This window comes from Benincasa hispida, chromosome 8 (assembly GCF_009727055.1).
Source record: "Benincasa hispida cultivar B227 chromosome 8, ASM972705v1, whole genome shotgun sequence".
In the NCBI taxonomy this organism is placed as follows: Eukaryota; Viridiplantae; Streptophyta; class Magnoliopsida; order Cucurbitales; family Cucurbitaceae; genus Benincasa; species Benincasa hispida.
This window is the reverse complement of record NC_052356.1, coordinates 41,771,559-41,843,647: the sequence shown is the minus strand read 5'-3', so window position 1 is coordinate 41,843,647 and position 72,089 is coordinate 41,771,559. Positions and strand designations below refer to the sequence as shown.

The window sequence follows — 72,089 nt, the reverse complement described above, 5'->3', positions numbered from 1 at the left end:
TATATATAATAAAATAGTTATTATATATTCTATTTTATTAATTTATTTGAAATTAATAAAAGGTAAGAAGTTATAACTCCCTCCTATTATTCTCTCAATATCTCTTGTGATAAAGGAAGTCAAGAGATCTTTTCTTAAAAGAATTCTTACAGAGAAGTTTTAATATGAAAGAGAAAGGTTCTCAGAAGAAAACTTCCCTCTCATCCTCTCCATCTTCTTCCCTCTTCCTAGGACTCAAGCAAAACCCACAACTCCTGCTTGAGTCTTTGAATCCGAAAAGAGAATACAGAGGGTTCTCGCTTGGTAGTGTCCATGCATGAAGAAGGAGATCTGCGAGGAAGGAGTTTTGTTTGTGGCTCGTACGAGGGATTACTAGAAGAAAGGTTCTTCAAAGGTGAGGTTTCTTGAAACCTGTTTTCTTTGTAAAAGCATGTTGTAATTTAACCTTGAATGCATATCTATTTGTATGTTTACTGTAAATTTTGTATTCAATAATTAATGGAATTTGGATGATTCGTTTCCGCTCAAGGATCTCCTCATGATAAGATTCCTTCAATTGGTACCAGAGCCAGGTTGTAGGTTTCTAATTCCAAATTCTATTCTTGTATTGAATTCGTTTACAGTACTGGTGGGTTTTAAAATTTGTATTGTGTTTATATGATAAATGTTTGTGGATGTATTGTTAATGGATGTTTCGGGATAAAATTCTTGTTTTATGGCTTTCTTTATTTTTACAAAGTTGGTTTGTAAAGGGCCCCTGCACTTTTAGACAATAATTTGCAATTGAGTCTGTATTTGTTTAAGTTTTGAGTTGCTCATGAAGCTTCAAAGAAGAAGGGTTGCAATGCGTTTTGATGGAGAAGACAAAACGGAGGTTGTCACATCGTGTAGCTAGAACTAAACGATAAGATAGCTTTTGTTATGTAACTACACGATCGTGTAACATTTGCTAAACGATCACATAGCTAATGCTACACGATCGTGAAGAGGTTGCTTCACGATCGTGTTGCGTTGACTGCATGATCGCGTAGGCGCTCGCTCGGTATTGGATGCTCGATGCATTGTTGCGTGCTACACGATCGTGTAGACTATTATGCTCATCACATAGTCATCAGCTACACAATCACATAGTATATGATACTCGACGCATGATGTTTACTATACGATCACGTAGACTTTCAAACATATATACTCGATGCCTCGCTGCTCGACGATTAGGCATTTGCTACATGATTAGCTGCAAGGGTTCTTTGTGGAGCGATTCGAGGTGAGCGGTTCAAGACCCGGTTCACTTGTTCAAAACTGGTGGACTCATTTTTGTAATAGATTAGCCTTTTATTTCCTTGTTTAGAGATTTTCTATCCCAGTCCATCAACTCTTAATATAAATATAAATGTGATGTATATTTTATTATATGTCATAATGTATGCCATATAGTTTTAAAACCCACTATAGGTTATGCATTTATTTTCGTGCATCATTTTATATTAGAAGTGTTATAATATATTAATATGCATGATTTAAATTACATAAAGCATGCTCATGCATCATATAATATAAGAGTTATAGTATATGTATGCATGCATTATAGCATATCCATGCATCATTTATATTATAAATATTATAGTTGAATAGTTGTATGGCATTGATCATTACTTAGTTATATAAATATTATATATTAGTAATGAATGAACATTGCATGATGCATGACATTACTTTAGGTAATCTTATAAACGTTATAATTTTATAAAGTATGTCAATGCTTGTAATGCCGGTTTTAATTTGTTTCATTTACTTTATAAGAGTTATAAATAAATGAAATTAGAAATTAAATCAATAACCAAGAGTTGCATGCAAACTTAGGTAAAATCATTTTTTAAAATATGATTGAGATAGACCTAAGTTCACAAATTTCTAATGAGATTAGAAATTAGATTAATCTTTTAAATCAGTTTAATAGGATCAAATTGATTTCAATAAAAGATTAAATTTGCAGCAAATATATCTATAAGGGACCTTTTGTATAAGACAGATTCTGGCTAGGCTGGGGTATCTAAGTTGACGAAAACGGAACAACCCTACCTGGGAACCTACCTGGAAAGGTGAATTAGATACATTTGCTACCAGCATGCAATTGTTGATTAATATTTGTTAAAGTGTTTAATGAATGTTAATCAAAATTGTTTAACTTTCCAAGGTAAGTTTTACTTTTGGGCAAACTTAATAAAAATAATTAGCTGTATTTTTCCTAAGTAAATTAAACCCTAGGTTGTTAAAATATTCAGTGGGAGGAAAAGATGTATATGATATGTCATTTTTCCACTCATATTTCTACCTTAATATTCATACCGTGAGACTCATGCTTGGCCTTGAAGCACCCTAGGAGCATTCCCCTTTGAATGGCATTTGCATGGGCCAATATCAAGGTGAATGGAGAGAGTATTTATAGTAAGTGGGAGAGGGATGTGTGTCAATATGTCCTACGATCTCTTTCATTGGTTTGCACCGTGAGACCTTCTTGCACTGCCTCGAGGCGCCCTGGGAGCGTCGCCCTTCAGATGCTTTGTGTAGTTGGTCAATATCAAGGCGAACTCTAGAAATGGATAGGATCGCTTTAGTTTTTACCCCAATCGATTTTCCCTTCGGTTAGCTCATTGGGGCGGAAGTTTAGAATCTAAAATGAAGGGTCACACTTACGGAAAATTATTAAGCAAGTCAATGATTTCTTGACCAAATAAATTATGACTGATCATTATAGGAATAAGAGTTATTCTGATGTAATGATTAGTTGAGAGTGTCTCGATTCAGTGAAGGGAGAAATTGACTACCCTTCGTTGGCTTTTGTCCTAAATCACTGAAGCATCATTGCAAAATTAGATGTTAAATAGGGATCATTTAGATTTTTGCTAAAATTGATTGTATATTTTTAAAGAGTTGTGCTAAAATTTAATATAGATCAATATGTTTGTTTTTTCAGCAAAATGTAAAATAGTGATTTTCCGTTAGTTGCCTTTTCAAGTTTGATCAGTTTTAATTACATGATGTGGAAAGAATCCATTAAAACATTTTTCGTGGTAAACAACCTCGAAGTTGTCATGAATGAAAATTGTCCTCAGTCCCAACCTCTGATGCACCACGAAATGTTCATAATGCATATGAGGTGTGAATGAAGGCTGATTCGAGGGCCCGAGTTCACATTTTGGCAAGCAAAGCTGATGTGTTGACCAAAAGGTTTGAGAAGATGGTCATTGCACATAAGATCATGGAATCAATGCGAGAATTTTTTGAACGAAAGTTCTCACTATTCAAGAAAAACAGAATTGATGACAATGAAACCGGTAGTGTCAGTTCCCAAGATAATCTCTAGTCTACATTGAATGTCAAGGGACTAACAGAGAAAGCAGTTATTGCTAACTCTGATGAAGATCATCGACGTGGATTGTCCTTTGAGATGAAACATGGAATTTATAATATGGGTTCTGATACTGATTCACTTACTCTTCAGAAAAGGAAGAACTCTAAAAACGATAAATATGATTTATTTGTCTTGGAGACGTGCTTAGTAGAGAATGATGATTTTGCCTGGATAATTGATTTAGGGGCTACTAACCACGTATAATCTTCCCATCAAGGATTTAGTTCCTAGAAACAGTTGGAAGCTGGAAATATGACTCTTAGAGTCGGTACTGGTGAGGTCATTTCAGTTGTTGCTGTAGACAAACTTAAGTTATTTTTGGACAAGAAACGATATATGTAGTTCCTCATATCAAGAGGAACCTAATTTCATTTTCATGTCTGATTGAACAAAATTATTCTATATCATTCTCTGAGAATAAAGTGTTTATTTTTAAGAATGGAACGGAGTTAGGTTTTGGTTCAATGGAAAATAACTTGTATGTACTAAGGCCGTTAGTCATAAAAGCTTTGCTCAATACTGAAATGTTCAAAACAATAACAAATATAAAAAGACCAAGATTTTCTCCTAAATAAAATGCCTATCTTTGGCATCTAAGGTTAGGTCACATCAATCTCAATAGGATCGAGAAGTTGGTAAAAAGTGGACTTCTAAATGGTTTAGAAGAAAAATCTTTACCAGTATGTGAATCATGCCTTACCTTGAAGGCAAAGTGACCAAACGATCTTTTACTGGAAAAGGTTATAGAGCCAAAGAAACTTGGAGCTTATACATTCTGACCTCTGTAGTCCGATGAATGTAAGAGTACGAGGTGGGTATGAATATTTCATCTCTTTCATAGATGATTAATCCAGATTTGGACATCTATATCTAATGCAACATAAGTCTAAATTTCTTGAAAAGTTCAAGGAGCATAAGATTGAAGTTGAAAACTTGTTATGTAAAAAGATAAAAACACTACGATTTGATCGTGGTGGAGAGTATATGAACTTGAGATTCTAGAACTATATGATAGAACATGGAATCACGTCCCAAATCTCAGCCCTAGGTACACCTCAGCAGAATGGTGTATCAGAAAGAAGAAACAGAATCCTATTGGACATGGTTCGGTCTATGATGAGTTATGCTCATCTTCCAAACTCGTTTTGGGGATATGCAGTAGAGAGTGTAGTTTATATTTTGAACAACGTTCCCTCAAAGAGTGTTTCTGAAAAACCTTTTGAGTTATGGAGAGGTCGTAAAGGTAGTTTCTGCCACTTCAAGATTTGGGGATATCTAGTCCATGTGCTTATGGCAAACCTAAAAAAGTTAGAACCTTGTTCAAAAGTGTGCCTATTTGTAGGTTACCCTAAGGAAATGAAAGGTGGATATTTCTGTGATCCAAGTGAGAATAAAATTTTTGTATCGACAAACGCTACCTTCTTGGAAGAAGACCACATGAGGGATCATAAACCACGAAGTAAACTTTTTTTAAATGAGATTTCTAATGAGATTGCTGAGACTTCAACAAGAATTGTTGAATAGGTTGATAGATCAACAAAAGTTGTTGATGTCAGTTCATCTAGTCGCCCATCTCAAGAGTTGAGATTGCCTCAACGTAGTGGGAGGGTTATGAACCCACCTGTACGCTACATGGGTTTAACAGAAGCCCAAAATATCATATCTGATGATGGTGTTGAGGATCCATTGTCTTATAAGCAAGCAATGGAAGATGTTGACAAAGATGAATGGATTAAAGCCATGAATTAAGAAATGGACTCCATGTACTTCAATTCTATCTGGGAGCATGTAGAACAACCTGATGGGGTAAATCCTATAAGTTGTAAATGGATCTACAAGAGGAAAAGAGATGTAGATGGAAAGGTACAAATCTTTAAAGCTAGACTTGTGGTAAAGGGTTATACCAAGGTTGAGAGAGTGGACCATGAAAAAACTTTATCATCTATTGTCATGTTAAAGTCTATTAGGAGTCTCTTGTCTATAGCCACATATTATGAACATGAGATATGGAAAATGGACGTCAAGACTGCCTTTTTGAATGGTAATCTTGAAGAGACCATCTACATGATTCAACCAGAAGAATTCATTGAACAAGATCAAAAGCAAAATAGTTTGCAAGCTTAATCGATCCATTTATGGACTGAAACAAGCATCTCGATCTTGGAATATAAAATTTGATATTGCGATAAAATCTTATGGCTTTGATCAAAATATTAATAAGCCTGGTGTTTATAAGAAAATCATCAACAACTTAGTAGCTTTCTTCGTGCTGTATGTGGATGATATCCTGCTCATTGGGAATGATGTATGTTTTTTTACTGATGCAAAGAAATGACTAGCCACCCAATTCCAAATGAAAGATTTGGGAAAGGTGCAGTTTGTTCTAGGGATCCAGATTATAAGGGATCATAAGAACAAAATGTTGGTCTTGTCTCAGGCATCGTATATTGCCAAGATGCTTGTCAGATATTCGATGCATAATTCCAAGAAGTGTTTATTACCTTTCAGGCATGGAATTGTATTGTCTAAGGAACAGTGTCCTAAGACTCCCCCAAGAGGTTGAGGAAATGAGACGGATTCCATATGCATTGGATATTGGTAGCCTTATGTATGCAATATTATGTACTAGACCTGACATTTGCTATGCAGTAGAGAACGAGGGACTATATGCTCGTGTATGGAGATAAGGATTTGATCCTTATAAGATACACAAACTATGACTTTCAGATTGATCGGGATTCTTAGAAATTCACATCAGGGTCAGTGTTCCCTTTGAATGGAAGAGTATAGTATGGTGAAACATCAAGCAAGGATGTATCGTAGACTCCACTATGGAAGCCGAATACATAGCTGCTCGTGAAGCTGCTAAAGAGGCTGTTTGGCTTAAGAAGTTCCTTATTGATTTGGAAGTTGTTCCAAATATCTCTTTGCCCATCACACTTTATTGTGATAACAGTGGTGCTATGGCAAATTCTTAGGAACCTAGGAGTTACGAAGAGGTAAGCACATAGAACGAAAATATCATCTGATTCGGGAAATTGTGCATCGAGGTTATGTGATTGTCACTAAGATCGTGTTGGAGCACAATGTTGCTGATCCATTTACAAAAGCTTTCACAGCTAAAGTGTTCGAGGGTCATCTAGAAAGTCTAGGTATACAGGATATGCGACACATTGTCTAGGGCAAGTGGGAGATGTTACTAGGATATAGTGTATGCCCTAGTTTATTGTATTTTTGTACTTTATTTGTATTGTACATTAGTCTCTCTAAGCTTTAGGACAAGTGAGATATTTTTGGGAATCATATCCTAAATCTCTTTGTAATCTCATAGTTTGTAAACTCCGTATAAACATATGGTTGTTAATAAAATAATTGTTATTTTATAAGCATATACTCAATCCAATAAACTAAGATCCGAGGTTATTTCATGTAATTTAAATAAGTATATAGAGACATACAAGTGGATCTTGTTTAAATAATAACCTAAACGATCTGTACTAGATGGATAAGGCTGGGTACCTTATCCTTATGACACTATGGATACGACCCACTTTGTAAGTGTTACAAGTGTTGTAAAGTGCTACAAATGATTTGATCCTGATCATTCATGTGGAGATATGCGAGCGTGAGTATCATTACAAAGAGTTTGTATAAGATCGAACTATGAAATGATTAGTCTCTTTATATAACGCCACTAATAATAGAGACTTACATTTCACTAGGATGACCATAGGTGACATAATCTGAATCTTGAGTCAATTGTGAACTCCTGCTCATGAAGGTGGCCCTTTGATTTGTATGGGCTAGAGTGGCCAGATTGCCAACTCAACAAGCCTACCATTTTGAGGATTCATCTTACTGGGGAGCTGGGAACTCAATTACACAAGACGAAATTCACTACTTCCCCAATATAGGAGCAAGTAGATAAATTACTCCCTTAAGGGCTGATTTTGGGTCTCGAACATAGTGGCCACACCCTCTCCTGGCCTGAGAGGACTTGTTCATAGTGGAATTATGACTTATTGTTCATTAAAGAGATCAGTGGTACTTAAGGAGTTAGATGTAACTACAGGGGCAAAACAGTATTTTGGCCCAGCTGTACTTACGAGCAATTTGTGAAGTGTCATTGCGCTGTTGATTGTTTATATCCAATGGACATAAAGATATATCTGTATTGCGAAGAGTGCAACTGTTGGTCTTTAATGGAGTGCCCGACAATTAACGGATGTTGGGTAATTTTAATTAAAGAGTCAATTAATTATCCGAGTACTGTTGGAGCTTCAATCTACAGGTCCATAAGGTCCCCACTGTAGCTTAACAGGGATTTAATCTTTGGATTAATTTGAAGTGTTCAAATTAATTGAGTGAATTAATTATATATGATATGATTAATTATAATGTTTTTGATGAATTATATATGAAAGGAATTTGAATATGATTCAAATACCAATTATATGAATGAGATTCATGTAATTAAATAAAAATATGATTTATATTGAGATGAATTAAAATATTTGGATATGATCCAAATATCATTTATATGGATGAGATTTATATAAATGGATTTAATATAAATGTGTCATGTATAGTTAAGAGAGAATAAAACCTATAATTTATGTTATATTTGATGTAATATAAAATTATAAGTTATATGTTATATTTGATATAACATATACTGTATATATAATAAAGTAGTTATTATATATTTTATTAATTTATTTGAAATTAATAAAAGGGAAGGAGTTATAACTCTCTCCCATTATAATCTTAATAACTAACTTGTGATAAAAGAAGTTGAGAGATCATCTTCTTAAAAGAATTATGACAGAGAAGTTTTAATCTGAAAGAGAAAGGTTGTCTGAAGAAAACTTCCCTCTCATCCTCTCCATCTTCTTCCTTCTTCCTAGGACTCAAGCAAAGCCCACAACTCCTGCTTGAGTCTTTGAATCCCAAAAGTGAATATAGAGGGTTTTCGCTTGGTAGTGTCCATTTATGAAGAAGGAGATCTGCAAGGAAGGAGTTCTATTCGTGGCTCGTACGAGGGATTACTAGAAGAAAGGTTCTTCAAAGGTGAGGTTTCTTGAAACCTGTTTTCTTTTTAAAAGCTTGCTGTAATTTAACCTTGAATGCTTATCTATTTGTATGTTTACTGTAAATTTTGTATTTAATAATAATGGAATTTGGATAATCTGCTTCCGCTCAAAGATCTCCTCATGACGAGATTCTTTCACTTATGACAATTTGAAACAATCACGACATCAACACGATCCCTAATTATTCTCTTCAAGTTGACAAAAAAACCATTGTCATGAAGCATCATTCTCACCCTCGACGACGAAAAAGGTTAGTGAAAAAAATCTGATCATTTGCATCTGGTGTAGTAGCAGTTAACAAAGACTATGTACTTACTCTTTAAAGATGTGCGATCTACAGAAATGACTGGATGACAATACTTCCAACCAGAAATTAATGTAGCAAATGACATGAAAAAAACATACAAATCTGTCATCCTCGTCAATATGGTAATCAATATTTGAACCTACGAAAACATAATGTACTATACTTTATATAATATATACACAAAATAATTAATCATATATACACAATGTAAGAAAATAATATTTAGAATATACCAGAGTTTTTTACTTCCAACATATATATTCCAAAAGAAGGAATCCTTTTGTAAGAATCTTCAGGAGATCCTCTTAGGGAATCCAATGCAGTTTCTTGAGCATGCCAAACTTTCTGATAACTAATGTTCAAACCATGCTCCAATCGTATATAATGTTGAATTTTCGTTGGAGTGGTTAATTCATTACCATAAATGCTAATCTTCTTCAAAATAAATCATTGATGAACGAAAAATTGGTTTTCTTATGATCTATCAAAACAATATTTAACAAACATGTATGCTTGTTGTCAAAATTAGATATAATCCATAAATCACTACCATCATTCCCCAAACGAGTAGCTTGAATCTTCCAATGACATACATCAACAACACATTTTACTACCAAAACATCATGATTTGATTTTGTCGTATTATACTAAAAGTTGTCACTAATTGCAATAGAACGCAAAAAAGTTTGCAATATTCTTCGAAGCATGTCATCCACCTTAACTTGAAAACTTAGGGAAAACTTAGCAACATCAATATTATGAAAGAATCGTCCTGCAAGAGCATAATAATTACTGCTTGATCCAATCATTTATGTGTTATCCATAATTCATGCGAGAGAATTTTTTGCCTCAGAATTATTGAACAAGATTGTTCAACACTAAGGGACACAGAATTGTATGACCATTTAACATTATTATCGTTACTAATGTCTATGTCATTTTTTATGAAATCCTTAGATCCTATAGAAACAAATAATTGCGAGGATGCAAAATTGTGAGAAGACCTAACATCCTAATAATCGATTGCTCGAACTCAATAAAGGTCAGTCTATTTGTTGGGGTTGATGCCCTAAATCTCGTAGGGTTCTATGGTTTGTAAATGTTTTGTATAAACTCATTGTTTGTTTAATAAAATATATGATATTTTATTCTATTTTCAGTTGCATCAACCACAAACCAATAAACTAACATCCAAGGCTATCTTGTAGCTTAAACATGTATGTAGAGACATATCGATGGATCATGTTTAAGTGATAACCTAAATGGTCTGTAATAGATGGATAAAGTTGGGTACCTTATCCTACTAACACTATGAGTATGACCCGTTTTGTAGGTGTTACAATTGTTGTAAAGTGCTACAAATGATCTGATCCTGATCATTCATGTATAGACATGTGAGCAGGGATATTCTATACAAAAGAGTTTGTATAAGATTGGAATACGAAATGTCTAGTCTCATTTTATATAACACCATTCATAATAGAGGCTTACATTTCACCAGGATGACCATAGGTAACATGACCTGAATCTTGAGTGAGTTGTGAACTCTTGCCTATGAGAGCGGTCCTTTGATCTATATGGGTGAGAGTGGTCAGATCGTCGACTCGATAAGCTTACCATTTTGGGGATTCGTCTGATTAGGGAGCTAGGAATGCGGCTACACAAGAAGGAATTCACTCCTTCCCTAAGATCGGGGTAAGTAGATAAATTACTCCCTTAAGGGCTGATTCTGAGGCTTGAACAATGTGGCGTTACACCCTCTTCTGGCTCGAGAGGGATTTAGTCATAGTTGGATTATGATCTATTATTCATTAGAGGAATTAGTGGTACTTAAGGAGTTAGATGTAACTATAGGGACAAAACGGTAATTTTGGCCTAGCTGTACTTACGAGCAATTTGTGAAGGGTCATCGTACTGTTGATTGGTTATATCCAATGGACACAGAAATATATCTGTAGTGCGAAGAGTGCAACTGTCAATCTTCAGTGGAGTGCCCGGCAGTTAACGGATGGTGAATAATTTAATTAAAGAGTTTGATTATTTATTCACGTACTGTTGGAGCTTCAAGATATAAGTTCATGAGGTCCCCTTGGTAGCTCAATAGGACTAAATGATAATCAGTTTTTGGATTAGTTTGAATTGTTCAAATTAATTGAGGAAATTAATTATATATGATATAATTGTTATAATGTATTTGATACATTGTATTATTTATGAGTGGAAATAAATATTTGACTATGATTCAAATATTAATTATGTTAATTGGATTCATATAATTGAATTTAATGTAAATGTGATTTATATTAAATACCATTTATGAGAGGAAATAAATATTTGAATATGATTCAAATATTAATTATGTGAATTAGATTCATATAATTGAATTTAATGTAAATGTGATTTATATTAAATACCATTTATAAGAGAAAAGAAACTATAGGTTATATTGTATATGATATAGTATGAAACTATAGGTTATATGTTATATATGATATAACATATAATTATATGTATAACAAATTAATTATTATATATATAATTATATTTTATTAATTTAAATTATTATTAATTATTTATTAATTTGAATTAATGGGAGGGAACTAACTTCCTTCCACATTTTTCTCTCCACCCACGTATAATGTGGGTGGTTGGCAAATGTTGATCTGCTTCTTCTTTATCATCATGGTAAAGCACAAAACTGTTATGTGACTTCTCTGAGGAAAAAGAAAAATTTTAATTGCTCTCATCTCTTCCTTCCTCCAATCACCTCCATTCCCTCACCAAAATCACTAGAGCCCACACCTCCTGAGTTCTCAGTCTAAGAATACCAAGGACTCCTTCGTGGTAGTGCCCAATTCCAGTTCGAGGATTTTTAATTGAAGACCAGTCTTCAAAGGTAAGGGTATTCTGAAACCTTAAATTTTATATTAATGAGCTTGCTGTAATTTTGTAAACGCATAAACTGTTTTTCTTTTCTGTAAAATTTAGCTTTGTGTAAAAATGGGATTTGGGACGATCCCACTTCTGCTCAAGGTTTCCCTTCAATGGGATCCTTCACCATCATGCATTGCAATATCTGCTGATTTGTAATCCACATAATTGTCCCTTTCATTGTAAAGACCATCATATAAAATTAACATGCAAACGATACCTGATTAGAACGACGTATATATTAGAAACATGCACACTTTTTTACATAATGGCATTTGTTTGACAACAATTGGTCATATTTATGCACCAAAAAATAAACAATGGAATATATGTGATAACATACATATCATATCATAGAGGTATATATTAGAAACATGCACACATTTTTACATACAAGATATACTATGGTATGTGATTGATAAAAATTGGTGATATTTATACACCAAAAAATAAACAATGGACTATAGGTTAAGAAGCACAGACACAAATACGGATACGATACGATACGATGATACATTAATTTCTAAAAAACTAAGATATGGATACATTGAAGATACGTTATATATATATATAATGTCTAATTAATTACTATAGTACTTATTTTAAGTTATATTAAAATAGATTCAAGAAGAGAGTGAAAACTTGAAAAAAAAATCCAGTAACGTCGAGTCATTATTGGGCGACTAGAGTAGACTGTAGGAAAGAAGTAGAAGATGAAGATTCAAGAATGAAGTTGAAGATGAAGGGGGTGTGAATCATGATTTAAATAGTGAGAGAAAAGTGAAGAATGGAGATTTAATTACGTTTTGAGTTTTTTAATTTTTTTTTTTTATCATTTTTAATTTATTTTGTTTTAGATTGCTCAATTTAAGTAGACTTTTATATTTGGCAGTGATTTTAAAATGGTCGAAATCACTTTTTTCATTTTCAAAATCACCGTAAAACATGTTTAATCCTTCAAAACTAATCTTGATGATATGAAAATTACATTTAAAAGTTTAATTTTTAAAATTAAATTAATTTTGAGTAATTAAAAGTATGTTTTTGAGTGATTTTAAAAATGAAAAAAGTGATTTTTGATGATTTAAAAATCACTCTTAAACATGCACTAAAATAAAATGAGTTGTGGGCTTAAATTTGAAAAAAAAAAAAATTGACCCACATATCTCATTCACGTATCTGGAAGCAGATATGGTATCTGAAAATTAAAATTAAAAATAAAAAATCAGATACTTCAAATCACGTATCAGACATGTATCTACCACGTATCTGGATATATCCGTATCGTATTCATATCTGATACCGATTCTTTGCATAATTAGAAGTATCCGTGCTTCCTAGACTATATGTGATAACATACATATTATAACATAGAGTTATATATCACAATTACTATAAAATAAAGTATATATGTGATATAAATGGAAAATAAACATGCACAATCTCAATATATTTCAAATAATAATATAAAACAACACAATGTAATATATCACGTAAATATCAAACATATTCAACCAAACTAAAAAACACACAAACATAAATATTACACTTCAACAATAAAATAGAGTACATATGTGATATAAATGCACAACATAAACATGCACAACCTCAGTATATTTCAAATAATAATATAAAATAAACAATGTAATATGTCACATAAAAATCAAACATACTAAAAAAAATAAAAAAATAAAAACACACACACACAAAAAATAGTTATCAACACGCTCGAAACATACTCATCAATATCCAATTCAATTAGCAACAAAAATATGAAACGAAATTTTGAAAGAAAGGAAAAAAGCAACCTGCCGAAAAATAAAAATATATCAAATGCCAGAAATGAAATTGAAAATGAACGGTGAAGAATCAATAGACGAAGATGCCAGAACAAACCTGCTGGAAATCTTCATGGCATCAAATACTTTCATATTTTTTGCGGTCCGTATTATATATTAGTTGATCAAGATCCAAAGAAAAATATGGGATTCCAAAAGTGATGAAGGAATTTTCTTGGGGTATTATGCAAACAGCGGAGCTTATGTTAGAATTGGTGTCCTAATTCTCCCGATGTCTGGTAGTTTGTAAACTGTACACATTGTTATGAATAAAATAATAGTTATTTTATCTAGCATTTACCCATATCCAATAAACAAATCTCCATGGTTATTGTATGTAAACTTAAGCATGTATATGAGATATACAAACTGTACACATTGTTATGAATAAAATAAGAGTTATTTTTTCTAGCATTTACTTATATCCAATAAACAAATCTCCATAGTTATTGTATGTAAAATTAAGCATGTATATGAGATATACAAATGGATCATGCCTTAAGTGATAACCTAAATAGGTCTATAGTATACGGATTAAAGAGGGATACTTGATCATGGTAATACTATGGATACGGCCCGCTTTGTAGAGGTTTGCAAGTGTTGTGAACTGCTACAGATGATAGATCCTGACCATTCATGTAGAGACATGCGAGCGGGGGTGTCCTATACAAAGAGTTTGTATAAGACCGGACCACGAGATGACTAGTCTCTGTATATAACACCGTTGATACTTGAAACTTACATCTCACCTAAACGACCATAGGTGATATGACCTTAATCCTGAGTGTTTTGGAACTCCTGCCTTTGAGGGCGGTCCTTTAATTAGTATGGGTGAGAGTGGCCAAATTGCCAGCTTAACATGCCTACCTTTTTGGGGATTTGTCTGATTTGGGAGTTAGAAACTCAGTTACACAAGATGGAATTAGCTCATTCCCTGAAGCAGGTGTAAGTAGATAGATGACTCCCTTAAGGGCTGATTCCAGGTCTTGAACATAGTGGCCACAATTTCTCTTTGGAAGAGAGGACTCAATTAGTAGAACTATGACTTATGTTCATTAGAGGGATCAATAGTACTTAAGGAGTTAGATGTAAATATGGGAGCATAACGATTATTGGCCCAGTTGTACTTAGGAGCGATTTGTGAAGGGTTATCGCACTGTTGATTGGTTGATATGGACACATAATATATCTGTAATAAGGAGAGTTCAGCTGTCGGTCTTTAGTGGAGTGCCTGACAATTAACGGATGGTGAATCCCGTGACTAAAGAGTTTAGTCAGTTATTCATGTACGGTTGAAGCTTCGAGCTACAAGTCCATGAGGTCCCTTGGTAGCTCAATGTATTCAAGTTGAGAATCAGTTCTTGGTGTTGATTTGAAATGTTCAAATTGACAAGAGGTAATTCGATTATATATGATATGATCGGTGTGATGTATGAGATACATCAAGTGGAGGATTAATGTAAATGAGATTTACATTAAATACCATGAAATAGAAAAAGAACTATAGTTTATATATTTCATGAGATGAAATATTAAAACTATAGGTTATAAATATAATATGGTAAGTTGGATATCATATATATTTATAATAATATTAAATTTAGATAATTATATCTTTTTCTCTAATAACCAATTGAGTGGGATGTTATTAGTGGTTTTCATGGTAACCGTGAGATAAAAAGAAAATTGTTTTCCTAAATTTAGTAGTTGTTGAAAAGAGATTTTCCATTCTCGAAAAGACTCACGGTTTGCTGTCAAGTGAATAGGATTCACTAAACGATAGCTGAAGAGACATTAAACAATCGTGGAGTGACACTACACGATATTTCACTCAGCTGGCCATTAGCTAAACGATCATAGAGCTTTTTCTAAACGATTGGGCATCGTCTATACGATAGACCTTTGTCATCTCCCACTTGCTCAATCGTTTACACGATTGTTATTCCTCCGGTCTCTTCTTTTAACCATGTCCACACAGAGCCCACACTTGTGGATTCTCACACCGAGAATACCAAGGTTACCATTGTGGTGGTGTCGTACTTAACTCGACTAAGTCGAGGTTTTTGGAGGTCGTTTGCTGTGTTCGTGATCTAGGAGATCGTTGTGTTCGTGGTCACTGTGATGTGTTGTGTTATGGTCGTGGTGTACGAGCCTTCGTGTATTGCAGTCTTGGAGATTGATCGAGCGGCCATGATCGATGGAGTTTGAAGATGAGTCTTCAAAGATATGATGTCACACCCCGTCTCGAGCCTGCCTTATGAGACCGAGGAGAGGCATGAGGGACCACAGATACCACCCTTTTGTGATATCTACTGCCCATCTGAATCTCTTTGCTCTCAGTAAACTTCAAGTCAAGAAGATAAATAACAACTAATTTAGTAGACCCATTTTATTACAACAATTAACATTTATACAACTCCAAGAATTAACTACAAAGTTTACAACAACAACTCTAAAACCCCGGAAGTGTGACTATGGCCTGTGGCAGACCTTGACCTTAGCAGCACCCTGGAACTTCTCACCCTTCGCTACCTGGGAAGAAAACATGAAAGAAAAGAATGAGCTTCACAAAGCTCAGTGAGTGGTAAACAACTTCTAGAGTCTATTTCAACTCATAAAAATACAAGCATTTCACAAATACGAGGTTAATACTCAAACCTTAGCTTTGAATGAGTCTGGTCTCAACTCTATCTACACACACGGTAGATAGTTAAACTGATAACTACTTAGAATGAGTCTATTCTCTACCTATACACACGGTAGATAGTTAACTATTACTAATCATAAACGCTTACTTTGATGCGTTCCCTTTTTTCCCTATGTGCATATAGCTCCCCACATATGGGCTCAGAAGCTAGACCCATCGACCCTTTGACCATCCCATACGAGGTTCCTCCCACAGGCTCAGGAACTAGCCCTCCCGGTCCCCTGACCATCCCGTGAGGTTCCACTTTTGGGCTTAGGAACTAGGTTTATTGACTCCCTGACCATCCCGATCAGATAATCTCATTCTCATGCTCATTACTTATTCACAACATAAGAATATATACTTTACTCTGAAAGATATGCTTTAAGACTTAAAGGAAAGTACCACTCACCTTGGTAATGTAGGAATCTTCCTTTCTAAAAGTTCCTTAGTCTTCTCGGGCTCCCTTTTGAACCCTAAATTCCAAATTCAAATCAAATTATTCATAGTTCTAAGCCTTATCTCGAGATACTTCCTTCTACTAAAATGCTCTAAAATGTCTCAGAAATATTACCTTAAAATATTAGCTCAGAAATCTCGTGGTTTGGTTGGAATCATCAAAACATCAAGAATAGCCCAAGCTTACCCAACAGCTTGACCCTTCTCTCTTTTCTTCACTCTCCAGCCAGATTCCTTGGAGCTTCTTCTCTAGAAGCCCTACTATGAATACTAGACTCTCAGAGCTTTTAGATGGCTTTGGAATCACTCTAAACGCACGAGTATTCTGGGAGAAATCCTCGTCCCAAATTGATGCTACTTCGAGACTTCACTGTTCGACAGCATCTCCTTCTTGGAACTTCATGACCGACGCATGCCCTTCATGATCAACGCATGGTCTCCTTCAAATCTACCTTCTAACACTCTTCCTTACATTCTTTGAAGAATATTTGACTTATGAACTGAAGAGGCATCTTGTGGTGGTATTTATAGGCCAAAGCAAATGATCCTTTTCATCTTTACCAAGCCTCCAATGCAAGACACCTCCTACTCTTGAAGTGTTTGCACCATGTTTTGCCACTACCTACTTCCTTTCCATTCATCTACTCTCATGCCATACACCTACTTGAGTTGTCTTCCTCATGAGACCTTTTTTGCATAACACTTAATCTGTCCAGCTCCTACTAACTCAAGTCTAACCATCTCTTGGTACAACCATTTGTCCAGATGAGTTCACTAGCCTTGCGTAACGCAAGCCTCAGCACCGCTTCATCGTTTAATCCATCGTGTAGCTCTTGTACATCATCGCTTAGCTCCATCATTTACTAAACATCTCGCTGTCGCTTAACAACCAGCCTTCTCGCTATCTCTCGCTGTAATCGTCTAGTGCCTGCGTCCATTGCATAGCACCAACGCCCCATCGTGTAGCTCAATTGTTTAGTAAACATCTCGCTCTCAACGATCTTTGCACATAGCCTATCACTTAGCTGCCACGTCCATCGTTTAGCTCCATCGTAGCGTTGACGCCTTATTGTCTAACGCATCTGCTCATCGTATAGCATCATCGCCCAACGCCTGCGTCTATCGCGCACACCCATCGTTTAATGTTTGGCCTATCGTGTAGCACTCACGCTCATCGTGTAGTCTATCGCTTAGTGTCCGCGCATCGTCTAGCATCTACGCTCATCATCTAACGCCCACTCAATGCTTAACGCTATCGTATAGTGCTATCATATAACGCTATCGTTTAGCTTTCACGCTCTGATCGTTTAGTGTCATCGCTTATCGTGTAGTGCTATCATGTAGTGCATCCCTTCACATCGTTTAACGTCGCCTACAGCTACACGACCGTCTAGTGTATCACTCAGTGCCCACACATAGCTATACGATCGTCTGCCTAGCGCCTTGCGCTCAAGCTTCTCTCGCTTTCTCCACTCTCGCTCACGCAGCCTCAACGCATGAGCAACTCTAAGCAACGCCTTTTGCCAACGCTTTGGCCAACATGCGTCCAACCTCACAAATGCATGGTTGCCTTTGCTTCAATGCTTAATCCCTTTTAAACCTCTACTTACTCAACCTCATCTCATGCGTTTAATGTTTCCTAACACCCAACACATGGTTTCTTTTGACTTTACACTTAGCTAAATTTCACTAGTAAAAGCTTATCTCCAAACCACTCAAGGAAAATCTATCAACACTTAGAAACTTCCTTCCCTTTATCATAGGATTTAACTTACACTTAGTTAATTCCCTTAATCACCTGCTTAAGTAGGAAAAATGGAAATCTGGGTTTCACATATGATACTTTATCCCTTGATCTTCTTGAAAGATGATGCATTGTAAATGGTAATGCAAATATGATGTGAGTTGCAGTGATGTGTTATGCATTGCACATGTAAGTTTTCCTAATAAGATCCAAGTATAAATCTCACTAGGTTTCCTGATAAGTCCAGGGTCGAACGTAGGGACTACTAAGTTACTATGCAATAGTAAATTTGATTCCTTTGCAGTGGCAAAAACAAATAAGTTGGCTAGTGTTTTGTTTAAGTATATTTCCTATGCAACGGATTCGAGTAAGGAGTTGATGAAATCGAGAATTACAATGAGTATGCGATGAATGGGTTGAGAAGGGATTTAGCTAATACTTCCTAAGATTGTGTTCACGTTATGCGATCATGCTATACACAGACAACAACATGTCATCTCTTAATGTAAATGCCATAGTTTCTATTTTTAGGACACATGCGATGTATACGATAATGTCGATAGGACTTATGTCTAAGCCTCTATTCTTGTCTATGCGATGATGAATGATGCACACATACACAAGGTGACCGCATACTATTATATCCTATTTCTAGGGTGCATGCGATGCATAGTAGTAAACAAAACTTATGTCTAAATTTCTATCTCTTACTTATGCGGTTCTAATCTGAATCTCTCAAGCCTAGATTCTAATTCGACTCTCTCAAGTCTAGATTCTTTCTTTAGATTACTCTCTCAAGTATCTTTAAAGGGTGAATGACGCATACACAAGATAAGATGATCGCATAAAGTGAAAATCTTAGGTCATGCTAGCTAAGTACTTCTCAACCCATTCGAAAAATTAGCTACTCATGCGAAGTATGGAAAGATTGAACGTAAGTTGAAATGAGATTTCCATTGTTTATAAATTAAATGCAAAATATAAAATGATAATAGAAAGTAGAGATAAGAAGCTCAGTAGCAATGTCTTGCTTCCCGTGGCCTTTTACACCGTCTTTCATTACAACTCTGCCCAGATGAATATCCTTGCTTTCGCAAGTGTTGGTCCTCTCTCCTTTTGTAGTGCTTCCCCGCAGTCTTTCGAGCTATCCAGGAATGATCTCTCGGCGTCTTCTTCTCTTCACTCGTTTCCATCTTCTCAGTATAAGAATAACTATGAACAGACTAACGACTATCTATTGTTTATATGATCTCTATTCTATATATGGTGAACTTCTTTAACGATGGTGGCCTTCAGTATTTATAGAGCTCAAGGTGAAGAAGCTTTTCTCTCTAATGATGGGCGGTCATAAATCTCCTGCTCTGATGCGCTTATTAATGGTCACCGAAAGTTGAGTGTACTTGCTACAGTTGTCGTTAACAGCTTGTCAACTAAATTCAGATTCGACTGTCATCAGATTTCCGTTCCATCATGATTTATTATGCTTTCACCTTGATGCACCGTCTTTATGCGGCCACCTTCTTGAGCAACTTCTCGCAATCGCATACGATCGCATGACTTTGCGATCGCAATCTTTCAATGCGCGCGGACACCTAATTCTTTGGATCACAATTTTACTTGCGCCAACGCATTTTTCCTGCACAAAAATAAGTAAATTAGCTGCTTTTATGCGTTGGGCACATGCGATCGCAATATTCTCAGTTTAACGCTTTTGGACATGATTTTGTATATTTTTACCGTCGCTTTCCCTCATTGTTTTACTTATTTGCGCTGTAATAACGTGCATTTCTACCCGTTATCAAAAGCATGCTGTAATTTCGTTTTGTGCATGACCTATAAGTTTCTGTTTCTTGACTGTAATTATGTGTGTTCAAATAAATGAAATTTGGAACGATCATTTCGCTGCTCATGGATATCCTCATGTCAGATTTTTTTTAGCTTATAGGGTCTATAATAAGCATACAGAGTAATGAAATCTCTCATTGTTATCATAGATGAGGCAAATGAAGATGATGCTGAATCTATTTTGTCAAATGGGCATAAATCAAAATTAGTTGTTTCACCAATTGATGATGAAAATTATGAAGGAACCATTGAAGGTCCTTGAGTAGAAACAAGATCGGATCTAAATCTCAAATTTTACAAAAACCATTTTACAGTAGAAACAAAAAATTATGCATAAAATTTAAAAAACACCGCATGCTTATAGAAATTGAGAAAAGGGTATTAGGAACTCGGTCTTGAAGATTCAATTTTCTTCGTGTATCCTCTTCTCCGAAATGTCACGAACTCGAAACCCCACAATGGACACCACCACTTGATTTCTTCCGTATTCTCTGAGATGAGAATCTAAAAGTGTGTGGGCTCTGGATTTTTGTTGAGGGAAATAATTAAGAGAGAAGAAGAGAGTTAAGAGATTGTGAAAGATCAAAATGTTACAGAACTCTTTCTGTAAAAACCTAAAGGAGGAAGAAGATGAAGAAAAAGAATTCAACCCCTCTAGCTTCCTACTAACACGTAGTAGAAAGAAAATTAATTTTAATAAAAACATTAATATATATTTATATTATAATCACTTTATTATATAATATATATTAAACTATATGTTATATCAAATATAACATATAACTTATAGTTTAATATTGTATCCAATATAATATAACCTATAGTTTAATTCTCTCAACAACGATATTTAATATAAATCTCATTTATAAGATTTATATTAAAATTATTTATATGAATCCAATTCACATAATTAATATTTGAATAATATTCAAATATTTATTTCCTCTCAAATAACCTTTTCATTATAATGTATCAATACATTATAGTAATTATATCATATATAATTAAACTAAATGAATTATATCGCATATAATTAATTCTCACAATTAATTTGAAGAAATTAAATTAATCCAAAATTGATTTTCATAAATCCCCGTTGAACTACATATGAGACTTCATGGACTTGTAGTTTGAAGCTTCAACAATACTTGAATAATTAATTAAATTCTTTAATTAATCTACTCAACTTCCATTAACTGTCAGACACTCTACTAAAGACTAACAGTTGTACTATTCGCACTACAGATATATTTCTGTGTCCATTGGATATAACCAATTAACAATGCAATGAGCCTTCACAAATTGCTCATAAGTACGTAGTTACATTTAACTCCTTAAGTACCACTGATCCCTTTAATGAACAATAAAAATCATAGTTTAACTATGACTGAACCCCTCTCGGGTCAGAAAAGAGTGTGGTGTCACATTGTTCAAGCCCTGAAATCAGTCCTTATGAGAACAATTTATCTACTTACTCCCACATCGGGGAATGAGTGAATTTCGTCTTGTATAACTATGTTCCCAACTCCTCAATCAGACGAATCCTCAAAATGGTAAGTTTGGTGAGTTAGCAATTTGGCCACTCTCATCCATACAAATCAAAGGATCGCCTTCATAGGCAGGAGTTCACAACTCATTCAAGATTTAGGTCATGTCACCTATGATCATCCTGGTGAAATGTAAGTCTCTATTTTGAACGATGTTATATAATGAGACTAGTTATTTTGTGTTCTGTTCTTATACAAACTCCTTCCGATCACATGACTTCACATGAATGATCAGGATCCGATCTTTTGTAGCACTTTACAACAATTGTAACATTTGCAAAGCGGGCCGTACTCGTAGTGTCCCCAGGATAAAGTATCGATCCGTATCCATCTACTACAGATCATTTAGGTTATCACTTAAACATGATCTACCTGTATATCTCTACATACATATTTAAGCTATAAAAGATAACCTTGGATGTTGGTTTATTGGTTTGTGGGTTTAATGCTACTAAATGTCCAATAAAACATCTCATATTTTATTAAATAAATAAAATGTTTGTATAATGCAATTACACACTACAAGACCCTACGAGATTTAGGACACCAACCCCAAAATATTTTTGTTACAATACTCAAAATTCTTAAAATAGCAAAATCTATGATAATGAAGATGATTAGAAATATACCAAGCACCCTTATAGTAGAATTATGAAGAATCATCCTTCCAGTAATATTATAAGAGATATTGGGTCTAGAATTTTCATTGGGAAGAAAGAAGAGGTGGACTATCTCTAAATGATTGGTAACATTTTTTTCAATCCACTATGGAGCCTAAGAATGCTACTGTAGCTTTAAAAGATGGGTGTTGGGTCAATGCTATGCAAGAAGAGTTGGTGCAATTTGAAAGACTTTAGGTTTGGATGTTAGTGCCTCGTCCTGTTTCAACGAATGTTGTTGGCACAAAATGGATCTTCAAGAACAAATCTGTCGCAAATGGAATGGTCACAAGAAATAAAGTTCGTTATTGCTTAAGGATACTTTCAAATAGAGAGTATTGACTTTGATGAGGTGTTTGCTTTTGTAGCTTGTCTGAAAGGCAAAAGAATTTTGCTAAGTATTGCCTACTTACTAAAATTCAAACTTTATCAAATGGATGTCAAAAGCGCCTATCTCAATGGGTACTTGAATGAAGATGTTTATGTCGAGCAACCCAAAGGCTTTTTTGATCCAGTTTATCCTGATAATTTGTATAAGCTTTAAAAAGCCTTGTATGGCCTGAAGCAAGTACCTCGTGCTTGGTACGACCACTTATTTAATTTTTTTTTTCTTAAACAGAGATATGTGAGATGGGGAGGTGGAAAAATGCTATTTGTAAAGAAAGAAAAAAGGAATCTTATGATTGCCTAAGTTTGTGTGGATGATATTGTATTCGAAGGAATGTCTCAGCATCTCGTAGATCGTTTTGTAAATCAAATGCAAACTGAATTTGAAATGAGTTTGGTGGGCGAACTGACATATTTATTGGGTCTCCAAATCAAACAGCTTAAAGATGGAGTTTTCATATCTCTAAGCAAATATGCAAAAGACCTGGTAAAAAGGTTTGGGCTTGAAAAGGTTCGTAAAAGAGAACCCCTACTCCTATTCATGTTAAAATGTGTAAAGACCCCGAGTGTTCATGTACTGATGAGTTTGTACCGAAGCATTGTTGGGAGTTTACTTTATCTCACCGCTAGTAGGTTTGGCATTACTTTTGCTATCGGAGTCTATACTAGATATCAAGCTAAGCCCAAAGCAAGTCATCTATTGGGTGCCAAACGAATCATAAAATATATTAATGGTACATGTGAGTATGGTCTTCTCTATTCTTTTGATACTAACTGCTCCTTGGTTGGTTATAATGATGCAGATTGGGCTGGTAGCTCAGAAGATCAGAAAAACACTTATGGTGGATGTTTCTTTTCGGGAAACAACTTGATGTCCTAGTTCAACAAGAAGTAGAACTGCGTGTCTCTCTCCACTACTGAAGTTAAATACGTTTGCTACTTGAAGCAGTTGCACTCAACTTCTCTGGATGAAACAGATGCTTATAGAATACGATGTCTCGCAATATGCTATGACATTGTACTGTAACAACTTGAGTGCCATAGATATTTCTAAGAATCCAGTCCAACACAGTAGAGCAAAACATATTGACATTAGACAACATTTCATCCGAGTATTGGTTGAAAGTAAATAGATTGTTTTGGAACATATTTGAACTGAAAATCAAATAGTTGACATCTTCACAAAAGCTCTAGACGTTAAACAGTTTAAGGCTCTTCGAATTGCTTTGGGCCTCTGTATAATTGATTTATAGTAACTAATCAAGTCTTGGAAGTGGACTATGAAGGGATTCAGGCTCATTTCACAAAACTGGACATGTGGCATAATGCATATCGTGGGGTAGGTTAGTGTAAGTTGAGAAATATTTACTATTTGTGCTTTTACAATAACTCCCGTCAGTTGTGTTTTGGTAGGAAAGAGGTTTTTGAATTCTTGCATGTTCATATTCTTTTCTTCGTCTGTGATTGTGGTTTCTCTCTGGCGATTCCAAACTAAATGGTGAGTACTTGAAGAGGAACTCACACTTCTAAATTGAAAATGGTGCGCTACAAAGAAAAGACAAATAGAAAAAGGATCGATGAATCTATCGATGAGAATGCTCTAACGAATGTTATAGAAGCTGATCACATTTCAAACCCTAATGCTGAGACTTGGGGTCAAAATAAGGTTGTGTCCACTTCTGTTGAAAAGCGTAAAAGATCGCATCACATGACAAAAGGTAAAGGTAAAAAGAAGAAGAAGGGGGAGACCACAAATATATTAATGGTACATGTGAGCATGAGTGACCATGGAGGACCTTGTGGGTTCTGAAGTTGAAATTGAACCTCTCAACTTCCATCTGATCCTCAGAAGTCTTCAAGTACTGATCCTTCTCTTATTAAATCAGGAAATGAAAATGTTACTTTGACTAGCGATGTCATGCATGTTTCAAATGATGAATCGACACAAATTGATGAAAGTAGAGTAAAAGAGTCTAGGGTTTCTAATGTTGCAGATACGTCAAAAGATAATTTGACTGAAAGCAGTGCATTTGAGTTGGGTATTGAGTCTAATTTCAAAAACTATATTCAAAATATCGAGAATGTTGAGACTGAAGCTTTAAATGTGTTGTTAAATGTTATTACATCTAGGGTAGTTAATGATTTTGAGTTTTGGAAAATGAAGATGATCATGATAATTATGAATATAGAAATGATAAAAGTAACTCGAGTAAAGCTAGTTTTGAGAATGAAATTCAAGATAATATGTCTGATAAATGTAAGGATGAAAATGCTCATGAGGGGGAAAAAGCTAGGAAGAGCTCCTTTGACTCTATTGATGATTCTTCTGATGACAATGTGCCTATTAGTTAGTTGAAGCTAAAAGGTAAACAAAAGTGTGTTAGTGAAGGTGCTGGTTTCTCGAAGCCAAGTGCTCAAAATGATGCTGCTTTTGATTTCTAATGGGTTGATGAAGAAGAAAATGTATTTGAAAAAGATCCTCAGAATGTGCCTGATGAGGATGTTCAGAAAATTTAGATCAAGAAGAGATTGAAAAAGAAGGATATCCCTGTCGTGCTGTTAGATAATATATCTTTCCACTCTGAGGACAGTGCTAAAATGTGGAAATTTGTTGTTAATAGGAGAATCATCATTGAAAGAGACCTTTTTGAACAAGCTCAAGATTGTCTGAAAATTATGAGTTTACTTGTGAAGGCTGATATTGTTTACACTGTGCTGAATCTTGGGCCTTACTACCCTAATTTGGTTCATGAGTTTTATGTTAATCTCTCCCACCAGTTTAATAATGTAGGTAGCTCAGACTATAGAAAGGTTCATGTGAAAGGTCATTGCTTTGTGTTTTCAGCCTCTGTCATTAACAAATTTTTGAATTGCCAAGTCCTTAAAGATGTTACTGAGCAAGACCTCTGCGTCTAATTTGGTCTTTGAACTTACAGGGGGTGTCAAATGTGCTTGGCCTAAGAAAGGTCAATTGCCTTACTCTGATATTAGTGTGAAGTATCTCCTGCTCTATAGGGATTGAGAATTGGTGCCCATCTTTTCACAAATATGGTCTCTCTACTACTTTGGTAAGTCTTTTGTATCAGATTGACACAGGGGCATAATTCAACTACTGTGTCTTTATTCTTAATCAAATTACATGTCACTTTGGGTCTTGATGCGTGAACGCAAACATACGTGTCGAAGTAATAAATCCCAAAATAGTGTATTGTCCTCAAGGACCAACGAGAGCAATTATTCCTAAGCTTAGCTATCATAGTTCTTCGTCAATTTTATCCAGGCAATCAAAAGATGATTTTTATTAATGACTACAGAGGAAAAAAAATTCAATCACACACAAATACAATTCAAAGCAAAACTAATCCAGGGTATTGTTTCATTTAGGAAGTACAATGAGTTATGACATGCAATTGATTGAAATCGATAGACTGAGGCTAGAAGTTCTAAAATCAGGAAATCTTCTCCCGAGCTCAAACCTTCCTAATAACTAACCATCGACCTAAATCTCCTCTATCGCTTGATTAGTTACAATATTAAGACCCTTCATTCGCACCCCTTATTATTCTAAATTCATTCTCATGCAATTTCGAATAATAATCTAAATTATTGGGTCCAACGAATTAAATTCTCTCTCGAGACATTTAATTAACTTAATTTTATTCAATTAATGGTCAGTTAATCAAAAGCATTAAGCACAAAAAATTTAGAAATCTATGTAAAATCAATCAATTGTAAATTCAAATATTCAATGTAACATCCCTAAAATCGACAAACACTCTAGAAACAGAGTTTAGCCACACATGATTCTAACAACAATAACCGACAAATAATCAGTCATCATGGCAAAACAATAATATAAACGTAGAAAAACAATCTCCCCTCAATAGGATCAAATCCCAATCACGATCTTCTTAACTCTCGCCACGAATTCTGGATTGGTTTTCAACAAAACACACGTTCTCGATCAATTCTTCCTGTCACATTCTACCCAAAAATGCTCTTGGATCAATCTTCAATCAAAATCTTGAATCTTAAGCTGAAATGGTTCTAAATCGCTTTGATTTTCTCTGTACGAACTTGAACTTTTTAGTAAAAACTTCTAAAATTTTCTCTTTTCAGACCTGACGGCACAACATCGTTTTTATAATGCCCTCGCAGTGTTGCAATGCTGCAAGCTGTCGTCGTGCCAACCGCATGTAGAGTTCGTAGCGTTGCGACATTGCTTTGTTTCCAATTGCTCTCGGGTCTATAGCATCAAGGGGCAGTGTTGTAACACTCGTCCAACGCTGGCTCCCTCGAATTGTCTTCCAAAATTGCCTTTTTTCTTGCCCCTTGATCCTTGGTTTCTTCCTAATTCCATAGTCAACCCGTAATTGCTCAAATTTGGAGTTTTGCCCTGGTTTTTTTTTTTTTATATTTTTTTTTTATTTATCATTTTTGCAAAAATTCTCCTGATGCTTAGTATTATGAAATTACTCAATAAACCACATCATACTAAACAAAACCAACAATAGTAATTCTAAATTTAAAGGTAATAAAAGCACTTTTTAGATGCTTTTCAGGTCTCAAGCCACCAAAGTTCTCTTGTGCTTTACTAGCCTTATTTGTGGGATTCTATTTGCTTAAAAGCCTTATCTTCTTCTGAACTCTGATGTCCCTAGACCTCTTCCCTCTACTCTGTCATTCAGCAACATATTGTATCAGGGAAAACATGTTCTTGACCTGGTTCACACTAATGATCCTATAACTGAAAGTGGTCCAGTTAGAAAAGGAATCTCGATCTTAAGAGAGCCTAAGATTTGCTTCACCAATTATTCAACTTAGAGGGAGCCTAAGAATTGCTTCACCAATTACTCAACTTAGGGGGAGCCTAAGATACCTTATGTGATGCCCCAAAGTTTTGTCTTTAAAAAATAAAAAATAAATGGGGGGTGGGGTGGAGGGAGAGTTGGTGGTTAATTTTAGGAAAAAGAAAAGGGGTTTAGAGTTATAAAAGGTTGGGGGCCTTGGGATGCGTGCAAAAAGAAAAAAAAAGAAAAAGAAATTCTTTTTTTTTCTTCTTCTTCTTTCTCCAGTTCGTGAACCCCCCTTTCACTGTGCAGTCGCCCTCACCGTCAACCAAGCCGCGATCGCCCTTGCCGTTCCAGCCGCGCTTCTTCGCCGATCGTTGTTTCCATTCGTCAAGAGCGTGCCTAGCTGAAGCCACCGTCGAGTGCACACCAGAAGACAAAGTTCCATCGTCGACCATGCGTCGCCTAGCTGAAGCCTTGGTTCATGCCTCTGCGAAGCTCAACCTTCGACAACCCGTAGTTGAGCCTCCCCGCTGTTTGTCTACCGCGCGTCAGACCTCCAGCTAGCTGTGTCGCGCGCCAAGTTCGCCAGCCGCCGGCCTAACCTAAGCGGCGGTCACTAGTTCTGATGTGGGCAGTGTCGGTTGTTGTCGAACCGTGGTTGGTTCCGCTTGATTCTTCTGTTCGGGGTAAGTTTAGTTCCCTTTTGGTAGCCCATTGTCTCTTGGGATTCTGGGGCCTAAGATAACCTTCACTATGGAATTTGTGATTTGGTTTCAGGAACGTGTGGCGGTGAAGGGAGTTTTCGAGTAGATTAAGGTTTCGTTTTGGGACAATTCGTTATCCTGAGGTAAGTGGTTTACTGCCGGTTGCCTTAAGATCTTGTTAAGCCTGCTGAAAATTCTTATGTCATTTATGGGTAAACTGTGATGGAATTTGATATGGGTAATTGTAGTTGACGTATGAGAATACGGTGTAAAGTTGGATGTAAGAGTAAACTGAATACTGTGATAAGGTTTGATGCATGAGTAGGCTAGGGATAGGGTGCTAATGTTGATGTATAAACAGACTATGATAAGGTTTAATGTATGAGTAAACTGTGAAAAGTTGATGTATAGGTAGCAGTATTAAAGTTTGATGCTGACTCATGGCCTTGATTGCATGCTTATGTCTGAGATTGTACTGAATGTTTGTATGCTTATGTCCATATGAGATTTTAATGATTGTTAGTGTACCATTGGGCTATGCACATCGCATGTGTGAACCTTCGGGCCCACACCCTATGCTGATGTACGGTGTCCTTTTTGGGATCACTACTTGTATTTATGCCTATGACCTTTGTGTCACTACTTATGAAAGGTTCGCCCCTTATGCCTATGCCTATGCCTATGTCTATGATGCCCTTGTGTATTTTGGTCTAATGATAGACTAACAGATCATTGAGTGGACCCAGTAATGGGCTGCTTACTGAGTATATCTTTATACTCACCAATTTCTTTCCCTATTTTTCAGGTAAGGGTAATGACAAACTAGCACATGACAAGAGAGGTCCGTGACCTGGCCATTAGAACGATTTACTGCTTCCGCACCTAGTATCATGTTTTGAAATATGGTTTAGGAGTTAGGCGTCTTACACTTTCATGCAAAATACATCAATTTTATTATTTGACTATTTAATTTCCTTCATTTTAAAGTAGGGTTTAGGGGTACCCCAAACGGTAAATTTTTATTTTATTTTGTTTTAGTTTATTTATTATTATTTAATTATGTTTTCATATCTTTGCTCATTTGAGTATTATTAAATAAACTTTGACTCTTTTATTTGATGGTTTAAAAGAAAATGTAGGGTTAAGCCTATGCATGCATGAAGTAGCGTCCTAGAATGTGGTAGGAAACTAAGGTTGTTACACATTGAGAAGGAGTCTCACACTTAGGGGGACCCTAGTTATTAGTTGAGTGATAAAGTTATACGAAAATCATTGTAATCATGCATTTATTACGGATAAATACTACATTGTAATTGCTTATCATTGATATTAGTGAAGTTATCTTTCCCAGGCACTCTACCCCTCAGACGTAGATGATTTACACTGAACTAGGTTACTAATCTCTGGTGTTATCTTTCATCTTTTTGCATTTTTGATAACTGTCTTGGAAATTGCTGTAACATAAGTCATAACATTGTTAATTTGCAATAAATACATCCTTATTGTTTCCACTCAAATTATAAATTTCACACGATATTTATCAAATAAATCTAGATAATGATGTATAATGATACATATATGAAAACTAAATTTATATGGATAAAATAATTAGTTGATAATGTTAATTAACACAAAATCTCCAAAATTTAGGGATAAAAATTGACATTTTCTCTATTATATATCTCAAAAGTCCACTTTATCAATTCTCATTTTCAACAACTACTTTCAATTTGCCTTTTTCATGTCCCAAACGTTTCAAATAATTAGTAATTTTTATTTTTCGTCTAATTAAAAGTATAAACTAAACCAGCACAAAAGAATTATATTATTTAAAAAGAAAAAAAAGTTAAAAACACATTTTTTTTCCTTTTATTTCCTTTTCTCTCCACGTTCTTAAAAAATTAAATTATAAAATTCAACAACTTGGCTGCTTTTGGGACTTTTTCTTTTCTTTTTTTTAATCAAAACTTCCCTTCTATCTATAAAGCTCTTTCTTAACCTCATCTCATTAACTTTTCCACTCCAACAATTTATACTTTTGCATTAATCTTTTTTTCCAAAAAAAATACATTAATTCTTCAACATATGTCTACTTTTTACTAATTTCCCTGTATTCTTTTCCCTTCTTCAAAGTTAATAATTTTGACATATTTATATCAATACGAACTACACTAAAAAAACAATAATAAAATTATAAACAAAAGTCGTAAAATTTGAACTATTCCTCAAATTTATTAAAAAAACTCGAATTAATTATTTACAATAGCCTTAATGTATAAGAAATATACGTGATACACGCGTATTCAATTATTATTCTCACACGATTAGGGAAAAAAATCAAATTGCAAATTATCTAAGGATATTCCAAGACCCATTCACAAATAGGTAGGGATTCCAGCAGTACCTATAAGAAAAATTAGTTTTCAACTATTTATGATATGTATTTTTTTTCCCAACTACATTGATATTAAAATACAAGTATTTGTTTTAGTCAATAATTGAAGTGGCTAAATCCCCCTACAAGGGGTCAGGTCAGCATTGAGACAAAAGACGACCAATGGGAGTCTAATAAAAACACCAAGTTGATGAAGTTTGAATTTATTTTCAATATTATTATTGTTTTTTCTTAAATGGTAATTATTTTTTATTTTCCATTGGTATAACAATCTGAATTCTCATTAATTTATTAATTGGTTTTATGACGTGGGCATGTGATGATATGAATCTTAAAAAAGAAAAAAAAGGAATAAGATAAGACTTGTCTCTTTTGACCTAAAAAAAAAAAAGATTTTTCTCCTTTGAAAATTAAAATTAAATTTTATTCTTTTAAACAACAATTTAAGTTTACCGGTTTCTAGGTACTTTTAACATTTAATTTTAGTCTAAACTTTTAGAAATATCTACTTTTAATCCTACGATTTTTAAAAACAATTGTTTTTAAATTTCTAAAACTATACTAAGTTGTAAGATTTTAAAGTCTAGTATTCATATGTTAAACAATTGGTAATTAAAATTAAAATAAACTTAGTTCAATAATAATTGATAATATCAAAAAGTCTAAATGTGCATAGTTCAAAATTAATATATGGATTTATAGTCATCCATCGGTTTGAATTCTCCTATTTTTTATTGTACTAAAAAGGAATGGTAAAAAAAATAATAAGGATACTTGATTAAACAAAATGACTATAAAGTAAAAGAATTAATGTATATATTTTGGAAGTTTAGATATCAATATATGGTAAATTGAAAACTTTATGGTTAATATAGATATTTTGAAAATTTAGGTCCCGTTTCGTAATCATTTCGTTTTTTATTTTTAGTTTTTGAAATTAAATCTATTTTTTTCTATTTTCTTATAATGATGTGCATCTTTCTTAAATACAATGTTTGAATTCTTAACCAAACTCCAAAAATAAAAACAAGTTTTTGAAAATTATTTTTTTAGTTTTCAGAATTTGGCTTGGTTTTTTGAACCGTTGATAAAAAGTAGATTATAAAATAAAAAACTTGAAGACTAGGGAGCACAGATACTTTTAATTATGCAGAGAATCGGTATCAGTTACAAATACGTCCAGATACGTGTCTGATACGTGATTTAAAGTATCTGATTTTTTTTTATTTTTAATTTTCAGATACAGATATCTGCTTCCAGATACGTGGGTCATTTTTTTTTCTTTCAAATTTAAGCCTACCCACCTAAAAAGCCCAACCCACAACCCATTTTATTTTAGTGCATGTTTAGGAGAGATTTTAAAATCATCAAAATTCATTTTATTTCATTTTTAAAATCACTAAAAAACACACTTTTAATTACTCAAAATTAATTTAGTTTTCAATTTTATACTTTTAAATACAATTTTCATATCATCAAAATTAGTTTTGAAGAATTAATCATGTTTCACCGTGATTTTGAAAATGACAAAAGTGATTTCAACCATTTTAAAATCACTTCCAAACATAAAAAATCCACTTAAATTGAGCAATTCAAAACAAAATAAATTAAAAATGATAAAAACATGAAAAATTACAAAAAAAAAAAAAACTCAACACATAATTAAATCTTCATTCTTCCCTTCTCTTTCACTATTTAAATCATGATTCATACCCCCTTTATCCACAACTTCATTCTTCAATCTTCATATTCTACTTCTTTCCTACCGTCTACTCTAGTTGCTCAACAATCACTCGGCGTTACTAGATTTTATATATATACACATTATATATATATATATATATATGTACATATGTATATATGTATAACGTATCTTCGACGTATCCGTATCTTAGTTTTTTAGAAATTAATGTATCGCCGTATTGTGTCGTATTCGTATATGTATCTGTACTTCTTAGCTTGGAGGTGAAAGTAGTGCCTATAGACTTAATTTTAAAAAATAAAAACTAAGAACCCTGAAATAGATTAATAATAAAAATTGATAGATCAAAACGAGCTAGATTTTAATTCCTTCATTGAAATTTATTTACTTAAAAAAAAACTGAATATATAGTTAAATAATTACATTTTTTTTAGAATTGCTAAATTATTACTTAACCAAAGGCAAGATGAGGAAATTCAACTTTAATTAAGATGGATTAATTTGAAGATCAATTTGATTAATTCAAATTAATCCCCGGTAGTCCAAATAATTGATTACAAATTTAACTATCACTGCCATTTGTTATATCTGTCGCTAATAAACTTAAGTTAATTCGTATATTAAAAAAAAACTTAAATTGATTAAATGAAGTCATCCATTTTCATTATTTTAAAACAAAGAAAGAAAATCTAATGTAATGACAACTAGCGATTAATTAATTAATTATTTAGTTGAATAACGGTAATTAAGAAAATCTTTGATGAAGAACAATATTTAATTTAAGGAGGGTATGTAAGTGTACGATTTCAACTTTAGTTTTGCGTGAATATTTAAATACAATGACTTTGAAATACGGTTGATTGATTCATTAGTACTAAAATAACTTATATGTTATAATATAAAGTTCGTAGTTTGCATGACTGATTGGTAATTAAAAAAATGAAGGATATTGACCCGTTATTATTTCAATGTATTTGTATGGATCATGTTCTAATTAAACTAAGCAATTTGCTAAAGTAAGACAATCTAAGAGATTAAAGATATGATGTAATTTGTAGTAACATCATTTACATTAAACTATATATTATTACATTGACATGAGGAGGATGCCTTGAAATATCTACTCTCTCCATCTCAACCATATTAAAAATAATTAATTAAATCAAATTAAAGACCTTGTGGTAAACACAATTTATAGAGTTTTGACATTTTTTGCCCTATTTATTTGGATTGTTTTTTTTGTACTCAGTTAATGAAATAAAGAATAATTAATTAAAGGGATGAGGAGTTAGAACAAACTTTTTCATGTCTTCATGTTGAGAATTTGGTATTGAAAAGATACGGATACCTCACGATCTTTAAAATGATACATGAGTTGCTTCTTTATTTATCAATTAACTTTAAGATAGAATACTGTATTTATCTTATATGATATTAGAGTTCACGAAGTCAAGATCGAGNATCACTGATAGAAAGTGATAGAACTCTATCATTATCTATCAATGGTAGAAAAATGTTCACATCCTTACATATTCATAAAAATATATATATATATATATATATATATTAAAAATAATATTCAACTAAAAAAATGATAACGAGGAAACTAAATTGAGAGTTTAACTTAGAAAAAATAATTGTATAAAACTCACACCATCGATAACAGGATAATGTTTAAGAAATGTGTTTACATGATAAATTAACTGGTGTTTCTGTATATTAAATATATTATATTTAAATTTCTAGATTTTACATATATTTTTTTAAAAAATAAATCATATTTTTATATTAAACATTAATTAACGTTATTAAAATTATTTAATTATCAAAGATAATCTAATAAATATAAATTAATTATAATAATAATAATTAATTATTAATTTTATATTAAATAGTTTAAAGAATGTGAAATATTAAACGTCAATGTATTAATTGAAAATTCTATCTAATATATTTTAGATTTAATAATTAATTAAAATTAATAGTGACGACTAATTGATATCAATTTATTAGTCTAGCTAACATATCTCAGGTGTATGGATGATATTAGAAAATTCATATCCGATGAGTTTTAAAGTTTATTGGACCTTTCTGATGTATTCTCTGTTGGAGGCTGGAGGAAGACCTAGATCACCTCCTTTAGGGCTATTCGTTTGCATGATCTATGTGGATTTTCTTTTTGAAGTCTGACATTCAGATTGCTAGTCAGAGGGATATTTGAGCTATGATCGGGGAGTTCCTCCTCCATCTATATTTCAGAGAGAACAATCACTTTGTTGTGGTTTGTTGGGGTGTACACTGTTTTGAGGGTCTTTAGAGATATGGATAAAGATCCTTGTAAGGTTTGGTCTTGAGATTTCATGTTTTGCTTTCGGCTTTAGTTTTAAAGTTTTTTTTTTTTTTTTTTTTTTTTTTTTTTTGATTTTTTTTTTAAATTTTTTTTTTTTTTTTTTTTTTTTTTTTTTTTTTTTAATTATTCTCTCAGTAATATCTTACTTAGTTGAAAACCCTTTCTTGAAGTTGATGGTTTTTTGTGGGCTGTTTTTTTTTTTCCTTATATATATAACCTTGTATTCTTTTATTCTTTTTCAATGAAAGCTATTATTTCAATATATATATACAAATTATAAAAAATGAAATATTGGCAAATAATAATAATAATGATAATGATAATAATAATGATATTAAATATATGCTTAAAAACTGATGGTAAAACCGGTGAAATAAACAAATCCAAAGTAATATTTTGGAATTAGTTAGGCCGTTGTCTTTGTTATCCTTTTTTAAATAAATATACCATCTTATTTTAGTTTTTGACTTTGATAAGTAAATTTATTGGGTTGAAATAAATAAAATGTTTTTATTTGATGTTTATTTATTAATTATTATTATGAATTTCAAGAAGTAGAGTTTTGAACCTTTCAATAATTTTGATCTTAAAGTGCTAAGCTATCTCATGTTTGTTATTTTATGTCAACAATTTTATTTTAACTCATAAAAGGAGTACTTTTAAATAAAAGAAAATTAGTTAATTTATTTATAAATATAGTAAAATTTCATTATCAATAAATGATAGACCATGTTAGACATTAATTAGTATATGTGATAGATGTCTATCACAGTCATCAATAGATATAGGACATTTTGCTATATTTAAAAATATTTTAACAATTTTACTATTTAAAATAATTATCTATTAATATAAACAATCTGTTATTCTAAATATTTTTTAAACAACCATTGAAAAGCAAGCACGTCAAAATAAAAAAGGTTGATATACATAGGACGTATTAAATTGACTTAATCAAAATATTTATATTAAAAAAATACACACACACACAGATAGAACCACATTATTTTAAATTAATTTGGTTGGATTTTAACCAAGGTTAATGGAACCAATCAGTCGTTGAAAATATTATTATTATTATTATTATTTGAGTAAAGTTGAAATAATAATTTTATTGTATTAATTGGAAAAAGTGGGCATATGGTTTTAGAAATATTTATTCTAAAATTGTCACTAATTTCTCCCAAAAGTCTCATCTCAGTGTATGAATTTGACGAAAATCATTGAACTTTGACAGCCGACTTCAATTAATTTGATTTCTTTATTGTGTTTCTTCCATGTGTTTTTGGCAATAATTCAAATAAATCCACAAAATTTCAAGAAATTTTAGGCATTTATCTTTCTATATTGTAGGTGATCAAGTGCTGTGTTTGAAAAAATTATACTCAAGCTCATTTTTAAAATAATAACTAAATAAATAAACAAAAACAAAGTAATAGATTAAAATAATAAGAGAGTAATAGCATATTTGAGAGTGATTCTCAAATGGTTGAATCACTTTTATCTTTTCTAAAATCACTCGAAAAATGCTTTTGATTATTTAAAATCCATTATTTAGTACAAAAAGTTGTAGTAATTAAATATTGAATTGATTTTCGGTGATTAAAAGTATTTTCAAATTAATTTTGAACACGATAGCAAATATTTTCACCATTTTAGTATCACACACTAAAAATAATTATAAACTCATAACTTAATTATATTTCATACATTCACATACGCACATTGCATATGCATAAAAAAGACCAAATTAAAATAAAATATAAATTATAGAAATTAAAATAATATATAAACGTAAAAAGATTTAGAATAGATGGGAGAAATCCTATTAAAACAACATTAAATAAATTCAAATTTATAGATTTATAAATATGATTGATGTACAACTCATACATATGTGTATGTTGATGAATCAAAAGTCTTCTCAATTCACTTTGTAACACAGCTATAATAAGGAAAAAAAGAAAGAGTAAATGTTAGGCTAGTTGGCTTTAAAGTCAAAAGCTCAAACTTTAAGCTAAAATAATGTTATTAATGTGTTGACTTTCATATATATATATATATAGCGGCTTTAAGTTGAATAATAATTAAAGATGGCCAATAAAATTACTTTTTTTTTTTTTTTTCATTTACAAATTTTGCATGCATGCTCTCTATGTACGTTGAAATTTGAAATACAAACTTTAATTGCAAAGAAAAAATCCTTGAAATAATTTACGAAATTAATATTGTAAAGATTGATTTTTCAGAAGAAAAAAAATGTAGAGGGTAAGTTAAAAGCGCCATTTACACAACGGCGTGTAAATTTCCATATATTCGGTCTATTTCGAATATTCTGCGGTTTCTTTTTTATTCTTTTCAGATAGAATTTTGAAATGTTTTCTTGCATAAAAAATAAAAAATAAAAATAAAAATAGAGAGAGGAGACTAATAATATTCTTTTCCAACGACAATGACTGAAATTTGAGAAAATTAAGCATAACAATAATAGGAAAAAAAAAAAACTCTTTTAGTCTATAAATTTTGACTATCCCTTTCATTTTGGACCATAAATTTCAAAATATTATGTCTCGTTTTTTGACTTTTTGTTTTTTAAAATTAAGCCTACAGATATTATTTCTACTTGTAAACTTTTTTCTTTTTGTTATCTACTTTTTACCAATAATTTAAAAAGTCAACTCAAATTTTGAAAACTAAAAAAAGTAGCTTTTAAAAATTTGTTTTTGTTATTAGAATTTAATTAAGAAGTCAACCATTGTATTAAAAAAATATGCAAATCATGGTAAAAAATGAAGAGAAAATAGATTTAATTTTGAAAATAATAATAAAATGATTACCAAACGAGACCTATATTTTTATCTTTAATTTTTTTAGTTTAACTTCCATTTGATCACTAGATTTATAGATTTTATGATTTTATCCTTTAGTAAGTAAGACTTGACTTTAGTTCTTGGTGTTAACTTCTAATAATTACTTTAAAATAATTACAATGTGGATGTGTCAAATTAATTTTAATAATGGCTGAAAACTAAAATTAATTTAATTATAAGTAGTTTAATTATTTTACATTAATTAATAGAAATTTGATAAAATGATTAAAAAACAGACATGAGTGGATATTAAAAAGTAAAGTGTAAAATATCGAAATTTATGAATCAAATAAAAATTAAATTCAAAATCAAAAGATAAAATAATATTTTGGAATCTAAAGAACAAATGAAAATCATACTCAAAATTAGGAGACAACAAATAATTAGGTATTTGTTTCAAATTTCCATTTTGGTTGATTTAATTATTTCACTTAGTTCTAAAAATTTAATTATCTTATATTGATTTTTAAATTTAGATAAATAATATTTCCATTCGTGGCATTACTTTTACAATTAATTATTTAACTTATAAATGTATTAACAAGTCGACATAGATATGAGTAGTCTTTAAACTTTACAAAATACGTCAAAATGATTAACTCATAAACTTCAATCTTTTTTTTTTTTTTTCTTTTTCAAATAAGTTTTTTACTTTATTTTTATGCATTTTAAAATTAATGGAAATACTGCACAAACTAAAATTAAAAGATATTCAGAAACTTATTAGACGATTTTAAAATTTATAAACCCTTTTTAAGTCAACTTATTAAACACAACCTTACAAATTAAACCTCAATTTTTATAATTTTATTATTTTTTTAAGAATAATACTTGAGAGTATCTTAAGATACACTATCTTTATGCATTTCATTCTTGTCACACACAAATAAAAATAATTAAAATATTCCAAAAATAAAAGTGAACTTGTCGCGTGGAAAATAATTGATTGAACAATTTAGTGGGATGTACAAATAAGAGATAGCTCAGGATGTGCATCGTAATCATGGAGGACATTTGTCTTTATTTTCCTCTTCATTCTGTTCCTACTAATAGTTAGTCCATTTGAACATAACTCAATGAATAAAATATTACTTACTATTTCCAAAGTCGATAATTTAATATTTTATTTAATAATGGTTGAACTAAAAAAAACTATATATATACATATATATAAATTTGTAGGTTTTTTATTTTCAATTGCCACGGTGGAGGATACCCCACGGGGGCACAAGTTGGTGTATAATACAAACAAAGAACGGATAAATCTCAGGTTCCATGTGTCGCTATTATAATTTGTGTATTTTTTTAGGGAAAAAAATAATAAAAGTCAAATTCAGGGACCAATCAGCAGGCTTCTTAATTGAATCCATACTAAAAATTTGACCTTACCGTTATTAAAATTTGTAAATGTAGAAGAGAAAAGAAAAAAAAAAAGAAAAGAAAAACAGAAAAAAAGAAAAAAAGAAAAAGAGAAAACAATGAGGTGGACGACGGTAGCACGCCGGTGGCTAATCTAAGGATATTTGACTCTTAAAATTAAAAATATCCATTTCTCAATCTCACTTATTTATTATTGTATTTTGATTTTTGTACGTACGAAACTTCCACCTTCTCTCTCTTCAAGAAAAAACCCCTCCAATTTCAATTAATTATTGCCAAATTTTCATTTATAATTCAATATAAATAACCAACTTCGCCAACATGTAAAACCAAACATAAATCAAGGATAATTGACACATATTCATCTCTCGAGACAAAGATTCAATACTCATATTCATACTTGTGTGTACTCAAAAAGCATTGCTAACCTCTACACAACTCAACTATTTCAAGGATATACTTTATACTTTTAAATCATTTTTTTTACCCAAAAACTTTAGTTGATAGGTAAAGACAATTTAATATTATATCATTTAACATATACCCTTGTTCTAAAACAGTATAGTAGGTTCGAGTGTTTTTGAGGTCACCATGTTGTTGAATTAAAAAGAGAAACATAAATAATCAATATCGATATTGGAATAATGAATTTAAATCGACACGATTTTTCTTTTGAAGTTTGATACTAATGACTAAAGTACTATCAATATTGTGTGTATACTATCAATGACTTTGTATTCCAATAAATTATGTAGGTTTTTTTTTTCTTCTCAAGCCTAGTCTTGAATTTTAAAAACGTTACATTTAATATAAATGTTCTAATTTTCTAATTTCGTGTACAATAGGTCTAGACCATTAGATGCATTTTGTGTAATCTCTATCTTTTCAATTTGCAATACATTATTTTTTAATCGAAGAATTTGGTAGAGGTATAAGAATCTATTAGACGCATTTCAAAATTGAAAAATTGAATCGACACAACTTTCAATAATTAAAATGATGAGATTAGATGGGCATATATAGTCGTCGTCTTTTAACTTGTCGGATAAGAAAAGAGGAAAAATATGGATTATAAAAAGAAAAAAAAGTAATATAGAGAGACTTGTTGTTGGGGCACATTTTATCCAAAGAGTTGACGTTTGAATTCTTTGGCTAGGTAGTTTAGGTTTGATTAACATTTAAGAGTGAATTAAAAATAAAGTCTTTCTCTACGTCCTATAATATGAAATTAAAAATAAAAAAATAATAATAATAAAAATAGGCAAGTTGAGGGTTTTGAATATTGGACTTAGAAATGGGGGGGTTTGACATTTAAAGAAGAAAAGGGGTGCGTTGAAAATTTGAAATTCCCAAATTTAGAGGTGTGATCGGCAAATTTGTATATGGCTTAGTCAAAATACACCCTCTTTCTCTTTAATTTTCCTTTATATATACCTTCTTTACAACTCCCATAAACTTCATTCATTTTGGAAAAAGCCCCTTTCAAGCGAAGAAGAAGAAGAAGAAGATTAGGGTTCTTTCATGGAGGCTGCTGCTGCTTTTGGCCGCCTGAGGCCGGTCGTCAAGACCGAGAAGCCCGCCACTGGCGATGGCGAAGACGATCGGGATTCTCCCTCTAAACAACATCTCGTCGTCAAGGTATACCGATCTCGCTTTTCAGCTTTAAAGATGACGATTTTTTATGCTAATATATGGAATTTTGGATGTATATATCAAACTATTTTAAAGAATTATATGAAGTTGGTAAGCAAACAACGAATCTGAAATTCATTTTTATGTATAAATAAGAACTTCTTCGTATATATGAAATTACTACTTTATTAAATTAACTATGGTTGATAAATTTATATCAGAGAGAGAACTATGGAAAACAAGAGCATGAAACTGGAGATAAAACAAGCAGCTCATCTGATCAAAAGGATTTAAGCTGCACCCAATTTCAGGTTAGCTTATTTTTTATAATAAATATGATTCAATCCATAATTATTATGGATGAAAAAAAACTGTGGGAGAGTTTTTAATAATAATAAATAAAAATTTTCTCTAATATTTTCGATTAATTTTTATTTTTTAAATAAAATGGTCAAATATACACGTAAGATTAAAGAAAATAAAATTCTCTCTCTCACCGCTAATTACTTCTACAATAATCACCACTTTAGATAATTAATGTTTATCTCAGACTTTGAGACTTTTTTTTTTTGAAAGGAAAAACTAACAATAAATAAAGAATTTCGAAGTTTGTAGTTCTGGGAATCTACCCATTTAATTAATCAAGTGGTATAGGATTCCTATTCTTTCTAGTTTACCATTAAAATTTAGTATTAAAATGTCTAGAAATAAAGATCGCCAGACGCCAATTACCTGGTCAAAAGCTAGGTAACAAATTACCATCTTGTTTAATATATTAGTATTTTCAAACTAAAAAGAATTAAACTAAAAAATTGTCTAAAAATTTCTATTGATTTCACCTCAACACAAAATTGAAAGTTTAGATTTACTTTAGATATAAAGTTGGAGAATTTTCAAAGATAAAAAATAAGAAAAACTATTTACACAAGATAACAAAATTTAACATTTTTTTATAGAGACTGATGGAAGTCTATAAATGATAGAAAGTAATAAAAATCTATTATTGATACTATCGTGATAGAAACTGATACAAATCTATTGTTTTTTTTTAATTATTTTTGTAAATAGTTCGATATTTTTTTAATCTAGGAAAAATTAAATTAAAAATTTGATAGAAAGTTATAATTTAGTTTCTAAGATTATAAAATTTAGAATTTCATCTTTTACCTCATAAATTGTGGTTAACGTTTAATAAAATCCTTTTAAATACTATGCGGTAGAAAAAGAAAAATCTAACTTCTAAATTTGTAATTTGGTCCAAGATTATTAAATCTAAAATTTAAAGTTTAGAGATGAAATAGACATAAATATCAAAATTCAAGGAGTAAACTTGTAATTTTAATTTTTTTTTAAAAGACCAAAAAAAAAAAATGATCTGATTTGGTGTGGTTGAACAGGAAGATCAACTGGAATCCGCTCGAGCAGAAATGGGGGAAGTGAGAGAAGAAAACCAGAGACTAAAAAAGAGTTTAAATCAAATTATGAAGGATTACGAAGCCCTAAAAATGCAATTCCTAGGGATTGTCGGACAAGAATCCAAAAAAGTACTAGAACAGGACAAGTTAAACAAGGAACAACAACAAGACGATGATCAAATTGAACTGGTTTCATTGACCTTAGGGAGATTTCCGGTGGCGGAGAAGAAGAAGGCGACCGATGAGAAAAGCTCTTTGAACAATATCATTGGTGGTCACGACGAAGAAGTCGTCGTTAAAGAGGCTTTATCTCTCGGTTTGAACTGCAAATTTGAAAGACAAGAATCATTGACGGCTGTCGTTAAAGAAACCGATTCTCCGAATAGTTTCGATCATGAGACCAAGGAGGAAGCTGGAGAGACGACTTGGCCCCCCAATAAAGGGGTGAAGACGATGAGAAGTGTTGATGATGATGTTACGCCGCAGAATCCACCCAAACGTGCTAGGGTTTGTGTTAGAGCTCGATGCGAAACCGCTACGGTTAGTAATATTATTGTTGATAAATTACATGTTTAGTCCTTTAGTGAGTTAACACTTTTCAGTAGTTCATTGACATGAAATTGAAAAGTCAGAAAATACTTATCTTAGTAAGTTAAATTAGACAATAAGAAACTAATTAATTTCAAAATCTAGTATCCATAGCTTTGGAAGTTGTAATTTGGTCTTTATAATCTATTTAATTTTATAAGGGGTCCAAAGTTTTAATTTCATGTGTATGATTTAGTCAAATATTGAAAAGCTGAGATTGATGATAAGATTATGATAATCGATGCAGATGAATGATGGTTGCCAATGGAGGAAATATGGACAAAAGATAGCAAAAGGAAACCCATGTCCACGGGCATACTACCGTTGCACAGGCTCGCCGACGTGTCCCGTTAGAAAACAAGTTCAAAGATGCGCTGACGACATGTCGATCTTAATTACCACCTATGAAGGTAATCACAACCACTCATTACCTGCCTCCGCCAACGCCATGGCCTCCACCACCTCCGCCGCTGCCTCCATGCTCCTTTCCGGCTCCTCCACCTCCGCCACCGCTGCCGCCTCCTCATCCACTACTACAAATAATCTCCATGGCTTAAACTTTTACTCAAATAATTCTAAACCCAATTTTTACTTATCCAATAATTCTTCTATCGTTTCATCCACTTCCCCTACTCACCCTACAATCACTTTGGACCTCACTTCAAATCCTTCCTCCACTTCCTCAAATTCCACGACCCATTTTGGTAAATTCACATCAAATTTTCCTAATTCTCGTTACCCTTTTACTAGCCAACTTGATTTCGGATCTTCTAGAAACAATGTGTTGTCGTGGAATAACGGCCTTCTTAGTTACAACAGAAATAATAACCATCCAACTACTACTACAACCACCAATAATATCTATCAAAATTACATCCAACAACGGAACCCCACCACGTCACTACCACATCAGCAACCGCCTCTACCCGACACTATTGCCGCCGCTACCAAGGTTATCACGGCGGATCCAAGCTTCCAATCTGCTCTCGCCGCCGCTCTTACGTCGATCATCGGCACAGGGGCCGTTAATGCCGGCTCCATCAAGTCCTTCTCAACAAGAGGTGAACAACCGTTGTTTCAATTGGCGGCGACGACGACAACGAATAAAGGGAATGGATGTGGAACAAGCTTTCTGAACAATATTACGACAGCGACAACGACGACGAGTAATTCGCCACCCACAGGAAACATGGTGTTTGTTCCGTCGAATTCGTTGCCGTTTTCGAATTCGAAAAGTGCATCGGCTTCTCCAGGTGATCATATTGATCTTACCAATTAATTTGATTAATTGGGTTTCTGTTCGATTTGGGGGATTTTTTTTTGGATAATACAAAAGTGTAAATTAATAAATATGGTTTAAAGTGAAATTAAGTTGTTGATTAATGGGGATTAGATTAGCCATTGGAAATCATAAATTTTGTTAATGTTTAGTAATTTGCCTTAACATTTGCTGAATTTGTTGATAGGTGATTAGAAGTGGTTGGAATTGGAAGCAATTCTTAATTGTAATTCTGAAAGTCTTTGTAAATGTAAATTCATCTTCATAATCCTCACTTTTATTTATAAATGTCGTAGTTCCCTCTTGAATTCTCTATTTTTTTCTTAAAGGAAATTCTAAGTTGAGTAATTTATTGAATTAAGAAATTTCTTTGTAGATTTTTAGTATGAGAAATTAACTATTTTTCACCTCACTATTATTAATTACTATGTTAATGGTATAGAAATACAAATAAAATACAGGTTAATTAAATATTAATACTCATGGTCTCTCACTCCCTAATATTTTAGGTAATTTCGAAATCATATTATTGTTTGAACTATTTAATTTTAACCTTTGATGTATTAAAAGAAGTTACACCCTTTTGAAAAAATTGTGGTTCACAACACTACAACAAATATCACGTACGATAGCATTAAAAAACATTATCGTAGACTTTTGTTAGCGTTTTCGAAATGTTGTCGTAGTCCATTAACCCCGTGGAAACGCTCTTTAACTTTCTATAGCGTTTTTTTAACGCTATAAAAAGTCAATTTAAGATAGCGTAAATCTAATGCTATGGAAACTTTTCATAGCGTTAATACAAAACGCTATAAAAGTACTTTATAGTGTTTTTTATAGCTGTAAAAAATGTGATGAAAGACATTTTATGGTATATTTCATAGTAGTAAAAAATGCTATAGAAGACTTTTTATAGCGTTTTAGACGTGCTATCGTAGTCCATGCTATTAAAAGTCTCTAACGTTCCATAACATTTTTTTAACACTATAAAAAATCTTATATTGCATAATTTTAATGTTATGATTGTTATTTAATAGCATTTTTCATAACGATAAACTTGTTGCAATGCTTGTTTTATATATGTTTTTATAGCTTTTAAATGCTATTGTAGGTTTTTATAACAATTTCTTATTGCTATTTATTATTAATAATAACTAAAATCGTAAAATTCTAGAACTTTGACACAAATAAGTTCATGTGCATTCTTTAAACTATCATATAAAATTACTTAATTGACTTACCACACCATGTTTGTTTACAACTATCCAACAACGAAATAAATTCAACAAGTAATTTTCAACAAAAATGTTACAAAACTTACTAAGTAGAGTAGCACAATTACAAAATACATAAAGTTAAGTGAGTTTGAAGCAACAATGATCTCAACGGCTAGTGTTTCACTACTTTACACTGTCTTTAGCAACTTGTAACAATCTTACATATTTAGTATAAATAGATCTACATACAAATCTAGAGCTACATCTTTACTGTGAAAAGAAAATCTATAAGTAGAAGACTTATCTTTTTGTAAAAGGCCTTCAATAAAAACGTGTGTTTTCCCTTCCCGTACCGAACCACGTACATCAGCCTGTTCAACTTCTTCTCCTCTTTCAACTTTTTTGCCTGCATGTTAACAATCAACAAAATCTTTACACAAAATCACCATTGAAAGCATAGGAATCCAGAGAGAGTTTGGGAGTTTCAGTCAAAACTTAAGTGAGAGAAAGAAAATAGTTTTACCAGAAAATAATTGTCACTTCTGTTTCTTCATTTACTTGACTGAAGAAAGGAGATAGGAGTTCTCCATTAAGCTACTCTTTGTGGCCCCCTCTCAACCTTTCGTTTCACCTACCAACTTTCTTTGGATAAAAAACACTTCTGTTTGTGCCAAAATCTAATATCCAACCCAACAAAATTAGTATCAGAGCAAAGACAATTAAAGATTTCAGTTCTTGGAGAGTCAAGATTCAAGATTCAGAGAAATAATGGCAGTAGCAAGATTTGAAGTGGAGAAATTTGATGGAAATGGTGATTTTGGCTTGTGGAAAGCCAAAATCAGAGCTATTCTTGGCCAACAGAAGGCTCACAATGTCCTTCTTAATCCATCTACCCTACCAAATACAGTCACAACTCAAGAGAAAGAAGATTGGGAGCTTGCAGCCTATGGTACCCTAGTTCTAAATCTAAGTGATAATGTTTTGAGGCAAGTCCTTGATCAAGAGACAACCTATAGGATTTGGACTAAGCTGGAAGATTTGTATGCCACTAAGGATTTTCCAAATAAGATGTATCTTAGGGAGAGGTTTTTCACTTTTAAAATGGATTCATCAAGATCTCTTTCTGACAACCTTAATGAATTCAAGAAGATTGTTTCTAAGTTTAAGAACATTGGGGAGAAAATTGGAGATGAAAATGAGGCCTATATGCTTCTAAACTCCTTACCAGATTCCTACAGGGAGATTAAGAATGCATTGAAGTATGGAAGGGACACCATAACTAATGATGCAATTATCTCAGCCTTAAGAACCAGAGAACTTGAGCTACAGACTGTAAAGAAGGAACAACTAAGTGGTGAAGGGTTGTTTGTGAAGGAAAATTTTAAACTAAATCAGTCTAAAAGAGAAAAACAACAGCACACTCAAGAAAATAAGCCTAAACATAAAATCAAGTGTAAATACTGCAAAAAGAAGGGTTACCTGATTAAAGACTGATTCATTCTAAAAAGGAAGAATTAGGAAAAGGAGAAAGAAACTAAAGGCAAGCAGCTTGAAGCCTCTGTTATAGAAGGCTCTTTTGTCTACTCTGATGCACTAGCCTCAACATTTGACAAGGCCAATCATGTAAACCCCCTTGGAAAATATGATTGGGTCTTGGACTCCAGATGCACCTACCACATGATCCCTATGAGGCCTTGGTTCAACACCTATAAGGAAATTGGTGGAGAAATGATTTACATAGGAAACAACCAAGGTTGCAAAATTAAAGGGATTGGCTCAGTGTCTCTGAAACTCAAAGATGAGATAGTGAAACTTCTCATAAATATCAAATATGAACCACTTCTTAAGAGGGATCTAATTTCCTTGGGAATGCTTGATGCTGTAGGTGTGAGTACAGAGGAAAGGGTGGAACTTTTGAGGTTCTAAAAGATTCCAAGGTGGTTCTTGTTGGGGAGAAGGTTAATGATTTATTTGTGGTTAGAGGAGTAGAAATGATGACATAGGTATATGTTGTTACTCGTAATCAACTGAACAGAAGTTGACCTATGGCATAAGAGGTTATCTCATATCAGTGCTAAAGGACTGGAAGTTTTACCCAAGGGAATTTCAGACCAACTCACATTTTGTGAACATTGTGTATTGGGGAAAGCTACTAGGCATAGTTTTACTAAGGCTCAACACTTAACAAAGGCTATTCTTGACTACATTCACTCAGATCTTTGGGGGCCAGCCCCAACACCTATCCTAAGTGGCTCAAGGTACTTACTTTCCTTTACTGATGACTTCTCAAGGAAAAGTTGGGTTTGATTTCTTAAATCAAAAGACCAAGTTTTTGATAAATTTAAGAATGGAAACTCATGATTGAGATGCAAATTTTAAGGAAATAAAATACCTAAGGACAGGCAATGAGTTGGAATTTTGTAGCAAAGAATTTAATAAGTTTTGCGAAGAGACGGGAATTACAAGGCACAAGACAGTTAGATATACACCTCAACAGAATGGGGTGACAGAGAAGCTAAACATAACCATTATGGAAAGGATCAGATGCCTACTGTCTGATGCCATTCTTAGTGAAAAATATTGGGTTGAGGCTGTAGCCTATACTGCCTATACCCTAAACAGGCGCCCTTACACATCCCTAGACTTCTTAAAACTTGAAGAAAAATGGTCCAAACATCATTCTAATCTAGAAAACCTATGGGTATTTGGATGTATTGGATACATACATCAAAATCAGGGGAAACTTAAGTCTAAAGCTGTAAAATGTATGTTTTTGGGGTTCACAGAAGGTGTTAAGGGTTTCAAGATGCGGAATCCTATTGAGAAAAGATTTGTGGTCAACAGGGATGTTACCTTTAGAGAAAAGAAAATGTTTATGCAAAGGGAGAAAACTACAGTTGAGATTCCTAAGAGCCTTACCACTAGAATTGAGGTAGAGACACCTAAGGAGACATCCACTAGTATTAATCCTCCAAATGATTCAGAAGAGGAAGAGAAAATTGTTGGGCATCGTAGGGTCCTGTAGTTTGTTAACCTTGTATGAACAAACATTTCTGTGATTGATAATATATGATATTTTATCCACTTTTGTCTATGAAATATATGATATTTTAGTTGCATTAACCACAAACCAATAAACTAAGATCTATGACTATCGTTGTAACTTTAACATGTATGTGGAGACATACAAGTGGATCGTGTTTAAATGATAACCTAAATGGTCTATAGTATATGGATAAGGATGGGTACCTTATCGTGGTGACACTACGTGTATGGCCCGCTTTATAGGTGTTACAAATGTTGTAAAGTGCTACAAATGATCTGATCCTGATCGTTCATGTACTTGACATACGAGCGGGGATATTCTATATAAAAGAGTTTGTACAAGACCGAACTACGAAATGTTTAGTCTTGTTATATAAGGCCATTCATAATTGAGACTTTCATTTCACTAGGATGACCATAAGTAATATGACCTTAATCCTAAGTGAGTTGTGAACTCCTGTTTTTGAAGGCAGTCCTTTGATTTGCATGGGTGAGAGTGTCCAGATCGCGGACTCAACAAGCCTACCATTTTGGGGGATTCGTCTGATTGGGGAGCTGGGAACTTAGCTACACAAGATGAAATTCACTCCTTCCCTGAAGCAGGGGTAAGTCGATAAATTGCTCCCTTAAGGGCTGATTCCGGATCTTGAACAATGTGGCGCCACACTCTCTCTTGGCCCGAGAGGAGTTTATTCATAGTGGGACTATGATCTATTGTTCATTAGAGGGATCAGTGGTACTTAAGGAGTTAGATGTAACTACAGGGACAAAATGGTAATTTGGCCCAGTTGTATTTACGAGCAATTTGTGAAGGGTCATCGTACTGTTGATTGGTTATATCCAATGGACACAGAAATATATCTGTAGTGCGAAAAGTGCAGCTATTGGTCTTTAGTGAAGTGCCCGGTAGTTAACGGATGGTGGATAATGTGATTAAAGAGTTTAATCAGTTATTCACGTACCATTGGAACTTCAAGCTACAGGTCCATGAGGTCTCCTTGGTAACTCAATGGATTTAAGTTGAAAATAATTTTTTGGGTTAATTTGAAATGTTCAAATTAACAAGAGGGGATTTGATTATATATGATATAATTAAATTATATATGATATAATTGATATAATGTATTTGATACATTATTGTTTAATTGAAGGAATAAAATATTTGAATATGATTCAAATATATTTTCTATGAATAAGATTCATAGTTATTAAATTTAATATCAATATGATTTATATTAAATACCATAAAATAGAGAAAAGAATTATAGTTTACATATTATATATGATGCAATATTAAAACTATAAGTTATAATATGATAAGTTAGTTATCATATTTACTTATGATTTATTAATTATTTGATAATTAAATCTTTTTTCTCCACAACCACCCTTAGTAGGGAGTTATTCGGTTGTGTGGAAAAATGGAAAAATTAAAATTGATTTTTAACTATTCCGTGTGATAAGAATATTTAAGCGATCAAGTAACTACACGATTGGAGTTGAGAGCCTATGCGATAGTCTTACTTTCTCTAAATGACAGAGTATCTTTGCTATACGATAGCCTTGTGCCTACTCTATCGTCTTCCTCCTCAAACTCCAAACTTCCCCTCTAACCAAAATTAGCCAGAGCCCACCACTCTTGGATTCTCACACCGAGAATACCAAGGTCACCAAGTGGTAGTGTCCTGTTGGTTAAAGGATCAAGTTTTTTCTTGCTGCTTGTTCGAGGAGTGTTCAAGTTCGTCGATGCGTTCGTGAACGAGTTCGTTCGAGGGATTAACTTGAAGAACGGTTCTTTAAAGGTATAATCTCTAAACTTTGTTTTTAATTCAGGAGCATGCTATAATTTAGTTTCTAATGCATAATCTGTTCTGTATGACTGTAAATGTATGTGTTCAATCATAATGGGATTTGGACGATCCGCTTCCGCTCAAAGGTTCTCTGTAAATAGAGTTCCTTCAATTGCAGAGTCAAGTTTTGTTCTGATTTCCACATTCCGTTTGCTGTATTGAATTTTGTTTACAGTTTGGTGGGTTTTAAGTTTCTACAATGCGTTTAAATGTTAAATGTTAGTGGATGTTGTTGATGGATGTTTCAGGATAGTTGTCTTTGTTTAATGCCTTCGTTTTACTTTTACAAAATTTAATTGTAAGGGTCCCTGCGTTTTTGGGCATAATCACTTGCAATCGAGTTTGTATTCTTTTAAGTTTTTGAGTCATTCATGAAGAAGCTTCAGATGCAAGAGTTTCAGTTCACTTCGATGGAGAAGACAAAATGTTGGTGATATTGTGTAGCTCAAGCTAGACGATCATTTAGATTTGGCTATGAGTTCGTGTAGAATTGTTCTACTTGATTGTGTAGTATTTGCTAAACGATCGCATAGCTAATGCTACGCGATCGTGTAAAGTGTTTACTCGATCGTTTTGCATTGAGAACGCTTTCTCTTGGGATTCGATCCCTTCAGTTATTACACACCAGTCCAATCCAGGGTTAGACCACTGAACCGCGGTTAAGAACATCCTCAAGTATCTTAGAAGAACGATGGACTACATGCTAGTGTATGAAGCTAAGGATTTGATCCTTATAGGATACACCGACTATGATTTCCAAACTGACAAAGATTTAAGGAAATCCATGTAAGGATCAGTGTTCATCCTTAACGGGGGAGTTGTAGTATGGCGTAGCATCAAACAAGGATGCATTGCAGACTCCATTATGAAGGCTGAATATATAGCTGCTTGCGAAGCAGAAAAGGAAGCAGTTTGGCTTAGGAACTTCCTAAGTGATTTGGAAGTCGTTCTAAACATGGACTTGCCTATCACCTTATACTGTGACAACAGTAAGGCAACAACGAATTTGAAAGAGCCTCGCAACCATAAACGAGGAAAACATATTAAGAGGAAGTATCACATGATACGGGAGATTGTGCCACGAGGAAATGTGATCATCACAAAGATTGCTTCAGAGCACCATCGAACCTAGGGCAAGTGGGAGATGTGTAATGGGTATATGGATGTCCTAGTTTATTGTATTTATTTACCATTCCCTTATTTTGGGTTATTGATATTATGTACATTCCACTAACTAGAGTTTTAGTTCAAGTGAGAGTTTGTTGAGTTTTATGCCCTAAAACTCGTAGATAGTAAATGTAAATTATTGGCTGTCATTAATAAAGAATTATTGATGTTATTTCAGTAAGTGTTCTTGATTGTGTTGTATTCATTTTGTCTTAATAACCCTAAATTCAATAAACTAACATCCTAGGCTATCTTATGAGTTCTGAACTATATGTGGAGACATATAGGGATAAATGTTCAAGATATAGCCTAAAAGGTCTATAGTATAAGGATAATGTTGGGTATCTTATCCAGGTGACACTATGAATATGACCCACTTTGTATTCATTACAAATGCAATGATCTAATGTGTTCGTATAAGTGACATACGAGTGAGGGTATCCTATACAATGACTTTGCATAAGACCAGACCACGAAATAGTAACCACTAGATGTAACTCCGTTGACTACTTAGGTTTCTATTTCAATAAGATGACCTAGGCAACTTAGTCTTAATCTTGAGTCTATTATGAATTCTTTTTCATGAGGGATTGTCCTTTGATTTGTATGGGTGAGAATGGCCAGTTCTGCAACTCAATATGCATATCATTTTGGGGACAAGAACGAGCGGAGAGCTGGGAACATAATAATACAAGATGGATTTCACTCCTTCTTGACTTTAGGATGAGTAGATAGTGTTCCTTTAAGTGGTGTCTTCGGATTGAACAAAGAGCCCTACCCTCTCACTAGCTCGAGAGGGATATCTGTTTAATGGTTGGACCATAAACATGTTGTTCATTAGAGAAGCACTGATACTTAAGGATACAGAGGTAACCCAAGGGTAAAATGATAATTTGACCTAGCTGGTGTTACAGACACTCGTGAAGGACTAACTTACTATTATTAGTCTATATCCATGGACACAAAAATATATCTGCAGTGAGAAAGTACAACTGTGGGTCTTTAGTGGAGTGTACCCACAATTAACGAATATTGATTACTGTGGTCAATGAGTTTAGCTAATTAATCTCATATCGTTGGAGCTTCTAATTTGTAGGTCCATGAGGTCCCCTTCCTAGCTCGTAAAGGGCGTTGTGGTAATTATTACTTGAATAGAATTTGTAATGTTCAAATTCACTTAGGGAAATAGTATAATGTATAATGATACATTATACTATAAAGTTTATATTTTAATTAAACTTTATAATATGAATTTAATTTTGGATATGATTCAAAATTAATTTATTGGAGAATTAAATATTTGAAAGAGTTCAAATATCAATTTAATATGAATTGGATTTGTATTAAACTATAGGTTAAAATTAATGTGTATTAGATTCACATTAAAATTATAAGTTATTAGAGAAACACAATTGAGTATGATTCAAATGTAGGATACATTAAATATTTGATATTTAATTTGGTAATTAATTAATTGGAGAATTTATTAATTATTAATTTTAATTAAAATAATTAAATTAAAACTATAGGTTATGAGAGAGGGATGTATTAGAATATGATTTAAATGAAATCATTAATTAAATAAGATTTAATTAATTATTAATTGTAACGACCCTAGTTTCCTACTACAATCTAGGACGCTACTTCATGCAATGCATGGGCTTAATCGTACAATTTCTTTTAAATCATCAAATTAAAGAGCCAAGATTTTATTTAATAATGCTCAACGAGCAAAGATGTGAAAACATAATAAAATAATAATAAATAAACTAGAGCAAAGTAAAAATAAAATAATTTTACTATTCGGGATACCCCTAAACCCTACTAAAAACAATGAATGAAATTAAATAGTCAAATAATAAAATTGATATATTCATAAAAGTGAAAGACGCCTATCTCCTAAAAAGATTCCAAAACATAATACTATATGTGGAAACAGTGAATCGTCCTAATGGCCAGGTCAGGGATCTCTTTGTTCATGCACCAGTCTGTCATTACTTTTACCTGAAAAATAGGGAAAGAAAAGGATGAGTATAAAATATACTTAGTAAGCAGTCCACTACTGGGCCATCTCAATGATCTATAGTCTATCCATTGGACCAAAATACAACAAGGGCATCATAAACATGGCATAGGCATAAAGGGGAACCCGAAGGCACGCTTTCATAAAGTAGTGACATAAAGGTCATGGCATAAATACAAATGGTGATCCCAAAAAAGGACACCGTACATAAGCATAGGATGTGGCCCGAAGGCTCACACATGCGATGTGCATGGCCAAATGGTACAGCTAACAGTCACTAAAAATCTCATGTGGACATAAAGCTTACAAGCATCCAGTACATAAATAAACATAAGCATGCAATCAAGGCTATGACTCAGCATAAAACTTTAAACACTGTTACCCATATCCATTCAACTGTTCACAATCTACTTATAACTCATACATCAGTACTCAAACATCAGGCCTTAACAACATTATATTTCATACTTCAACCTTATCACAGTACCCTTAATCCTTACATCCAACTTTATCACAGTAAGAATACTTCAAATTCAACACATCAAATGTCAGCACAAAAATCCATAGCAGAATTTCATCATAGTTTCACATATGACATAAAAATTTCTCAAGAGGCCTAACAACATCCTAGGGCCAACCAACAGTAAACCACTTACCTCAGGATACCACACTGTCTAAAAAACGGGACCTTACTCTGCTCGAGAACTTCCTTCACCGTCGTACGTTCTGAAACCAATCACAAATTAGGCCCAAGAACTCCAAAAACAGTGAGCTGCCAAAGGGAACTGGAACTTACCCTGAACAGTAGGATCAGGCGAAACCAACACGAATTGGCAACAACCGACACTGTTCTGGTGTGCAAAGAACGAGGTGAGCTCTGACGCGCATTGGGCTTCAACTATCGACGGAACACTGATGTGCGACGGACGAACAGAGGCGGAAGGAGAGCTCGACGTGGCTGGAATGAAACACGCAGCTGGAACGAACTGCGTCGGGTCGAGCGACGGACAGAATCTACTTCTTGGTGTACGCTCGATGGCAGCTTCGGCTATCGACGAAAGGAGAAACGACCGGCGAAGAACTGGCGCGGATGTCGAACAGCGATTGCAGAAGGGGGGACGACTAGAGGAGGAGGAAGAAGAAGAAGAAAAAGGAAAAGGGAAAAAAAAAGAAAACCCTTTTTTTTGTCTTTTGCACGCATCCCAAGGCCCCCCTTTTTAAAACCCTACTTCCCTCTTCTTAAAAATAATCAACATTTTCCCCCTATTTTTTTCCTTTTTTTTTTTAAAAAAAAAAACTTTGGGGTGTTACAATTAATTTTTTAAATTAATTAATTAAATAAACTTATTTGATTTATTAAAATAAAATTTTAACTTCCATGTAGGGAATTAACAGAAACGTGGGATGACTCCCACGTTTTTCTCTCTCTCTCCTTTGATTAGAATTCTGTAAGATTTGAAGAACGTAGGAGATTGCAATTTGATACACAAAAACTTTCTATGAACGAAGTTTTTTCTCAAAAAATTCTCCTTCTTCTCATAATTCTAGTTCCCATAAACCAATCTAAAATCTCGAAGAGTGGGAGGGTTTCTGATTTGGTGGTGTTCGAGATTTCAATCCCAAAAGAGAATTGGCCATTTCATCTGAGTCGTCATACGAAAGTAAGTTTTGTTCTCTTTCTCTGCAAGGTTGATCTCTTAATTTTAATATATGCTTAACCTAGAAATTTTAAAGTAGGTTTATTTTTTTTAATCTCTGTGATGTTTTGTATTTCCCAGTGTACTGTATTTCATGATTTCTAAATTAATTTCGAGAAAAGGTCCTGATATTTTCCGTTGTGCTAGAGTTTTTATCCTTACAATTATCTTTGGAATCCTGACATTTCTTCGTAGGTTTGTCATCTCTTACGACAAGATGAAGCAAGCCTATGGCATAAACACCTAGGCCATGTGAGCATGAAGACGATTGAAAAAACACTAGCCAAAAATACTATATCTGATCTTCCATCTTTACCTACTTCAACTGGAATTATTTGTGGTGATTGTCAATCAGGTAAACAAACTAATACCCTACATAAACAGATATCTCACTCTTGTTGAACAAGTATCCTGGAACTTCTCCACCTGGACCTAATGGGTCCTATGCAATCAGAAAGTCTTGGAGGTAAACGACATGTTTTAGTTATTGTTGATGACTTCTCCAAATACACTTGGATACGCTTTTTCTGAGACAAGTCAAATGCATTTACAACGTGAGAAAGATCTGAATGTGATATGAATTAGGAGCGATCATGGTAGAGAGTTTGAAAACTCTCAATTTTCTATCTTTTGTGATTCAGCTTTGATTTATCATGAATTTTCTGCACCAATCACTCCCCAGCAAAATGAGTTTGTGGAAAGGAAAAATCGTACTTTTTAGGAGATGGCTCAGGTGATGTTGCATGCTAAATATTTTCCATTTCACTTTTGGACAGAGGCAGCTCTAAACACAACATGTCATATTCATAATATAGTTGTTTTATGACCATGTACCTTGAGCACAATTTATGAAATATGGAGAAGAAGAAAACCAAATGTTAATTACTTCCATATCTTTAGTACGTGCTACATCCTAGTTGATGGATCTAATTATCAAATGTTAACCAAATGTTAACCCATAGATGGATCGTTTAAGCTTACAGACTTTCTGCTCCTGTCCGTGTTCGATGAACCCTTCTGGTTGAGACATAAAAATACTTTCATATAGATGACCATTTAGAAAAGCTGTCTTGACATTCATTTGCCATATTTCATAGTCATAATATGTGGCAATGGATAGAAGTATCCTAATCGACTTTATCATGGTAACAGGAGAAAAAGTTTCTTCATAATCAACCCCCTTCTCTTTGGGTAAAACCTTTTGCCACGAGTCTGGCTTTATAGGTTTGCACTTTGACAGTTTGGTCTCATTTTCTCTTGTAGATCCATTTGTAACCTATAGGTTTAACCCCATGTTGTTGATCTACAAGTTCTCAGACAGAGTTGAAGTACATAGACTCCATTTCAATGTTCATGGCTTTAAGTGGTGGCTTTGCTGCCAAGTTCGTGAGGAGTCCGTTCATGGGTAGACGATTTGGTGGACGATTGGTTTGGATTGCACAATGAGAGCAAGAGGTGCAGTCCATGAATGAGAATGAGTCTTGAGGCGAAGAAAGGTTCTTCAACTGGTACGTATCTCGTTCTTTGTTATTTATATTTCAAAGTATGCTTGTAATTTGTTGTTAAATGCATATCTAGTATGTTTGATTATGAATCTGGTAATTTTGTTACAATGAGTTTAAAACGATCTTGCTTCTGCTCACCATTGTTGGACTATGAGTTAAAACAATCTGTTAATTCTGTTACAATGAGTTCAAATTCAGAGGCATACTCAAATATTAAGATGGACGTGACGAGATAACAATTGTTGTTGATGGACCAGCTTGATCAACAACTCTTGTTGATGTTTCTATAGCATCTTTGGTCATTTCTTGCAATATTAGTTTACTGCGAGGTAGATGATTTTTTATAGATCTTCTTCCAAGAATGTAGCGTTTGTTGATACAAATACTTTGTCTTCTTGGGGATCATAAAACAAACTTCATTTTGTTTTTTTGGGGTATCCTATAAAGAAGCATAACTTCGAATGTGTTTTGTGTCCTTTGCATAATTCATATGGTGTTTCTGAAACAATTTTTAAAGAAACTACGTTTAGAATATATACTACAGTCTGTACTGCATACCCCAAAAAGATTGAGGTAACTGAGCATAACTCATCATTAATCGGACCATGTCTAACAAGGTTCGATTTCTCTTTTCTGCAACACCGTTTTGTTGGGGTGTTCCAAGTGCTGTGAGTTGGGATTGAATTTCATGATCTACTAGATAATTCTAGAACTTTAAATCCATATACTCACCATCTTAATCAGATCGAAGTGTTTTAATTCTTTTACTTAATAAATTTTCTATCTCGGTCTTAAATTCTTTGAACTTTTCAAGAGTTTCAGACTTGTGACTAATTAAGTAAATGTAACTATATCTCGAGTAATCATCAATAAAACTGATGAAATACTGATAGCCTCCTCATGTTTTTACACTTGTCGGACCACATAGATCTGAATGTATAAGTTCGAGAGGTTCTTTGGCGCGAAGACCTTTGTCAGAAAAAGATCCTTTTGTCATTTTTCCCTCAAGACATGATTCACATGAAGGTAAATAACTATCTTCTAACAGATTTAGATGATCGTTTTTTACTAATCTCTCAATCCTTTTAAGATTAATATGACCAAGTTTGAAGTGCCAAAGATAGGCATTAGGAGAAAATTTTCGTTTTTTATTTCAAGTCTCGACCATTTTAAACATCTCTATATTTAGAATGGCCTTTTCTTTAGTTAGTTTTAATATGTACAAGTTATTTTCGAGTCTTGCAGAATAAATATGAATACCTCTTGAAAAAACAACCACTTTATTAGAATCAAAAGATATTCTGTACATATTTTCTAGCAGGCAGGAAATGGAGATTAAGTTTCTTTTCATCTTAGATACATAATACACATTCCTAAGTAAGATAAAAAAAAAAAAAAAAAAACTCTTAAAAAAAATATCTTGACATCTCCCACTTCATGAGGAGCTGATTCGGGCTGTTACAGAGTTTCTTCAGAAATTGAACCCGAAAAAAGAATGGAAGAAGTCATGACTGAAATGACTTCATCCGTTCCCACCTTGAAAGTCATTTCCTATTTAGAAAGTTCTCTCCAAGAACTAGTGTTTTGTCGAAAAGTGCAAACATGATTAGCGATGCCTGAATCTAATATCCAGGTTAGGTGAGTATTCTTCACTAGACATGTTTCAACTACTAGTAAATCTGATTTACTTTGTTTCGCCTTTTCCGCTTTCTTTTCAGCCAAATACTTTCATGCCTATCCTCTCTACAATGGAATCTTTACTTTGGGAGTCTTGTTTTTGTTTTTGTTTTTCTTAGCAGTGGTTTTCTTTTTCCCTTTATCCTTCTTCTTCATTTGCACAGTTTTATCTTTTGGAGAAGAACGAATAGACTTTTTGTTATCAATGGGTCTTGTTCCAGACGACGACCTCTTAAAAAACTTCTTAGGTTTAGAAATAACATTTACTTCTTTTTCCTTAAGTTTTATCATAGAGTGATATATCTGTAATGTTAGGGTTGATGCCCTAAAGTCTCGTGTTCTGTAGTTTGTAAATAATTTGTACGAATGCTTGTATTGTATAGTATATGATATTTACATCACATCTTGTTTTATGCTCAGTTGCATGTTTTATTTGCTTTACCACAAACCAATAAACTTAAAATCCTTGGTTAACTGTATGTAACTCAAACATGTATGTGGTGATATAAAAGTGGATCATATCTTGAGTGATAACCAAAATGGTCTGTAGTATATAAATATAGGAGGGAAACCTTATCTTGGTAACGCTACGGATGCGGCCCGCTTTGTGGAATGGTCACAAGTGTTATAACTTGTCACAGATGATCTGATCTTGATCATTCATGTTGGGGACATGCGAGCAGGGGCGTCCTATACAAAGAGTTTGTATAAGACCTGACCACGAAGTGTTAACGTCTTGTTATTTAACATCGTTCATGATAGAGACTTCACTTCACTAGGATGACCATAGGTAACATGGACTCAATCCTGAGTGAGTTAGGAACTCCTGTCATTGAGGACGGTCCTTTGATTTGTATGGGTGCGAGTGGCCAGGTCGCCGATTCAAACCTACCATTTTGGGGATTTGTCTGATTTGGGAGCTGGGAACTTAGCTACATAAGATGGAATTCACTTCTTCCCAATGGCAAGGGTAAGTAGATAGATAGCTCCCTTAAGGGCTGATTCCAAGGCTTGAACAATGTGGTGCCACACACCTTCTCTTGGCCCGATAGGTGTTCACACATAGTTGGACTATGTTGTATTGTTCATCAGAGGAATCAATGGTACTTATGGAGTGAGATGTAACTACATGGGAAAAATGGTAAATTGGCCCAGTTGTACTTACGAGCATCTGTGAAGGGTCATCGTACTCATGATTGGTTATATTCGATGGATACAGAAATATATCTGTGGTTAGAAGAGTTCAGCAGTTGGTATTTAGTGAAATGCTTGACAGTTAACGGATGGTGGATCTTGTGGCTAAAGAGTTTGATTAGCTATTTACAAACCGTTGGAGCTTCGAGCCACAGGTTCATTAGGTCCCATGGGTAGCTTGGATAAAATCAAGAATGAGTATTTGGGTTAATTTGAAATGTTCAAATTGACAAGAGGAAGTTTGATTATATATGATATAATTGGACTGGTTAATTATATATGATATAATTGACTAAATGTATGAGATACATTATTTTGGAGGAAATTAGATATAAATATGATTTATATCAAGTAGAGGAGAAATTACTATAGTAGATTTGTGATATCAAACTATAAGGTAAAAATATAATATGAATATATTTATTAATGATTTAATTGGTTAATTATGTGATAATTGGCCTAAGATTTCTCTCGGACGTGCGTTAGTGGGAAAAATCGCGTCGGTTATTGTAACCGAAGAATAAAATGAAATTTTGTTTCATTTTGCAAAGGTTCGAAAGGTTTGAAAAATTTGGCGTCAATGTGGAAAAGTAAATGACCGCATAAGTCGAGAGCCTATACAATGGTCGCTCAACGCCTAAACGATCGCACACCTCGCGCTAAACGATCGCACGCAAGTTCCTAGACGATAGGATAGCTTTCCTAAACGATCGTATAGTGTGCCGTGTTTGCTAAACGATCTTTTACCTTTTCCTAAACGATCGTTCAGTAAAACCTACACGATCGTGTAGCTTCTCCTAAACGATAAGCACTTAGCTATACGATAGCTTCCTTTTCTCTCCCACTTGCTTATGGGCTACACGATTTGTTCTTCCTTCTACCTCTACCAAACTCACCAAAAGCCACACTTTGGGTTCTCACTCCGAGAATACCAAGGGCTCCATTTTGGTGGTGTCGTCTCCGCTGCGTTCATTTGTTCGTGATTGATCATGTTGCTGTAGACGACGCATTTGCTGGGCGATAATAGATCGGGTAGAGGTCTTCCGCTGCGTTGAGTTCCAAAGCTTGAAGAGCGTTTTCAACTAGTATGAGACCTCTTTCCCTTATTCTTTAGTGTCCAAAGCATGCCATTAATTATTGTTTGTTTGCATAACTGTATGTTCGAATGTATATGTTGTTTTTCGGTCACGGTGAAATCGGAAAGATCCGAACGCACTCATGGATGCTCTTTGTTAAGAGATCTTTCATGTAATTCGTTCAACAACGTAGTCAAATTGTAAGCAATTTTGTTCATAACAGCATTGGTTCTAAATGGCAGATAACTCTCTGGGAGAGATTCCAATATCATACTTACTTGACTTATCTCATCTATTATCGTCCCATAAGTCTCAGCAACATTAAAATGGACCATCATATGGAGAACATGTTCTCTAACGTTGGACCCGTCTTTCATGCGAATACTGTAGACATACTTAATGGCTTCATGTCGAACAGAGGATGACAGTTGCCCGAACATCTCCTAAAGCTACGCCATTATCTCATGGGCGGTAGGCATTACCTCATGTTTCTTATTAAGTACATCAAATGTACTTGTTAAGATGTAGGCTTGAGCATTTTCATTAGCCCTAACCCATTAATCATAGATGTCCCGAACATTTCGGTTCACTGTTGTACTGGGAATCGGAGGACATTCCTCCGTCAACACAAACCTCAAATCATCCACAACTAATATTGTATTGTTGTTGGATTTTCAGTTTGAATATCCTTCACCATTAAACTTATCGAAAGCTTGCAGTTGTATGATTGAATTCGACATTGCTGAAATAATTTAAACAAATTCTATTAAAATTTATGCATCTAAATCCTATTTTAGTAAAATAATAAAGTACCCAATAAATCTTTATTTATTTGCAACGATACTTTAATAATTTAGAACAATTGCTATCGAGGGGCAGTCAAGAATTTCTTCACTAAAGCAAGACAATTCTTAACCAAATACTATATTAGAATAACTCTTTACTCCTATAGTTCTTTTGGTTATTGTTTTCGGTCAAGATCTTTACTAACAATCAGTAATTCTTGTAAGTGTGACCCACCATTTTCAGATCTTATAGAATGGTATGAATATGCCCCCGAGATGGAAGACAATACCTAAGACGGAACTATAAGACCCTATTCATTACTGAAGATTGGATTGTTTCGAATTCTATGTTACAACCCTCCGTGGGGATCACCATGGTTAACGACTAGCTAGTGCCGCCTAAAAACGACAGCAGGCACAATATAAGAATCTCACGGTTCAAACTAATGGAGGAGACCGTAGGACAATGTTGACACATTTCCTTCACCCACTTACTATGAACTACTTCCCCCATTCACCTTGTTATTGACCCATGAAAACACTTTTCGAATAGAGTAGTCGCGGTAAAAGTGACACGAAACCAAGCATGGATCTCACGGTGTAAATTCTTGAGGACGTGGGAGCTAATAACTATATATTGAATGTATTATTAATCTCCTACTAAAGTGTTCTAAATGTTTGGGTATTTATTTACTTAGGTTAAAACCAGCTAACTTTTTAAACAACCTAAGTCTATGTCATTTTTTTTCCAAGTATAACATTTATATTTGGATATAACCTTACGATGTCTAAGTGTTTAAACCAGTTTTAAAAATCACACCGCTGACGCAAGCTCATAAAATCAGTTAACAACGCTCAAACTTTTGGTCATAATCCCCAAGTAGGAGGTGTTACGTAAATCGTCAACTTAATTACCCCCAGCCTTAGAAAGGTTTATGAACTGATTTGAGTTTGTAACCAAATTTTATAAGGTAACAATCTATTTTTAATGGTTAAAACTTGTTGTTAACCTAAATGAGCATGCTATGTATCTTTGTTATGGATTTTAAAGTCTAATTACTTTTTATAACGACTTACAAAAAATAGACATGTTAAACATCCACAACATTCATCAAAGGCATTAATATAACATTTATATTAAACAAAACCTTATACATGCATGATATATATTATAACAATTTATAACATACTTTCAACCCATGTGACATGTTTCCTACGGTGAGATTTTAAATCTACATGGTGTACTGTATGCATATAGAAGATTTATTTAATTATAACACACATCACATGAAAAAACAAATATACTGATACGGTTTTTAGTTTTGACATCTTTAGGTAAACAAAAGCCTATGTATTACAAAATACAGTTGACAGCTCCAAACTGCTTCTTGACCACTTCGAACAACTCCCAAACCAAACCCAGAATGCTTGAATCGGATGTGAACCACCTGAACCGGTCAATCAAACCAATTTTGAAAATGAATCAGGTCAAGTTTGAAGAAGACTGGTCAAACCCGTCAATCTTCTCAAGCATGTTCAAGAATCTCGCATGGATTAAAATTTGACTAAAACTTGATCCCTTGCCGTAAGTTGAAATCTCGTTCAAAACTTGATCTCTCGCTGCAAGTTGAAATCTCGTTCAAAACTTGATCTCTCGCTGGCTCATTGAAATCTCGTTCAAACCATTAGAGTCTCGATCCTGGCTTGAAATCTCATTTGAACTTGATTCAAAATCTCGCTCGAACTTGAAATCTCGCTAGGACTTCCATCAGAATCTTGTTCGAGCTTGAATTCTCGCTCAAAATTGATTCAAAATCTCGTTTGAACTTGAAATCTTGCTTGAAATTCCAACAGCATCTCGCTCGAGCTAGAAATCTCGGTCAAACTTGATTCAAAATCTCGCTCGAACTTGAAATCTCGCTCGAAATTCCAACAGAATCTCGCTTGAGCTAGAAATCTCCCTCAAAGTTGATTCAAAATCTCGCTTGAACTAGGTCCAATTTCGTTGGAAAATCAAACAGTAGCTGGAGAACTGGAAATCTGCAGCTCAACCTTCTTCACTTCTTTCTTCAAGTACATCCTAATTTCAACTTCTAATGACTTCATATAAATTACATTCTCTTAAGCACATATTATGGCTTGTTAAACAAGAGCCAATTACAGGAGAAACAACATGATTGAAAAACTAAAATGCCAAAACACTGGAAAAACCATATCAACATATTATTTCATGCAGTTCATGAATAAACACCCACCAAACTCAAATTAACAATAGTGAAGCGCTTAAATCATGCTCTAATACCAATTGAAGGAATGAATATCATGCAACAGAAGAAAGCAGAATCAATAAGCATTTAAACTACGTTTAATTTGAATTTTAAACATGTTGTTCATATGATATTCATAAGAGGGTTTGAAACACATATTACCGTTGAAGATTTCTCCATAAATTCAGCTAAAAAACACCAAAATAGAGCTTGAATCACCGAGAGGACTACCACCAAGATCTTCTCTATTATGCCCAAGCTGGAACGTGTGGTGGAAACACTTAATCAAGTTGAATTGATGAAGAACAAGTAAGGGAGGTATGTAGAGTTTTCAGTTTATCACTTCATCGAGTATAACACCAAATTGCTTAATATTCTTCATGCATGGAGCTTCTATATATAGGAAGAATTCATGCAAATGTATAGGGTTGCATGAAGAACAACTCTAACTTGAAGATCATTACAACTACAAATGGAATTTGGAGACTCTCCAACAAACATGTTAGTGGGGTTTTCCCAAAAATGGAAAAACCCATTAACCTAAAATGATTTCAAAAAATAATTTTATTTAAATTAATTTTATAAAATTAATTCAAAATGATTAATTTAAATAAAACTGATTTTAATTGATTTTTTAAATTAAACTTTCTTAATTAAAATAATATTAATTTAATATCTAAATATTAAATTAATAAAATATCAATATCACCAGTAAATCAATTTTATATTTAAATCATAATTTAAATATTAATTGATTTTCCAATTCGTTTAATTTCAGTTAAATTAAACGTTTATAATTGTATCATATACAATCAATCGAAAACCCTAAAAATTGAATTTGAACATTTCAAATTCATAACCCTAGTTTCATACATCAATACTCAATTTGTTATTCAAATTTAATGAGCTAGTAGAGGGACTTAATGGGCCTATAGATCATGAACTCCAACGATCTGTAATTAATTCGTTAAAACTCTTTAATTGAATTAATTACTATTCGTTAACTATCAAGACATACCACTATAGCTTGATAGTTGCACTCTCCTCACTGTAGATATGTTTCTGTCCATATAAACCATAATCAGTAAGTTGATTTTTCACAGGTTGTTTATGATTACAGTTGGGTCTAAATTACCGTTTTACTCTTGTAAATACATCTTGTTCCTTAAGTTCCCACTGACCCTTTAATGAACAATTTTGATTCACAATACTAATTATGAATCATGTCCTTTTCCATCATGAGAAGGCGGGGCCCTGATTGTTCAAGACTAAAATCAGTACTTAAGAGAACAACCTATCTACTATCCCTAAAATGGGTAGGAGTGAATTCTCCCAGCTATCCATCTGATCTTATCCCCAAAATGGAAGGCTTATTGAGCAGTGTTGTTGGACTACTCTCACCCATGTAGATCAAAGGATAATCCCGAATAAACAGGAGTTCACAGCTAGCTTAGGATTAAGATCGAGTTATCCTTGGTTACTTAAGTATGAAATAGTTAGTTTTAACAGTAAACAGTCGTTATAAAGAAAAGTAACTATTTTGTGGTCCAGTCTATATGCAAACTCATTGCATAGGAAGCCCCCACTCACATGTCTCTACATGAATGATCTGTTGATCACATCATTTGTATTACCTATATAAAAATGGGTTGCATCCAATAGTGTTACCAAGATGAGATACCCAATTTCATCCATATACTTATAGATCATTTAGGTTATATACTATTAACTTGATCCTGTTTATGTCACCACATAAAGTTAAAGTATTCATACTATAGCAATGGATATGTTTATTGGATTTTCAAAGTCAGGATACTAAGATTTAAGGTCATTTCTTCAATTTGCTCTCCATTTCTAAGTTCGTAGCCTTCGTAGTAGCTTCATAATATTTTATTGATAAATAGAATGTTTAACATAAAATTTACAAGCTGCAAGTTCTAGGACACTAATCATGTTTGTTCTTCTTTTCAGGGGATTAGATCCTAGCGATAGCTTGAGGCTGGAGAGATGATGATGTGAGTAGACACCGAACACGTCGTCTCAGTGTGGTAGTGGAGGGCTCTAGTTGACTTTACAGAAAAAGTCTATCATTTTGAATTATGTTTATGTAGTTCTCAAGTTAAAGAGGAACTTGATTTCTGTAAAGTGTCTGATACAATGTAATTTTACTCTTAATTTTAATTTGAATAAAGTGTTTATTCATAAAGATAGAGTTAAAATCTGTTCAACAAATCTAAAAAATAACTTGTATGTGCTAAGGTCGTTAGCAACGAGTTCCCTTCATAACATAGAGATGTTTAAATTTGTCATAACTCAAAATAAACGACAAAAGGTTTCTCAAAAGGAAAATGCCCAACTTTGGTAACTTCGATTAGGGCACATCGATCTCAATAGGATTGAGAGGTTGGTGAAGAATGGACTTCTAAGTGAGTTAAAGAAAAATTCTTTACCAGTGTACGAATCTTGCCTTGAAGGCAATATGACTAAAAGACCTTTTACTAGAATGTGCATTCTGATGATTACTCTTAATATGGGTATGTTTATTTCATGCAACAGAATTCTGAATCCTTTGAAAAATTCAGAGAGTTCAAGGCTGAAGTTGAAAACGCATTTGATAGACGGATTAAAATAAATCGATCGGATCGAGGTGGAGCGTTTTTGGATTCGGGTTCCAGAACTATATGATAAAACATGGAATCGTTTCCCAACTTTCAGTGTTGGGTACACCTCAGCAGAATGGTGTAGCGAAGAGGAGAACAGAACATTGTTGGACATGGTTTGGTCGATGATGAGTTACGCTTCCTTAATCCGAACCATTTGGGGTTTTGAAGTGGAGACTGTAGTGTATATCCTCAACGTGTCCTCAAGAGTGTACAAGAACGCCTTTGGAGTTGTAGAACGGGCGTAAAGCTAGTTGTATCACTTACTTATATGGGGTTGGCCAAGCATATTTGCCGGAGGCTAATCCAAAGAATTGGAACCACATTTCGAGGTTGTACTCTTTTTAGGCTAACCTAAAGGTACACGAGAGTGTTACTTTTATGATCCTAAGGAAAACAGAGTGTTTGTGTCAATGAACACTACTTTCCTTAGAGGAGGATCATATTAGGAGCACAGTCCACGTAGTAAGATCGTGTTGCGTGAGCTTTTCAAACGAAACTAATGAAACTTCAATAAGAGTTGTTGAAGGTCCTGCTCCATCAGCAAAAGTTGTTGATGGTAAGTTCATCTGGTAGGTCAATTCCACCTCAAGAGTTGAGGGAAACCTCGACGTAGTGGAGAAGGGTTGTGAACCACCATGTTCGCCTATATGGGTTTCACAAAAATCCTGGCTATGGTAGCCGTCCGTTGTCTTATCAGAAGGTAATGGGGGATGTGGACGGGATGAATGGGTCAAAGCCATGGATCTCGAGATGGAGCCGATGTAACTTCAACTCAGTATGGGATCTTGTAGATCAACCTGATGGGGTAAAACCTATAGGTTGTAAATGGATCTACAAGAGGAAACGAGCTGCCGATGGGAAAGTGCAAACCTTCAAGGTTAGACTTATGGCAAAGGGTTTTATACCTAGGTGGAAGGAGTCGACTATGAGGAGACTTTCTCACCTATTGCCATGTTGAAGTCTATCCGCATCCTTCTATCCATTGCCACCTATTATAACTATAAGATATAGCAAATGAATGTCAAGACCTGCCTTTCTGAATGGTAATCTTGAAGGAGACCATTTATATGGTGCAGCCCGAGGGATCACATAGCCCAAGGTCAAGTGCAAAAGGTTTGCAAACTGAATCAGTTCATTCATGGGCTGAAATAGGTGTCTCGATCTTGAGCATTTGGTTTGATACTGCGCGATCAAATCGTATGGCTTTGACCAAAACGTTGATGAGCCTTGTGTCTAATAAGAAAATCATCAACAATTTAGTAGTTTCCTAGTGTTGTATGTAGACAATATCCTACTCATTGGGAATGATGTAGGTCTACTGACTGCAGTTAAGAACTGACTAGCGACCCCAATTCCAAATGAAAGATTTGGGAGAGGCTCGGTTTATCGTTCCTTGGTATTCAGATCTTTTGGGATTGGAAGAACAAAATGCTAGGGTTGTCTCAGGCATTGTACATTGACAAGATGTTGCTCAAGTACTCGATGCAGAACTCCAAAAGGGGCCTATTGCCTTTCAGGCATGGAGTTACATTGTCTAAGGAAATGTGTCCTAAGACACCTCAAGAAGTTGAGGAAATGAGATGAATCCCCCATGCATCTGTCGTTGGCAGTTTGATGTATGAGATGCTCTGTATTCGACCAGACATCTGCTATGCTATGGGGATTGATAGTAGGTATCAGTCTAATCCAGGACAGGGACACTAGATGATAATGGGCATAAATGAACGTTATCATAGTGCTAAGTTCTTAAACAATGTTGGATTGCGTTGATGAAATATGTTAAATTGCGTCCATTAAGCATAAATTCTATAATATTATGGTCGCATGCATTCAACGCATTAGAACTATTGATTTTTGTATTTTTGTGCAGAATAGGTGTTAATGCAATGCAAGATTGCGATCATAGGAAATCATCGGTCAAGTGCAACTTCAACGCAAGGCTTTGCGTTGATTGTTCTCACAAACATTCACCCGAGAAGGATCACCACAACATGGTGGGCGCGTCCGGATGAAAGGATAATTAAGAGCGATGGGACAGAAAGTTGATGACAATCGAATCCAAATTAAGTTGACAGTCGATAATGGTCACAAAGTACATTCAGCTTTATCGGTGATAATTATTCGGCGTGTCAATCAGGAATTAAAGCTGTCCCATCTATACAACTGGGAGAGAGAAGACACCTTTCACCATGGATGCTCTATAAATACCAAGTGCATTCTTTAGAGAAGGGGTTAACCACTTTTACAGTCTTTTGTTCCACGAGTTTATGCCTCTGTCCATAGTTTTCTTTTATTTTAAGGTGGACGCGAGGGAGAAAGTTGTGTCGGTAGATCGTTCCGATAAGCTTGGAAGGGCACCGGAAGCTCTAAAGACAGAGAGAGGGCCGACGCCTGCGGAAGTAGGAACATACTTAGATCAGAGTAGAGATTTCAGTGTAAAAAGCCTCAGTCAGCAAGGAATTGCTACCAGGCTCTCTACCTTTAACTTCCATTGATATTTTGTACTCAACTCATTTATAAGAATGGAATTTCTTTCTCTATATCCGTTCACTCTCTGTTATTCATGCATGAGTAGCTAAATTAGTTGAATGGATTGAGAAGTATTTAGCTAACACAACTAGGGAATCTTCATTCTTTGCGATTATCTTGTTTATGTATTCTTCATCATCCATTAGAGATACTGGGGAGGGTAGTCTAAGGACAGGATCTACACTTGGGAAGGTTAGGTTAGAATCTAGGTTTGGAAGAACCAGATTAGAACACATAAACAAGAGATAAGCACTTAGGAATGAGCACTATTTGTTATCAACGCATCGCATGCATCCTAGAGATAGGATATGATTGTATGCGGTCACCTTGCTTTCATGCATCTTGCATCAACGCATAGAACAAGAGTAGAGACTTAGGGATAAGCTCTATGGACACTTTTGCATTCAACACATGCGTCCTAGACTTAGGAGCATCGCATTTACGTTGGAAAATGAATTGCTGTGGATGGTTGTAACATGATCGCATAGTCTGACACATTCCCGAGTAATGCTAACTAAAGATCTTCTCAACCCGTTCATCGCATACTCATTGCATCTATCAATGCAACTGTCTTTCTCAAATCTGCCACCTTTATTTATTTATTTTTCATCAACGTAAACAACAAACCCAACACTTATTTATTCATTTGGTTACCACAAAGTTTTCATAGAAACTACCAACGCAATCTATTTTCACAAGTCCCTGTGTTCGACCCTAGACTTACTAGGAAACTTAAAGGAATTTACACTTGAATTCTGCTGGGGAAACTTAAATGCACAATGCAATTCCATCAACACATAACATGAATGTTCGTGTGTTGCTGTGATCAAGCATTCGTGATCAAGGAACTAGAAGATGAGTCTACAAAGGTTTGTTATTTCTTTTCCTTGATCTTTAGTAAAACATGCTATAATTTCTATATTTTAGCATAATCGTATGTTTCCTTTTGTGATTGTAATTGTAAAGTTTATATACGATTGAAATTTGGAAAGATCTTTCCGCTGCTCATGGAAATCCTCGTATTCGATTTCTTTTAGTTTGTAAACACTTTCGTACGAATGCTTGTGATGTATAATATATGATATTTTCTTCACTACTTGACTTTGTACATTGGATGTTTTATTTGCTTTACCACAAATCAATAAACTAAAATCCTTAGTTGTCATTATGTAACCTAAGCATGTATGTGGTGAGAAACAAGTGGATCATGTCTTAAGTGATAACCAAAATGGTTTGTAATATATGGATATAGGAAGAAAACCTTATCTTGGTAACGCTACGGATGTTGCCCGCTTTGCAGAATAGTTACAAGTGTTGTGACTTGCTACAGATGATCTGATCCTAATCATTCATGTAGGGACATACGAGCGGAGGTGTCCGGTACAAAGAGTTTGTATAGGACTTTACTACGAAGTGTTAATGTTTTGTTATATAACACCGTTCATGAAGAAGACTTCACCTCACTAGGATGACCATAGGTAACATGACCTCAATCCTGAGTGAGTTGGGAAGTCTTGCCATTGAGGGTAGTCCTTTGATTTGCATGGGTGCGAGTGGCCAAGTCGCTGACTTAAATCTTCCACTTTGGGGATTCGTCTGATTTGGGAGCTGGGAATTCAGCTACACAAGATGGAATTCACTTCTTCCTCAAAGCAGAGGTAAATAGATAGATAGCTCCCTTAAGGGTTGATCCTGAGGCTTGAATGATGTGGCGCCACACACCTTCTCATGGCCTGAGCGGTGTCCACACATATTAGGACTATGTTGTATTGTTCATTAGAGGAATCAGTGGTACTTAAGGAGTAAGATGTAACTACAGGGACAAAACGGTAAATTGGCCCAACTGTACTTATGAGTATCTATGAAGGGTTATCGTACTGATGATTGGTTATAACCGATGGACACAGAAATATATTTGTGATAAAGAGAGTTTAGCTGTCGTTCTTTAGTGGAATGCCTGGCAGTTAACGGATGATGGATTTCATGGCTAAAGAGTTTAGAATTCATGGTTAATGGATGGTCTTTAGTAAGCTATTCATGTACCATTGAAGCTTTGAGCCATAGGTTCATAAGGTCCCCTTGGTAGCTTGGATTCAAGTTGAGAATCGGTTTTTTGGGTCAGTTTGAAATGTTCAAATTGACAATGGGGAGTTCGATTATATATAATGATTGAACTAGTTAATTATATATGATATAATTGACTTTATGTATGAGATACATTAATTAGAGGAAATTGGATTGTATTTATTATTTTTTAATTGGACAGTTATGGAATAATTGGCCGACGTTTTGTCCATAACCATACGTTAGTGGGAAGTTCCTTCAATTAAAACATATGAAATGAACTTAAAGTTCATGAATCCAGACATATCTACAATTTGGCATGACCAGTTGGGACATCCAGGATCTATATGATGAGGAGAATTATTGAGAATTCAAATGGACGCCCATTGAAGAACCAGAAGATTCTTCAATCTAATGAATTATCATGTGATGCTTGCTTTGAAGGAAAATTGATAGTTAGACTATCACTGGCTAATATGTGGACTGAATCACCTGTATTTTTAGAATGAATTCATGGTGATATATGTGGACCCATTAACCACCAAGTGGACCATTTAGATATTTTATGGTATTAATAGATGCATCTAGTAGATAGTCACATGTGTGTTTATTATCAAGTTGAAATCTTGCATTTTCAAGATTACTTGCTCAAATAATTAAGTTGAGAGCACAATTTCCTGATTATATAATTAAGACCATTTGTCTTGATAATACTGGTGAATTTACATCCCAATCTTTTAATAATTATTGTATGTCAATTGAGATAAGTGTTAAACATCCTGTAGCTCATGTTCATGCACAAAATGGTTTAGCAGAATCATTTCTAAAACGTTTGTAATTAATTGTAAGATCATTACTTATGAGAGCTAAGCTTCCTTCATCTATATGGGGACATGCTATTTTGCATGCAGCGTCACTTGTATGCATTAGGCCAATAGCTTATCATAAGTACTCACCATTACAATTAGCGTATGGTTATGAGCCAAATATTTCCCATCTGAGAATTTTTAGGTGTGCAATATATGTTCCAACTGCTCCACAACAACACACTAAGATGGTCCTCAAGAGAAGTTAGGAATATATGTTGGATATAATTCCCCATCAATTATTAAATATCTTGAACCCCTGATGGGTGATGTATTTACTGCACGTTGCTGATTGTCATTTTAATGAGACAAACTTTCCAACATTAAGGGGGAGGAATTAAGAAATTGGGAAAAGAAATTACATGAAATGCATCGTTATTGTCTTATTTAGATCCCCATACAAATTAATGTGAACTTGAAGTTAAAAAAATAATTTATTTGCAAA

The 72,089-nt window shown here is 33.8% G+C and overlaps 1 protein-coding gene across 2 annotated transcripts; it reads left to right on the top strand.

Moving 5' to 3' along the window:
- The first annotated feature begins 40,533 nt into the window (after positions 1 to 40,533).
- On the top strand, positions 40,534 to 44,327 carry LOC120083455 (WRKY transcription factor 72A-like). Of its 2 annotated transcripts, XM_039039224.1 has the most exons (4): positions 40,534 to 40,743; positions 40,959 to 41,048; positions 42,135 to 42,692; positions 42,988 to 44,327. In XM_039039224.1, exons 1-4 carry the CDS (start codon positions 40,627 to 40,629, stop codon positions 44,017 to 44,019), a joined length of 1,797 nt encoding a protein of 598 aa, XP_038895152.1. In that variant the 5' UTR covers positions 40,534 to 40,626; the 3' UTR covers positions 44,020 to 44,327. The 2 variants fall into 2 exon arrangements, with proteins under 2 accessions (XP_038895152.1, XP_038895153.1); XM_039039225.1 differs by lacking the exon at positions 40,959 to 41,048.
- The last annotated feature ends 27,762 nt before the right edge of the window (positions 44,328 to 72,089 follow it).

Coding starts and splice junctions, on each gene's coding strand:
- LOC120083455 (XM_039039224.1), top strand. CDS start 40,627: ATGGAGGCTGCTGCTGCTTTTGGCCGCCTGAGGCCGGTCGTCAAGACC. Junction 41,049..42,134: donor TAAGCTGCACCCAATTTCAG/GTTAGCTTATTT, acceptor GTGGTTGAACAG/GAAGATCAACTGGAATCCGC. Junction 42,693..42,987: donor CTCGATGCGAAACCGCTACG/GTTAGTAATATT, acceptor TAATCGATGCAG/ATGAATGATGGTTGCCAATG.